The following is a 72,089-nucleotide window of genomic DNA, read 5'->3' on the forward strand; positions in this document are numbered from 1 at the left end:
GATCAAAATGGTTTGAATTCGATTGAGGTGAGAGATCTACTGTTTTTGGCATTAATGTGTTACATCATGGAAAGTTGCAAATAGAAAGGACACGCTTTTTTTTGTTCGCCCGGATGCAATATTTGACGGGAAGAAACCCATCGGGTTAACCACTTCCATTAGTTCACACTTTGTTCTTCTCCTTGTCCTGTCTTTTTCGAAGTTTGTTTTATTTACATTGTTTTGTTTCGGGGACACTTGTAGCTGTATGATGTTAAATCTAACCTCAGTAGGCTTTTCATTTATTTTTTATTTGTCTCACTTGTCACTTGTGAAACTAAATGATTTTGAAAATTTGTTAATATTGGACGGTGTAGATATTTTCCTCATCCTACTTAAGTATCATGATTGTTTTGAATCTTGGCTATATGTTTATTATATATCTTTTTATGTTTTAATCAGATGATCTTCTTGTCAAAATTTTCTATAAGCTCCACTTATCATACTAACTATATTTGAATGATAATTAGCGGTGGCATCCCACATTGTTTCCCACAGTTTGGACCTGGCGCAATAAAACAAGTACAATTTATTTTCTTGTTTTACCCGTTTCCATATCTTCTTTTAATGTGTCACCCACTGGTTACAAAACGAAGTAAGGGTCTTGAAAGATTTATTTCTGGATTAAGAAAGAATTTCCAATAACTAATATAAGGTTAGATGAATAAGGGTCTCTACATCAGTTGACCTCAGGGGCGGAACCAGGATTTGGGTGAGGGGAGGCTGCTACTTTAGGAAATGTTTCTGGAAGGAAGAAATCAATCTCACATAGCAAAAATAGCATAAAATAGTATTATGTATATTTGTTAACTGTAGTAGTGTATACAGTATTTTTTTATTATTATAGAAAGTCAGGGGGAGGCCTATAGCCCCTGTTAGCCCTGCCCTAGGTCCCCCCCGGTCCTTATTCTAATGAGGCTTACAAAAAGTTTCATTTGTATAAAAGCTCTGTTGGCATTAGTATGTGTTGTGTATGTGCATAAGCAATATTAACAACAGAAGTCTATTTCCAATTTCATTCCCATTTTTTTATCGATTCCTTAGAGATGCATATTTCTTTCGCCAGCATGGATTTGCAAGAAATATGAACTGGTCCATTGCAGATTCTGAAAGTGTAGAAGGAAATCCTATTATAACTCTCAAGCTGAAGTATGATCCCTACAGTCGTTCTATGTAGGACTTCAGCTTCAAAGCTTTATACAAGGTCAATACCTTTCTACTACTTCAATTTATTATCCAATGTGGCTTTTAAACTTATATTCACACCTGACCCGAAACTGCGTTCTCACTTCTTTATACTCTTTTCAGGTTATACTGAGTACTAGCAGCCTTTCAACAGTGCTGATAGTAACAAATATTGATAACCGGCCCTTCTCTTTTAGTTCGGCCTTGCATACTTACTTTCGTGTAAGGATCCAATTCTCTTATTTGCATTTCCAAATTGTTTTCTTCTAGACGGGCCTAATCGGGATTAAACATGTACTCATTTAATATAGGATGAGCAATTTTCATCTAGCTGACTCAAACTTCTGGAAAAATGCTTTATTATTGTGTGTTAGGTGTGTGCATAAGAACCAAGAGAAATGAGGATGTTATCTTCTTAATCATTTTTATTCTATTGTACGTCTTATTTATAGATAATGCAGAGATTTTTGTATCATGCGCAGCATATGAGTCGTGGTTTACCCATGTTGTACTGTCAAACCATGTCTCAAGGAGTCGAGGTCATACCCTGGTATTTTATCCAGATGCCATGACAGCTGGAGTGTTGTATGGCATATCGTTTTTGGATAACTATAGCGTCATATGGAGCCCATTTTTGCTACAAAGTTTACTTCTGTCGCGATCAATCTCCAAGATATGTGCTACCAAACAAGTGTTAAATGAAATTGTACTTCAAAATTCTATCTTGATGCTTCCTAGAGTTAATCATCCCCAAATTAGTTCCTATTATTTTTATTGTTTTTTTGGGATTTTTAGGAATTGAGTTTAATTAGCATTTTAGAGTGTTTTAGGCTATTTATATTTTTAGGTTTATTTGAATTACGAGTTTTATATTTCTATTTTGATTAGAATTGTTTGTAGAATATGTTTCTATTATCAAAGTGGTAGAAAGTTATATTGTAGTGGAAATCTTAAATTTGACACTTATGTGAGTACGTCTTCCGATCTTGCCTTTGTTTTTGTTGTCTGAATTTTAATTCAAAATGCTCTAGTATGATCAGTGGGAAGTGGAAGCCAAGTGGTTAAAACAAGTTAACTAATTCATCGAAGGCAAACAAAGTAATGGATGCGAAACGAAGACATTACTAATGGTAGGTTAATAATTAGTATATTTTTGTATGGGTGATATACTGGTCTTGTACTCTGTGAAGATGAAAATATATTTCTTTATTGATATTTGCAGATATTTTGAACTTTTGATAGAGCATGTTGATAAAGTTGAACTGATCTTCGAAGCATTGGCTCTTTCTTACTTAATTCTTGGGTAATTTCTGATGTAATTTGGGTGGAAAATTTCTAGTTTAGAGTCTATGTATACCTGAAAAAAAAAACTTTGTACTTTGTGTTCTTCTATAATTATAAGATTAATAAAATTATTTTTTTTTTATTTGTGTATAGTTCTGAGTGTGGATTGTGTTACGTTGAAGTGGTGTGGTGGCAGATTTTTGTTAGAATGGATGAATAGAAGAATTTGGTAAATATGTAATGGAGTGAATAGGTATAGTTGCATTGTGGGTGGCCCGACCAAAACAAAAGCCCACAAAATCCAATTATTTTTTTTAATACAACAAAATATTAGTAACGGATATGCATCCGTTAGAAATGGATAATTTAGTTGCAAACAAATTAGTAAGCATTACTAATATATTGTAACGTTTGATATCCGTTACTGAAATTAATTTCAGTAACACTTAATAACCGTTAGTAAATTTTGTAACGGATATAACCATTATTAATATCCGTTATTGATATTTGTCACGCTTTTGTGTCAACGCAAGATAACGTTACTAATATTTTTAGTAACGGATATATATCCGTTACAAATCTTCTGTTATGGTGTAGTGTCTCATATTACGTACTGTTTCAAGAAAAAATTCATTTCATCTCAAGTAGGGTAACTTGTAAGACAAACTACTCATTCATATTTTAATGGATTTGTGCAAATTCATTTTTTTCTAACAGGAAGTAGATTGTAATGGAGGATACGAATCAAAATGGCATCAATCATTTGGTTTCACGCACTGCTGAAGCAAGGGAAGAGGTTGAAGAGGCTCCTACTTTATTTGTCAGTAGACGAATGGTCGTCCGAAGATGTTTCTGAGAATTTAAGGTGGGCGTTACAGATCTTGTTAAACTTAGCCAGCAAATTTCCTTTTTATGTTATTTAGCTAGTTGGCCTTCGATATATACTTGGAATAATTAGAATTAATGTTTTTGTTCAGGAAGGAAGGACTTTCTGAATACGTCGAATATTGGAAGAGGAACAGGCTTGAGATCTACCTGAAGGTGCAGTTCATATCGTCATTGAGATCCCATATAGCAGGGGTTTCGAATATTGTCAAAGTAATAGGATATAAGAAGAGGCTTGTTCATGAAGCCGATGTGCCGGACGTTTTGATTGTGACAATGTGTTGGCATGTTATAACACCCCGTCTTTTTATTTTATTTTTCCTATAATAATAATAATAATAATAATAATAATAATAAATAATAATAATGATGATAATAGATAAAACTAAATATATGATAATGATCAGCTTAGGGATAAAAGTCCGTAAGTAACTAGATAAGTGTTATCCTTGATTTTCGGTGAGGTTTTTATAACTAATAAAAAAATGAGTTTTCTCACGTAGAGTTTTTGAGGGGAAAACACAGCGAGAGTTTTATACAGAGGAAAGAAAAGAAAAAGGGGTTTTACTAAAAGAAGAAAAGGAAGAGTTTTTCTGTTAGTTAGCTGATAGTCGGAACGCGCTATGGGTGAGTAGATTTTTACGTGTTTTTAGATTTCTCGTTTACCGTAGATTGTACAGTAATGCTCATATGCTCACATGCTCATTTAGTGTATACTGTTCACATGCTCATTTAGTGTTAACTGCGTATACAACTCGACTATCGTTGAAGAACCAGCTGTCTCCGGAAAACTTGTCTGTATCCAGTGATATAACGAGGGGAACAAATCAATCATGGTTGCTGTAAACCAATTTGGTCGATTTATGTATTGGCTATGCATTTTCGCCAAAGAACCAAATTGTCATGAACTATTATACTGTTGTTGTGTGGGTTGTTTGTTTTGATTTGGTTGATGTCGGGGGTTTAGAATCGGTGGTTGGGTGCCGCTGGGTTGAAATTGGGTGTGCTGTTGAAGCTCCGGATGAGCGTTAATAGAGGCGCGAACTCAAATTGTACTGTTTAATTTTTTTGTTTGTTTTGGGTGGGTTATGATGTGGTTCTAGTATGGAACTGTGTTGGTGACTGGAGAGTTGATTTCATAGTGGGTTGGGGGCTGTTGAAGCTCCAGAGAAGCCATTAATGGCGTTGATCCCAATTTACACAGTATAAGGGAATTGAGATTGGTTGGTATAGGTATATAGGGGTTTTCTTAAGGAACCAAACCGCTGGGTTCAATAGTGGTGGTGAGTGGTGGAGGCGCTGGTGAAGGGAGGAGGAAGAAGGAGAAGAAAATGTGCTGTTCTTTTCTTTTTAGCTGGGCTTGGGCTTGGGCCGGAATATGGCATGTGGGCTTAAATGTTTTAAACTTTAGATTTCATTTTGGGCTTAAGTGTTAGACTTTGGGCCTTAGTCTTTGGGCTTTTGGGTTATAGGAGTTTAGGTCTGGTTGACTGCTGTTGACCTGGCTAGTTGACTGCTGTTGACCATTGGCAGGTTGACTTTGACTTTTACCAAGGTTGACTTTGACCAGTTGACCCAATTTGACTTTTAACTCGGATTATGAATTGGTCTATTAGGATAGGTCTAGGGCTATTAGCATGCTTGGCTTTAGGCTAAGATCTTTCTAAATATACTTGTGTACGTGTATTTACTACTCTGTGATATTTCAGTCTTTTATGATATACAACGTTATGACACTTAGATATCCATATAATTAATAATGTGTAAACAAATTTATCGCACCCTTTTAGAACTCTCCACGCCTCAAGTTTTGGAATTTAGTTTTATGACTGATGATGTCATATGTTAGGTGGGCATTTATTGAATATGCCATAAATGGCCCGTTAGCGTTATATATGGGTATTCATTGAATATGTCATGAATGACCCGGGTATTCATTGAATGTGTCATGAATGACCAGATTGTTTGGACTGCCCTAGAGAGGAACTAAGGTATTCGTCTTGCGGGTTAGTTGTATTCCTTGAGTGTACGGGAATGTAGGGTTGGGTATTCCTTGAATGTGGCAGGAATGACCCAGGGCATTCATTGAATGTGCCATGAATGGCCCGTTAGTGATATGATAGGTATTCCTTGAATGTGGCGGGAATGACCTGAGGTATTCATTGAATGTGCCATGAATGACCTAAGTTTTTGTGCCCAAAGAGGCTGTGAAATATGTGTATGAAAGCCGGATGGCTATGATATTGTGGTATTCGGTGGGAGAGAGGCACACAGGGATGTGTGATTTGGCAAGTGTGTGGAGTGCAAATCGTGGAGTAGGTACTAAAGAGTGGGTGTATAAGAAAAGTAATTGATTAATTAATAAAAGAAATTGATTTGATTATGCGAGTGTGTTTGGGCTTACATTTGAATACCTATAGGATATGTACATATGTTATATAAAATTATTAACTTTCTTTTGCAGGAGGGTAGGACTTAATAATATTTTGTGCAGGGACGCGGTCCTACCATTATACAGCATTGGATATCAGTAAGTTTTAATTCAATTACTTAATTATTAAAACGAGTTATTATAATGAGTTATATAAATGGAAGTTTTGCTTGGGAAGAAACTATGCCAGTTGAGATGACAGAACTACCTGTCTTCCAAGCTGAGAATGATTAGGTTATGATAGATTTAAAGTGTTAGTTTGATAAGTAAAGTCTGTAAATGTTTATATATGGTTAGTCTACTCATACCAGCAAATTTTATTTTGCTGACCCATGTTTGCTTTGTTTTGGCAAAGTGGGTGTGTTCTTGGGAACATAGGTGGAAGGCAGTGGAACCGTGGCGTGTGATTTTGATTCTTGCCTGGAGCAGTCAATTAGTTCTTTTATTAGGTCTGATTCTTATTAGAAGGATGTAATAACGTAGTTTACATTTCAGCATGGCTTGAGAATAAGATATTGAAGACTTTTATTCTTAGAAGTTTGTTTGATGTTTTGTTTGGACGGAAGATAGCTTAATAAAGTGATGGCGGTTAATTATGGGGATTGTGTAATTTAAGTTGATTATGTTATGATATGGCTTTTAAGGGTTTTTGTATGTGTTGTATTCACCCCGTCATAGTCTGGGTTTTTAAATAAGTGAACATAGTGATGTTTGAGATATTTATATTTCAAGAATTCACTTTGTTATTATTTAGAAATTTGGGCTGTGACAATTTTTGGTATCAGAGCCTAGGTTAGCTTAGATTTAGAAAGTCTAAGTGATCCTCAGTTGTGGAATATGGGTTATAGTGTTGAGAGTTTTGGAAATATGTGAATATTAACGGGAGTTTTGTTTGAACTGTAGATCATGGTTGAGACACGTAATGGTAATACTACTGAACCTGCAGTGAACACTCCAGTACAGATGTCAGGAGGACAGTTGAATCAGTTGTTGCAGGCTATGTGATAAGAGCCCAAAACTGTAGTTTTAACCCTGTAACAGTCATACTTTTAGACCAATTATGTGAGTAATAATTAAGAGTTAACACTGATTACGTGTTTTTATGCATTTCAGGCTTCAAAATCCATTATGTGCAGAAATGTGCCACTTTAGCGAGATAAAGGAGCAAAGGTCGGTTACTAAGGAGTTCCGTAACTAAAGGCCAAGATTCAAGAAGACAAAGCCTTTCTAAAGCCCGATCAAAAGCTGAAAAGTCGACGCGGGCAGAAACAGCACACAAGTCAGCAGAACTTCCGAAGGCCGTATCTTTGGACTCAGACCTCGGAATGGGGCCTACCTTATGTCAAAACGACCAGCTCGGAAAGAGCTTTCAATGGTCTAAGCCTTGACCCAATCAGAGGAGCAGAAGTGGACGAAAAGTTTGTTGAAGCCAACTGCAGCTGAAGAGGCCTTTTTAGACTGAAAGAATTGGGTTTTGGGCCTGATTCTCTGGCCCAAAACATGGCTCCAAGCCCATGCACGATTTTTGGATCTGAAAGTATAAAAACAAAAGCTTAGCTCTTTGTTAATGGTATATAGTTAGACCTAGATTAGAATTAGATTAGTTAGCCTCCATTAATGAGTTTTAGAACTTAGTTTTAGAATTTCATTTTCTTGTTTTAAATTAATTTCTTGAATCATTGAATATCATTCATTAGATAAATAAAATAGTGATTATTCTTGTCATTTCAGTTTTTGTTATTTCAATCTATTAGATCTAGTTTTAATTCTTGTTGATTATCATTTCTTAGTTGTTAATTAGATTTTAATTATTGTTAGTTAAATTAGTTAAGTTAGAATTTTAATATGATGTGTAGTTATAATTCAATGGGAAATGATGGGTTGATGACTCAAGGCTAAAACCTCCATTAGAGGGGTTGATGAAGCTTGATGAAAACTTAGTGGTATAGTGTAGAAGCATTGTAGAATCTATTCTACAGAAGAAGGTCGTGATTAAGCCATGAGAATGGGTGGACGACCTCACATGCTAGTTAGTATTTGGTAGAAATGCCATGAACACTAGGGATTAGAACTCAAAATTCTTGCCGTAAGAACGTAAGAATTGAGATACAAGAATCTATGCTAGGTTATTAAGTTGGATTTGAGGTGGATTCAATCCCCTTCTAATCCTTTATCTAGATTCAAAAACAATCATATTTCCATAGCATTCGTAGTTTAAATTCAACATAATCAATTTCATATTATATCGTAGTATAACACCCTTCGTAAAGCTCTCATTAGACTTAAGACTGATCAATTATATTAGAAAACACTCCATGCTAGAGAACTAGAAGTGGAACGAATTTGTTACTCCACTCTATTTTGATAGAATTGAGAGTAGAAACTTTGATAAATATAGACACGTTAAAGTTTTAGTTTACTTACGTTTTGAGTTCATCGTTCATTTCGTAGGTAAACTATTCATTTTTATGTTTATCACTATGCAGAACAACCATCCTATTCAGGGAGATCCTTTTGCTAAGCGCAATAAGGAGTTTGGTACTCTTGGTAGGCAGCGATTTACTGGTGTTGGGAATGCGATTGCAGTAGAGTCTTGGAGTCAAAGTTGTAAAAATGTATTTGAGCGTATACAGCTTACTGAGGTTCAGAAGCAGGAGTTGGCAGCTCACCAACTTGATGACGTTGCTAGGTTTTGGTGGCGAGCTCTCACCCCTAGTCCGGACTCTAGAACTTTGACTTGGGAAGACTTCAAGGTTAGATTTGAGAGTAAGTTCATTTCGGAGGCAGTAAAAGAGCAGTTGGCTTAACAGTTCTCTGAGTTGACTCAAGACGGGAAGTCTGTGACTGGGTATGTGACCAAGTTTAATGAGTTATCGAGGTTTGCTCCCTATCTTGTGGATACTGACAAGAAGAAAAACCAAAAGTTCATACGTGGGTTAGAGAGTTACTTGTCCAGCAAGTTGATTCCTTTTGACGGGGACACCTTTGATCGTGTGTTGGATTTGGCATTGAGATATGAGGAACAAAATGCAGCCCTAAGAGAGTCGAGGGAGAAGAGGAAGTTTGGTGAGATACTAGTTGTTGGTCCTAGGCCTTTTGAGAACAGGCAGACGAATATGTTTAGGCCTTATGATATACCTCAGAGGGGTCCGTTTCAGAGACCACCATCCCAGTGGTTCCAGGGAGGATTTCATCAGCAGGGTGTATCCCGACCCCAGGGAGGATTTGCACAGCAGGGTGGTTATAGGCCACCGGGGCAGCCTGGAGGCTATAGACCTCAGGGGAATTAGTGGCAGAGGCAGGGTCCCCAGTTTCAGGGTCGAGCTCCCGCTCTTCCGTATCGACCAGTAGCATTACTTTTACCTGCACCAACACCAACGCTCAGAGCCATAGTTCCTGTTGAAAGAGCTTGCTGGGAGTGTAAGCCGGTGGGTCATTTATCTCGTTATTGCCCTACCAAGCAGGGTAATCAGCAAAACAGAGCACCAGCACCAGTCACTCGTGCTAGAGCCTATGCAGCTATGCCAGGACATGGGAATGCTGAAGGTACCTTTAGTTTATCTCAGTTTATATTCAGAGTTTTGTTTGATTCGGGTGCTTCACATTCCTTTATATATCGTCAGTATGTTGAGAAAGAACGTTTTAAAACTACACCTTTACCTAAGCTTTTGTGTGTTGAGACACCGTTAGAAGGTTTTGTTACCTTATATGACGAGTGCAAAGGTTTTAAGTTGTGTTTCTTAGACCGTGTCTTTATGGTAGACTTGATCGTTTTGGGGTTTGAGGGTTTCCATTTCGTACTTGGTATGGACTGGTTGACGCGTTATCATGTTACCTTGGATTGTGCGAGGAGGGAAGTTATAGTGAATACACCTGGCATGCCGAGGTTGATTCACACATGTGTTAGTAAGGAGGACTCGGTGATGTCTAGCTTCCTGTGCTCTATAGAGATACCCACGAGGGATATCAGCGATGTGGAAGTAGTGAGAGACTTCGAAGATGTTTTTCAGGAGATTCTAGGGTTACCACCCAAGAGGGAGGTGGAGTTTCGTATAGACTTGTTACCAGGGACTGCACCAGTTTCAAAGTCGGCTTACCGGTTGGCGCCTAAGCTTTTGGACGAAATAAAAGTGCAAGTTGAGGAATTACTCAAGAAGGGGTAAGAGTTTAAGTTTTAGTGATTTTGTTTTTGGCTTAACCATATCTTTTGAGTGTATGGGTTTGAACCTTTTAAGGTGTGTATGACCAGGTTCATACGACCGAGCAACTCACCATGGGGTGCGCCTGCTATTTTTGTTTCAAAGAAGGATGGTACTCTGAGGATATGTATTGACTTCAGGGATTTGAACCAGGTGACTATAAAAAATAAGTATCTGCTTCCTAGGATTGATGATCTGTTGGACCAGTTGAAAGGGGTTAAGATATTTTCAAAGCTTGATTTAAGGAGTGGTTATTATCAGATGGGAGTTGAAGAGAAGAGTATTATTCCTTTGACTGCATTTAGAACTCGGTATGGGTTGTATGAGTTTTCTGTGATGCCTTTTGGGTTAACGAATGCACCTGCATTCTTTATGGACCTGATGAATCGTATTTTCAGGCCCTATTTGGATAAATTTGTGATTGTTTTCATTGATGGCATTTTAGTGTATTCACAAAACACAGAAGAACATAAGATGTATGTCACACCCCAAATTTCGACAGAATTCGGAAAAAACAATATTTGTTGCCGACTCTTCGATCTTCGAGGTGTGACGCACTTTCAACTCCCAGAAACCCATAAACAGTTTAAATATGCGGATAATTAAAAACCAATAAAAATTTTAACTTAAACAAGAGTCCTCTTCATTATAAAAATTTACAAATGAAAATACAAAAATATTGTCTAGACTGAAAATCTGTATCACCTCAAAGGAAAACAAAACATATCCTGAGATGCAACGCTAATGCAAACCACAAGCAGCAACCAATCTTCTTCAACACTAAACCTGTCAAGACTTATCAACTATATTCATTTAATGAACACACCCGATAAACAAACATGCAAATCGGGTCAGCATTATAAAAATGCTGGTGTAAGTAGCTCTAAAATACAACATATTCTTATACAAATATATACACAATCCATAAGACAGTTAGTTCCTCCACCGAGGCGCCTTAACTTTCAACGACTAATACAACATCCTTAAATACAATAATTAAGGCAGGTAGTTCCTCCACTGAGGCGCCTTAACTTCCTACTAACCACACAACAAACTATACGCATCATAAATAAGGCATGTAGTTCCTCCATCGAGGCGCCTTAGGTTCTAACTAAACAAATAACCAACCATGCATATACAATCATCTATCTAAAGATATATCATTAACCAACATATTACCATAATTATATTAATTAAGGCTTTCTTTGTGTGTCCCTAAAATTCATGTCGTATCTATGTCTTACCTAGTTTCCCTGGCTACCACAATCGCTTCCCAACGCCGAACATGCACATCCACATGCCTCCCCTTACATAATGAACCACTCCGTGCGGAACTACCCTAAGCGGGATGCCGCACACCAGGTAACCCTCACACGAAAGCCATTATGTAAGTACTGCCACTATTCGGCATAAAATATCGCGTGTCTCGTTCTATTTTGCGAACGGAATAATCAAGCCACTATTTGGCTATGCCAGAAGGGCCATTCAGATTCACTGAAATGCCAGAAGGGCCAATCACATTACTTACGCCCGAAGGCCATTCAGATTCACTGAAACGCCAGAAGGGCCAATCACATTACTTACGCCCGAATGCCATTCAGATTCACTGAAACGCCAGAAGGGCCAATCAACTTGCACACGCCCACACAGGGCAAATCACATGAGTTGTGGTAGCTAGGTTCTAGAATTTTCGTTACGTAATTTATTCAAATGTCATACATTTATGACTCATAATAATTCCACTATATCACGTGCAGGTCAAATACTTTATTGCACTAAGCCACAATATTCAGAAAATATCTCAATTATATCTCATAACTACTTTCATTCTGTCACGTGCCAATATATTATTGCACTAAGCCATAATCCCGTGGGAAAATATCCACACATACTATACTACTTCATAGTAGTATCTCACATATGAAATAATAGAGCGTTTATACATTTATGTCTCCAAAACTATTGCATTTTAATATATATATATATATATATATATATATATATATATATATATATATATATATATATATATATATATATATATATCCCAACATATTATATAATGTCACAATATCAACGTCAAATCTTAATTAGATAATGACAACCAAATTTATACAAGCTTCCACAGCATTTTAGCATTAGATTTGTCTATACAATTTACAACATAAAATGTAGCACAATTAAACAGTCCACAGTCCACAATCAAAGCCCAATATATATATGTTTTACACACTACTCACGTCAAATCTTAATTAGATAAGGACAAACAACGTTATATAATCTTCGACAATATTTTATTACTATATTTGTCCATATTCTTAAATATGAGAAAAACTGGAAAAAGTCAACATTCCACAGTCAACAGACAAAGTCAACTGTCAATGGTCAAAGTCAAAATCAACGGTCAATGGTCAACGGTCAAAGTCAGCGGTCAATGTCAATGGTCAAAGTCAAACTGTCGTTTCCATGTTCGACAGGTTTAGGGTCATAGCCATGGTTCATGGCTAAGGTCAAAGGTGCATGGCTCATGGGCTCATGACTAAGGTAATGGTTCGGACCCAACTAGCCAAGCCCAAACCTTAAAACCCAAAATTCTAAATGTTGAAAGACCCATTTGGATCTCTATTAAGTCCTATGGACTGGCCCTAAACAATATTAGAAACTGGCCCAAAACAATTAAGTGGTTCGGCCCAAAAATTTGAACTGAAATCGGCCCAAAACGAAAAATAGAAATGAATCTGGTCCAACCCAAAAATTGTTATGGTCCGGCCCAAGGCCCAACCGTATTAGAGTTAGAATAGGTGCGACTGGGAGCACCGGATCTAAATCTCGGTCATCCCCTCCACCAGACTAGCCACCACCGGGTTCTCCTCCTCCTCCCACTCCATCACATCGGTTTGACTCCTATTGGAAAACCCAACACCTTTAATTAACACAAAAACCTCAAATGCTTAAATCTAGATTTCACCAAAACTAGATCTGGAAAGAATTTCGGGCCGCCATTAATGGCTTCTCTAAGCTCCACTCGACAGCCCTCACGCACCCTCACTACCCCACTTCAACCCATTATCAACAATACATTCAAATCCACAACCCAAAATCACAACAATACCTTAACCAAGTCAATCGGATTTCGTTCATGGCTGGGCGATTCTCTGGCCGCCATTAACGCGTCTTGGGAGCTTCCAACAGCTATATGCTAACCACCAACCATCAACCTACCAACATCACAACATAAAAGAAAGTTCAAACACGCTTGATAGGATTTCGTTCAACTGTTTCGGCGACGCCATTAATACTGTTCAAAGCTTGAACAGATCTTCAACAGCCCACCAAATTCGGCATTTAAACCTCCCAATACAACCAATCCAACCACATATTTACAGGTAACAAATCTAATCCTAACCCAAAACAGTACAACAGTTTCAACGATGTCCATTATTACAAACGATAGTTCGGGACTCACGCCGCCATTGACGCTCTTTCGAGCTCCAACAGCCCAAATAATCCCAATAAGCCGCAACAGTTCAATGATAACCAAAACAATAAACTAATAATTAACCAGTTTAATAAATAACGCGATATGACGAAGAATGATGAACAAGAAAAGCATTCAGATACGGTGAAGTAGAAAACTAACTACTCACCTGTATTAACAGCTCCTACGAATTCCTCCGAGTCCGAGTCGTCGCGCTCCACCCTCCAGCAATCCAACTTTTATCTCTGCCTCCATTTTTATTATTTTTTTTTATTCTCCCAAAACCCTATTCTCCAGAACAATACGAATATATACTTGGGTTTAAAACCCAAGCCCAATACAGACTCGGGCCCAGAAATCAGGCCCACCTATCCCAAATCCAATCCAACAAATTTTAAATAAATAAATAAATAATTAATTAATTAATAATACAGGTGTTACAATGTATTTGAAGATAGTGATGCAGACGTTCAGAGAACAGAAGTTGTATGCTAAGTTTAGCAAGTGCCATTTTTGGGAGGAAGAAATTCGTTTCTTGGGACATGTGGTATCTAGTGAAGGGATTGTTGTAGACCCTGAGAAGGTTGCTACAGTGAAAGAATGGAAACAACCAACCACTGTTACAGAGATTAGGAGTTTCTTGTAGCTGGATATTATCGAAGATTTATTGAGAAATTCTCACTTATTGCAGCTCCGCTCACGAAGTTAACTAGGAAGGATGTGAAGTTTATGTGGACTAATAATTGTGAGAAGACTTTCTTAGAATTGAAACAGAGGTTGACTACAACTTCAATTCTAGTAATCCCAACTAGAGGCGGAAAACTAGTGGTTTTTACAGATACTAGTGGAATTGGTTGGGGTTGTGTGTTAATGCAAGATCAGAAGGTGGTGTCGTATGCTTCACGACAGTTGAAGATACACGAGAGACATTATCCTACTCATGACCTGGAGTTAGTGGCAGTGGTTTTTTCTTTGAAGGTGTGGAGACATTATTTATATGGTGAGAAGTTCGAGCTTTACACAGATCACAAGAGTTTGAAGTATCTTTATTCACAGAAAGAGTTGAATATGAGACAGCAGAGTTCATAAGTAGTTATGACTTCGAGATTCAGTATCACCCAGGCAAGGGCAATGTAGTTGCGGATGCACTTAGTCGATTGCCTGGTGTTTTGACCACTCTTATGGTGCAAGAGTGGAAGAGTTTAAAGACTATAGCAGCTTATGACGTCCGGACTACACCAGATATAGATGAGGGGTATATATGCAGTTTAGAGGTTAAGTAGGTGATTTTGATGAGAGTGATTGCCATTGCCATGCAAAGACGAGAGACCGATTTCTTTTGAGTCGGTTAGATGATCTGGTCATTGATATTTTAGATGATTGTCCATCTGATTGGGAAGTTGATTCTGAGAGGATTGAGATTTCATGAGAGATTGTGCGTACCAGGTGATGAAGAGTTAAAGAAGGAGATATTATATGAAGCTCATCGTTTTCAGTTTACAATTCATCCTAGAGGAACGAAGATGTACCAAGACTTAAAGATGACCTTTTGGTGGGAAGGAATGAAAAGAGATGTCAGAGAATATATTTCTCAGTGTTTAACTTGTCAGCAGGTTAAGGCAGAACATCAGAGGCCTTCTGGATTATTGCAGCCATTAGAGATACCGATGTGGAAATGGGAGCACATTTCTATGGATTTCATTGATGGTTTGCCTAAGTCTAGGAGAGGTAATGAATCTATTTGGGTTATTGTTGATCGTTTAACGAAGCCTGCTCATTTCATTCCTATTGAAGTGCGTAGAAATACAGATAAGTTAGTCTCCTTGTACATTCGGGAAGTGGTTAGGTTATATGGGATTCTAGTGAGTATTGTTTCAGATCGAGATCCTTTGTTCACTTCCGAGTTCTAGAAGAGTTTTCAGCATGCTATGGGTACTAGTTTGGCGATGAGTACTGCTTATCATCCTCAGACAGATGGACAGACGGAGAGGGTGAACCAGATATTAGAAGATATGTTACGCTCTTGTGTAATGGATTTTGGTGGAGGATGGGAGGAGCATTTACCTTTGGTGGAGTTTGCATATAATAACAGTTTTCAGTCGAGCATCGGTATGACACCCTTTGAGGCTTTGTATGGGTGTCCATGCCGATCCCCTGCTTGTTGGGCATATGTGGGAGATCGAGTATTACTTGGGCCTGAGATAGTGAGAGAGACATCTGAACAGATTAAAGTCATTAGAGAAAGGATTAAGACAGCACAGAGTAGGTAGAAAAGTTATGCAGATTTGAAGAGAAAACGGGTTGAGTTTTCTGTAGGCGATTTTGTGTTTTTGAAGGTTTCCCCTATGAGAGGAGTTATGAGGTTTGGCATGAAAGGAAAGTTGAGTCCACGATATATTGGACCATATGAGACAGTAGCCTCCGTTGGTAGTTTGGCATACCGTCTTGCTTTGCCCCCTAACTTAGCGATGATTCATGATGTCTTCCACGTGTCTATGCTACAGAAATGTGCGAAAGATCCTACAGAGGTTGTTCAGCCAGCAGAGCTAGAGTTGAACGATGATGTAACTTTTATAGTGAGGCCTATCACGATAGTAGATAGGGATGTGAATTGGAAACACCTTAAGAGGAGGATTGTAAACTTAGTAAAAGTGCAGTGGAGTGAAAGGGAAAATGATGTGACTTGGGAACTTGAAGAGAAGATAAGGCAGATGCATCATGAACTCTTCTCTGACACTCTACCTTGAATCTCAGGACGAGATCCTTTTAAAGTGTGTATATTATAACACCCCGTCTTTTTATTTTATTTTTCCAATAATAATAATAATAACAATAATAATAATAATAAATAATAATGATGATAATAGATAAAACTAAATATATGATAATTATCAGCTTAGGGATAAAAGTCCCGTAAGTAACTATATAAGTGTTATCCTTGTTTTTCGATGAGGTTTTTAAAACTAATAAAAAAAGGAGTTTTCTCACGTAGAATTTTTAAGGGAAAAACACAGCGAGAGTTTTATACAGAGGAAAGAAAAGAAAAAGGGGTTTTACTGAAGAAAAAAAGGAAGAGTTTTTATGTTAGCTACCTGATAGTCGGAGCGCGCTACGGGTGAGTAGATTTTTACGTGTTTTTAGATTTCTCGTTTACCGTAGATTGTACAGTAATGTTCATATGCTCACATGCTCATTTAGTGTATATTGTTCACATGCTCATTTAGTGTTAACTGCGTATACAACTCGACTATCGTTGAAGAACCGGCTGTCTCCGGAAAACTTGTCTGTATCCAGTGATACAACGAGGGTAACAAATCGATCATGGTTGCTGTAAACCAATTTGGTCGATTTATGTATTGGCTACACGCTTTCACGTTTTTGCCAAAGAACCAAATTGTCATGAACTATTATATTGTTGTCGTACTGTTGTTGTGTGAGTTGTTTGTTTTGATTTGGTTGATGTCGGGGGTTTAGAATCGGTGGTTGGGTGTTGTTGGGTTGAAATTGGGTGTGCTGTTGAAGCTCTGGAGGAGCGTTAATGGTGATGCGTTAATGGAGGCGCGAACTCAAATTGTACTGTTTAATTTTTTTGTTTGTTTTGGGTAGGTTATGATGTGGTTCTAGTATGGAACTGTGTTGGTGATTGGAGAGTTGATTTTGTAGTGGGTTGGGGGTTATTGAAGCTCCAGAGAAGCCATTAATGGCGTCGATCCCAATTTATACAGTATAAGGGAATTGAGATTGGTTGGTATATGTATATAGGGGTTTTCTTAAGAAACCAAACTGCTGGGTTCAATAGTGGTGGCGAGTGGTGGTTGTGGTGGTGGAGGCGCTGGTGAAAGGAGGAGGAAGAAGGAGAAGAAAACGTGCTATTCTTTTCTTTTTAGCTGGGCTTGGGCTTGGGCCGGAATATGGCATGTGGGCTTAAATGTTTTAAACTTTAGATTTCATTTTGGGCTTAAGTGTTAGACTTTGGGCCTTAGTCTTTGGGATTTTGGGTTAGAGGAGTTTAGGTCTAGTTGACTACTGTTGACCTGGCTGGTTGACTGTTGTTGACCATTGGCAGGTTGACTTTAACTGTTGACTAAGGTTGACTTTGACCAGTTGGCCCAATTTGACTTTTAACTCGGATTATGAATTGGTTTATTATGATAGGTCTAGGGCTATTAGCATGTTTGGCTTTAGGCTAAGACCTTTCTAAATATACTTGTGTACGTGTATTTACTACTCTGTGATATTTCAGTCTTTTATGATATACAATGTTATGACACTTAGATATCCATATATAATTAATAATACGTAAACAAATTTACCGCACCCTTTTAGAACTCTCCACGCCTCAAGTTTTGGAATTGAGTTTTATGACTGATGATGTCATATGTTAGGTGGGCATTTATTAAATGTGCCATAAATGGCCCGTTAACATTATATATGGGTATTCATTGAATGTGTCATGAATGACCCGGGTATTCATTGAATGTGTCATGAATGACCAGATTGTTTGGACTGCCCTAAAGAGGAACTAAGGTATTCGCCTTGCGGGGTTAGTTGTATTCCTTGAGTGTACGGGAATGCAGGGTTAGGTATTCCTTGAATGTGGCGGGAATGACCCAGGGCATTCATTGAATGTGTCATGAATGGCCCGTTAGTGATATGATAGGTATTCCTTGAATGTGGCGGGAATGACCTAAGATATTCATTGAATGTGTCATGAATGATCTGAGTTTTTGTGCCCGAAGAGACTATGAAATATGTGTATGAAAGCCCAGAGATGGCTATGATATTATGGTATTCGGTGGGAGAAAGGCACACAGGAATGTGTGATTTGACAAATGTGTAGAGTGCAAATCGTGGAGTATGTACTAAATGGTGGGTGTATAAGAAAAGTAATTGATTAATTGATAAAAGAAATTGATTTGATTATGCGAGTGTGTTTGGGCTTACATTTGAATACCTATAGGATATGTACATATGTTATATAAAATTACTAACTTTCTTTTGCAGGAGAGTAGGACTTAATAATATTTTATGTAGGGACGCGGTCCCTACCCTTATACAACATTGGATATCGGTAAGTTTTAATTCAATTACTTAGTTATTAAAACGAGTTATTATAATGAGTTATATAAATAGAAGTTTTGCTTGGGAAGAAACTATGCCGGTTGAAATGACAGAACTACCTGTCTTCCAAGCTGAGAATGATTAGGTTATGATAGATTTAAAGTGTTAGTTTGATAAGTAAAGTCTGGAAATGTTTATATGTGGTTAGTCTACTTATACTAGCAAATTCCATTTTACTGACCCATATTTGCTTTGTTTTGGCAACGTGGGTGTGTTCTTGGGAACATAGGTGGAAGGCAGTGGAACCGCGGCATGTGATTTGGATTCTTGCCTGGAGCAATCAGTTAGTTCTTTTATTAGGTCCGATTCTTATTAGAAGGATGCAATAACGTAGTTTATATTTCAACATGGCTTGAGAATAAGATATTGAAGACTTTTATGCTTAGAAGTTTGTTTGGTGTTTTGTTTGGATGGAAGATAGCTTAATAAAGTGATGGCGGTTAATTATGGGGATTGTGTAATTTAAGTTGATTCTGTTATGATATGACTTTTAAGGGTTTTTGTATGTGTTGTATTCACCCCGCCATAGTCTGGGTTTTTAAACAAATGAACATAGTGATGTTTGAGATATTTATATTTTAAATATTCACTTTGTTGTTGTTTAGAAATTTGGGCTGTGACACATGTACTGTCTTCTGTTCGGTGGTCAGGGGAACATCGTGAGGTGGCTACTAAATCTATATCACAAATGGTATGTGCTTTAATAATTTAGGTTTGATACAACATTATTGTTTACTTTTGCATGCAGTAAAACCACGAAAATAACCATTACTTGGAAACAGGTGGAAGCTCTACGCTTTGAAGGGCTTCCACCTCGGTTTGCCTTCGGTTTCATTTCATCGATATAGTTGATGCACTACTTCTTTCCTCATAATTACAAAGAATCACATTTCTTTATATATAGGTGAGTAGATGGGAGAATGTTGTCAGCTTTTTTTGCAACAACAGAAATTTGGAGTTAGAACTTTTGTATATTGTTCAAACCCAGTGCTACAAGATTGCGGCACTGAGGGATCTATTTACAGGCATAGTAAGATTTTTGGTTGAAGCTCACGTTGTTGCGGTGGAAACCATACACATCTGGTGTATCGAAGGAACTAATACCAAGGGCAAGTATGAATTTTCTACGACACCAGCATGTTTTGAATTTCCTAAAACGGGTAGTTGCATTTATAAGTATTGCCATATACACGTCTGTTTGATTTAGTGTTCCTGCATCTCTTTTCTCATAGTAGTGGCTGAAACTTTTTTCTTTATTGAGAGGAACCAAAGGATTTGGGAGACAAATTCAGTCAGTTACCTTTAATGCACATACTCGGAAGAATTTTTTCTGATAAAAACACGAGAAAATATGAAATTGTGATTTTGAACTGTTCTAAATATTCCTTTAGTTTCAGGAAGATACCTAATATACTTTGTGATTTGTGCTTCCCTTTCCATACTGTTATTTGTGTGGTTATTGGGGATTTACACGCAGGCATAGCTTTGTTAACATCTTCAAACCCTTTTTGAAGGCAGAGCTTCTCAGGAACAATGAGCTAAAACCACATACAGAGTAGAATCTGGGCTTTCTTTTCCGTACTCCCTATTCATCTGGGTATTGTGTTGTAAAGTACATAAAACTCGGAGTTAGCAGAGAAGTTTATTAATATCTGTTGCTTGTATATATTTTTGGAGTTTAAAAGCTTTTTGAACTATACAAGCTATCGATGTCAATTATCCAAAAAAAAAAAGTTATCGATGTTTGTTTGATCTTCAAGAACGTTGCATTGATTTGTTTGTTTGTCAGAACTAGCAAGCGGAAATCTTCTATTGGCTGGTAGACATAGCACACATTTTCAGTCCCAGCGTATGCATGTTGCTTCCCTATGTCTAGCGTAAACTAACTTCGGAAACACCTCAAATGAATCCGTCTATGATCTATCCTTATTCGAGTCAATTCCACAAACTGCCTCGAAAATGGTTTCCTTTTATAGCAGTCCTAACTAATGAAACAATATGCTCATTTGTAATTAAGATAAAAAGTTCACCAAACAATGCTGAGTCGACCACATGAATTTAGCCTAGTAAATATTGCATTAATCCAAAGGAACTAAAATGCCAGTGATTATAATTAAAATTTTAAGAGTTCTGATGTGATTGCGAACTTAATACCCACAAAGAAATTTAGTCTAACATGTGTGAAGTTGAAATATAATTGCTTTTATTATACTTTTTTTTTGTTGTTGCTGTTGAGTCATTTAGGAGGGTGCAGAAAGTGTTAGACAACAATGTGTGACAGCTGGCTCCCACGAATATGTGTTTAAGAAGATTGGTTTTGCTATTCAGAATGGACTAGCGGCGTTTGACCTCTAAATCATTTGTTTGATTTATTTTTCATTTCAATAAATATATTTTCCTATTGAAAAAAACAAAATAAAAAAAAAAATTTTCAAATGGTTTTTTTCATGTGGACGAACTCACCTTTACGGCTTTAGTAGCTTTTTTCAGAAGCGCAAAAAGGAAAACAATCATAGATACTATATGTACGGGATTATTTCTTGACCTTACTCATCATCAAATTGACTTTACAATTAAAATTTCATATAATCACGTAGCAAAATATCACCAAATTTTATCGAAGTAGTCAGGTACATAATCGGCATAGTCATAACATTCCTTTTCTCTTTGGGCCTAGAAATGGGCTATTGTATAACTCAAAATCCGGTCCGGCCCAATGATCTCTTTTCTTGTGCCAAGGTTCAAAGCCCTGCCTTTATTTTCTTCATCTTCTTTAAAAAATTTGTCTCACCTCAGAAAACTTGAAACGAACATGGGAGACAGTCAATACTCATTCTCTCTTACCACCTTCAGGTATTATTTAGTTTATCTCTTTGTATTTGATTTGATAGTTGTAATCGAGTTTGTTTTATTTAAAACAGTCCATCTGGAAAGCTAGTTCAGATTGAATATGCACTGATGGCCGTTGGATCTGGTCAAACTTCTCTTGGGATCAAAGGTATATTTTTTTTTTTTTTTTTTTACTTTTATTTGTTTGATTTTGACCTAATTTTGTTTAATTTAAATTCATGTGGCACATTTATGTTTTTGTGATGTTTGCAGCTGCCAATGGTGTTGTTATCGCGACGGAGAAGAAGTTGCCATCGATTTTAGTTGATGAAACATCTGTAAGTTCTACTCTACTTACAGTTTTCGCCTTTTTTCTAATTATTCATGTGTATTTGTTCTTTTGGCTTTTTGTGTAACACGATTTAGCTGAATGGAATAGACTTTGAGTATAATTGTGCGCACTACAATCCAGAAGTGTGTTATTGAACTCGGATAGGGGTACTAGTGTCATAGTGACTTGGTTTGGAAGCCACATTCACTCTAAAATAGGGTTTCCATACAAGGTATATGCTTTGTAATAATGCAATGTGGAAGTGGTTCTTGGGATTAATTGTGTCAATTTATGGTTGTTTGATATCAGCAATGGAAATTACGAGTAATGGTTTCGAATGATTAAGAAATAGTTCTATTCTCTCTTTTGTCATCGTCTACTGGTTTAAATAATTAGGAGGAGGATGTTTTCTCAGAGTTATCTTGACACTTGAGTTGGCCATATATTTATTCATTGTAGCGCACCACATAATGCAGAAAAGTAAACAAGAATGTATCTTGGAGGAATAAATGGCGAAATTCCAGTGATACAAATGATCAGTTTTTTTTTTTGCGATTTCTTTTTATCTTATTCAGAAATTTTCATTTGTGTATAATCTATCGTGTATTTTTCAAGTTCAGTCAACAAACTGGGCTTACATGTTGATGTTCGATTTTATGGATTGCAGGTTCAAAAGATTCAGTCCTTGACGACAAATATTGGCGTTGTATACAGGTTTGATTTCTCTGTCATAGCTTTCTAGTTAGAAGTTGTCTGTATCTGTGAAATTCTGTATATCTGTGAAGTTTTTTAATTTTCTAGAAGTCCATTATTTTTGCAATTTCTACATCTGTAGTTCCTAGTAGTTTGTATTGTGAAATAATGCTAGACACTGTTTTTTGATAAATTGGCATCTCATTCATACTTGAATACATGACCTATAGACCCAAATTGTTCCTTGTCCAATCCCAAAAGTAAATGATACATCATACATGATCTTTGGGAATTAAAGTAACTGTTTTCATATCGTACTTAGAATCTCAATTTAGGAGAACATTCCACAGAAAGCAATTAATATCTCGGTTCACAATGGATGGTCAACTTTGAGCTTGACTAGAGGAATCATGGGAGAACCATGATTCAAAAGTTCTTTAGAGGCTTGAAATTTTTGTCAATTTAATGTTTAGATGTATGGTAATAATGAAACTTAAGGAGAAAAATCAGAAAATTCATAAAAGCATCACTCAAAGACTACTACCTAGACAAAGTAACTTACTCAATAACCTCTCAATTTGGTTATCACTTTCACCATATTTGTGTTCTTCAACCCTATATGTTTAACAGCAGTGCCCTCTTAATATAATCATCTATGCCCCCCATTTTTATTTGTTATTTTCTCATACTGGAGGACAAATTGTCCTATACGCTTTTTAGATTGACTATATTCATAAATAAATGTTATGCTTATTCACCGCATAATGGGATTGGGTGTCAAAGAGACAGAGTTCTCATTCGGCTATGCTGTGGGTGTCAATTTCTTATAATGTTTATAACTCATCCTTTACTGTCTGTCTGTCCAAAGTGCTAATTCTAGATTCTTTATACTCAGCCGTTAATTATATTTTTCTTTTTCTTTTTCTTTTTTCTTTTCCTTTTTCTTTTTTTTTTTCCTGCCTATGCAAACTCAGTTCTTGATTTGTTGTTCTTGCATCATCTGCAGTGGGATGGGTCCAGATTCTCGAGTTTTAGTTCGTAAAAGTAGGAAGCAGGCACAACAATATTACAGACTATACAAAGTACGATTTGATTCTTCTTTTTCTTTCCTTTTCTTGCATATTAAGTTCATAACTATACTGGGATTTATGTTGAAGCCTTAGAATTGTCTTTTCTTAAAAGTAAATTGAATTCCTCTAGAATTTTCTTTTCACAAAAATATTTGTTGCAAGAATTTTTATGGTAAATCCTTTTAGTGTAAATTCAAGTAAATCGTTTGGCTCTAAGAGTTTATGAAACAATTTTATTTTGATAAATGTGACATCCATGGATATATGATTTCTAGGGCCCATTGGAAATTGAGGTGGGATTTTTTTATAAATTTGTTTTCAATGGTCTGTACAGTATTTTTACATTTTCACAGTTTGAATGACCACAAAAGTTGATCTGCCTGTCACGTTCTGATGAAATTGGTGTCAGTGGAAAAGACATCTGAGCTCTTTTAAATGATGTAAAACAACTATACCAACCTGAGGCATTCGATATTTCTAGTCTAAAACATTCTTGGATACTTCGGCAATTTATATTTATTTTATCATTACAGAATTTCTTTAACTGTAATTTATGTGATAATAGGAAACAATCCCTGTCACACAACTGGTCAGGGAGACTGCAGCAGTTATGCAAGAGTTTACTCAATCAGGGTAACGATCTCTTTTCACTTCAAAATCCTTGCAGAAGTTTATAGATTTATGGCATTCAATATTTCTTGACATCTCTTAATTTTTAATTGCCGTATGCATTAATTGCAAAGACCCAGAACATCATGCAAACTCCTTTAAGTCTCTCCACAATCTTTTAAAACTGAGCATTGAATAGTTAATATTCAGGCAACGTTGACAACACATTTGCCAATATCAGTTCCTGTCCACCTAATTATTCTTGTTTCATATGACTACTTAACCCTTCAATCAGTTCTGATCATAGAACGAAATACTGTCTGGGCCTCTGGGGACATAATTTCAATATCTTCAGTCCAAAATGGCACATCCTGGAGCTGAAATGACTTTATCATGAAATAAGCTTCTGCCATGTATGTTTTGTTAAATTTTGTGGCATTTGGTGCTATGGATCTTAGACCAGCATACATGTCCTTAAACTATCGTGTATGCCTTCCTTGTCCTTGGCCCTTTCCTTTATTTCCATTTCTATTCTTCCTCTATTAGTTCAGCCTTATGTGAGCATTTAGACCATGGTTTGAATCATGGGAATGTACTGAGGTGCAACATAATCGTGTTCTTTTCTCTTGCAGAGGAGTAAGGCCTTTTGGAGTTTCTCTGTTGGTTGCTGGGTTTGATGATAATGGTCCTCAATTGTATCAGGTAACTTCTGTGAATTCTTATTTCGGATGTTTTTCCCCCCATATTATTGTCTGCTGACTAGTAAAAGCCTTGTTTTACTGTATTAACAGGGAATGGTTAATGTGTTTAGATTACTTTAGGGAATGGGTAATCATTAATGTTTGTTTGTCTGTTTTTATAATAAATTTTTGTAATTTGACTGTTTATTAGGAATGTTCATGTATTTTCATATTCCAGTTTAATCTAATGATAAACTCTTGAAAATCAATCTAAGGTACCAGTACCTTTGAACTCTGTCATGGTGCTTGGCGGGTCAATACTCGTACTTGTGCTTTGATAGACAATATTACCAGCAGCATATTATTAATGCTTCTTTTCCAAGTTACATTGGCACGGACACGTGTATCAGTGTCCAACCCGGATATGGAGTGTCAGACAGAGTAACCTATTACGTAGGGGGGGGGGGGGGGGTATTACTAATTTTTTTAGTTACCCAACTATTTCCGCGGCTCAAGACCTTAAAAAGTGCCTCCTTACAAATTAAATACAATGCAAGCAGGATATCATGTAGTTATGACTATTTGGTTCATGACTTATTTTTTTCTTTTTCCTTTCGGGCCGGATCGGATAAAGAAAGGAGCTAAAGAATGAAATATTCATAAAAGTAGTCCTTACATCCCTCCGCAAGCATAAGTAGAGTCTCTGACTTCAATAGCCAGTCTTGTACTAATAGATTGCACAGTGCCCAGTCCTCTAAGATCTATTGACTGAGTAGTCTATAACTTCCATATTATCCTTCCTTGACTTCCCTTCCATTCAGCTCTCTAACTAAAGGAATTAATATCCTTCTAGTCCTTAAGCAGAGGAAAAAGGCATAGCTTCATTGAATCCTGTGGGACTACGATTTCCTCCTTCACTAGTATAGTACTGGTACTCTATTGGAATTCGATTAATAGGCCCTATCCCTAGTTCAAGGACTAAGTTATTTGCATATCTACCTTTCTACCTTTAGCACCTAAGCGAGTGCTAATGCTAATACCAACCTTTTTGAAACTAAGTGTAGGCTCTCCAACCTTGAAGAACGTCGTGATTAAGATAGCTGCCTTTTGAAAGTAAGTCTTTGGGTACTACCTGCCTTTATCAACGAAGTTGATATAGGACCGCCCTTTCTAAGCCTGCTTCTGCAGAACTCTTGGGACTAAGATTCCGTACCTAGTACAGTCAATCAGAGGATTAGACTATGTATGGATGTAGCTTACCCGAGATAGGTAGAGGAAGAGGAGGCAATAACTTGCTCGGCATGTGACTTCTACGGCAATCCCATGGCTTCAGGCAAGGTAGCATCAGCTATCCTAGGTTGTGAATTGAAGCTTTTCTTCACCGGGTATGAATGAGATGGAAGAACCGATGTAAGATAGACAGACCGGATTCTAGTGTGAAGTATTTCCCCTACGAGCGAAGGAAAAGAAATGCTTTTTTTCAAGCAGGAAGGAATAAACTTCACTGCAGGGTAAGGGTAGCAGGACAGTTCACTGCTAAGTAATGTGCTCACGAATTGGATTTGAACCAATATCAAGCTACTTTCCTTTTAGTAGATTGTGAGTGTCTCTGTCGTCCTCCTCATTATAGTCCTCCTAGAATCAGTAGCATTTCGTCGGAATACATCCTGTCTTTTCACCTTAGTAGTCCTATGCATAGTCAGTACTATAGCCCCAATCATGGCTACTAATAAAATAAGACTAGGAACCAAAAACCAGACAGAATAGTAGGTATAAAGTAAATGGCCCAATGTTTCCAAATTAGTTGAACTTCGTACCTTTCTGGCATGAACCGTATATCTCAGAGAGATCGTATTTCTTTGGGTTGGTAGTAATGGAATGATGAAGAACATTTCCCGCCAAAGGATCAGTCCAATAATACCACTCACTGGTAAATAGCGCAATACTTCTTCGTGAGTCTCCGCTATTTGAATATGGAACATCATAACAACGAATAGGAATGAAACGGCAATAGCTCCTATATGAACTACTGGGGAGATCATAGCAGAGAAGTCGAGACCAAACAAAAGAAGTAAACCTGAAGTGTCGCGAAAGACCTGAAGTAAACGGAATGTACCTGATTTTTTGCACGTACAACCATCAAACCAGAGACCAAAGCAGGGCTCGACGAAACAGAAAGTATCATGGTACGTCGTCCTTCCCTGAAATGGAACTTTCATGCTGGAGCAAGAACTAGCTTGAAAGTCGATCTATTACGACCAGCGTGGTTGTTCGTATTTCATTTTCTTCTTCCAATCCCCTCTTAGTTAGATAGCATTCACTGAGTTACTTACGGAATTTCAAATCTCTCTCGACGCCGATAATTTTTTATGTGTCCAGGTCGATCAGAGGTTCGGCTTGCTTCTCCCCCCTCCGTTATTCCCGGAATTCATAGGCAGGCAAATCCTTATCTTTTATTTTCTTACTCACGATATCTCTCCCAATACGAAGAGCTTTTTGGAAGTAGGGGCTGCTTGGGTTTTGGGAGATCTCCCGATGGATCTCTATAAAGGACTCCGCTGAATCATCTCCCAACAGATCCATCATTCGTCTGTATTTGGCGATAGAAAGTTTTTGAACCAGTTCGCGGTTCACTTTCTCTCGCAAGAGCTCCCGGAGTTGGACGCGGGCCTCATACTAGAGCGACATGTGGCTACTACGATCATTATTTAGGGCGTCGGCTTCCCTCCAAACTCCCTCTTCGTCGACTTCCTGCTGAGGGATTTCGACAGGATTCGAAACCGGAAGCTGTTGCGTGGCCCCCGAGCTTGACGCGACAGAAGCCCCGGAAGGCACCATGCGGTTTTCCAGAGAGGGCGTGTCCTCGGGAGCGATGATCAGTTTCAGCAAAAAACAATGTGAGAAAGAAAGGCCCCCTGACAAGCCCATTTTGGTGAATAAAGAGGAGAGTCCCTTCCCTATGATAAGGGATTCAAGTTGAATAAAAAATGGGTTAGGGTCGAGCCCCATCAGGAGAATAATTGAATAAAATAAAATGAAAAGAAGCGCAAGTAAGAGAAAAGGCATAATAATTAAAAACTTCCGGAGAAAATTACGGAACGATGACTTAAGATGAGGAGAAACTGGACAATTGCATAATGATAAATAAAGTAGGGTCAAAGACACTAGCGAACTTATCATAAATGAGATACAAATAGGTGCAAATTCTGACATCACCACAGCCCACTTCGTTCTCTCGCTCTGCTCGCGGCGCTCCTTGCTCGCGGAGCGGCATACCAGAAGGATTTACTTTGGGTCAGATTGAAGCTCAACTTTATTTCCGCTTTCTCTTTTTTATTCACCGGGCTTGGACCATGTCTCCCAAACAATCTCAGTACATATGGCGCAAGACGATTCCACATATCGAGGTTGGAATGGGATCTGGTGTTTTCACGTCTCACCGTAGTGCCCGGTTTGTCTTGATTTCTGATTGATGAACAAGAAGGAAACTTGGATTGGATTTTGTGACTCGCCCCCGGGTACTTGAGTCTCATTCCGTTCCGTCAGCTTTAAAACGGATGCGCGCTAGCGCGGCTCGCTTTGCTTTTGTTGCAGAGCTCGCTGCTTGCTTTTAGCCCTCGCGCTTGCTGGTCCATGGAAGAGGGCATTTCCATCGCGAAGGATTCAATCCAGCCACAGGTTCCCCTACGGCTACCTTGTTACGACTTCACTCCAGTCGAAGACCCCACTGTGGTATGCGCCAATAAGACCACCAAAAGCCTTTCTGGCACTAGTGGTACACACAAGGAATGGGTGATCATTGGTCCAATGCTTCGGGTGAAACCAATTCCCAGGGTGTGACGGGCGGTGTGTACAGGGCCCGGGTACATATTCACCGCGGCATACTGATCCGCGATTACTAGTGATTCCAACTTCATGTTCTCGAGTTGCAGAGAACAATCCGAACTGAGGCAATCTTTCCGGATTCGCTCCGCTTTACAGCCTTGCTTCCCATTGTAATTGCCATTGTAGCACGTGTGTCCCAGCCCATAAGGGCCATGCGGACTTGACGTCATCCCCACCTTCCTCCAGTATATCACTGGAAGTCCCTCGTGAGTGCGGCACACACCTTTTTGTTTTTTTGTTTCGAAGCCGTTTTGGCGGGGCGTACTATTACCACTACGTACCACGCCACCGGGTGGCTCGCCTGAATGCCGAGTCATCCTCTGCCGCCAACTCGACGTCATCGTCACCTGCGCGATACGGCTTTTTGGCCAGTTAGTTCGGATTCAAACATGACCGCTAGACTGGACTAGAGACTGCCTCTTACTGAGCCTTTCAAACTAGGTGGGTCTGGTTTACATGTGCAAAAAGTTAGGACTAGTGACTGAGTAGTTCTACTGAAACGATTTCAAAGTCTTAAAAGCCTTATTGGTCTGCCTAATGGAGACTACTTCATAGGGATCGATCCGGGAATACAGCTTTATTCTCAGGGAAGGTGAATTATGACTACATTGCTTTTAAGCCGAATAGATGTTACGAAATGCAGTGATACGGAAACTCTTTTATGGTTCTAATCCATGCGCATAGTCGCACTCATGAGAGTCTTTTCTTGTAAATGAAATCTTACTGCCTATTCCTACCCTTTCAAACGCTACTTTTCTTCAAAATTCCTCTACTCTAGAAATCTTTTCTCAAAAACTTACCATCTCCACGTGGTGGATATAATGAAGCCTCATCTTCCAATCAGTGAACTGGAACCGCGATCACATAAGTTAAGTATCCAAGCGAGCCGTTTGAGCTTTATTCTTACCGATGAAGGCATCCAATTGACGGAATAAACTCCGCCCGGGAAGAGATGCCTGCCACTAGACGGAGCCTATCAAGCCCTCAATTCCAGCTGCTGGACTGGAGTCAACTTGTTCAGCCCAACTACTGGCCGACTCGCTTGGCTCTCTCTTCTGTCCTTTTGTCTGCTTATTCGTAGTAAACTGTATCGTTTCTTTGTGCTATCCTATCAGTCCTGTGGGCCTTCCCCTTTGGCTTGCTTGGCTCCCTTTCTCCATATGAATTCACAAGCTCTCCTCTCTCATCCGTAGTTGTCGGCTGTATCTGTTTCAATGAATATGATCCTTCCTATAGCTAAGTTCCTATCAGCAGTGTCCGCATCAAAACCATATTGGAATGAAAGGAAGGTAAGCCGCTTCACCTCCGTCGGCAACTTTAGACTAACCCACTCTTTGACAAAATAACCCCTTTTTGGCTGGCACAATTTTCCTTGTTACTGAGTGACTGAGCTAAAACGAAGCTAAGAGTTTTGAGTGAGTTCAACTACCGCCATTACTACTTTCTACCTCATAGAGGGAACTCCCAACGAGCAGAGGGAGAAAGTTGGGAATATCAATGGCCCGGCCGACGCTAGTACTAGGCTGCCTTCAACTTGGATCAAATTGAGATACGTCTTAGCAGTGGTTTAATCGAAAATACAAGGTTTTGATCGAATTTCACAACCAAAATCACACATCAAAAGAGGTTTTGAGTATGAGATGTGCAAACAGGCTGACTACGGATTCTGTACTTCTAGCGCACTTGTCAAAAACTGGACCTTGAAGGCCTGGCTTCTTAAATAAACCAGTCTGTCCGAAAGGCCGAGGGATGGATCGACACCACCAATAGCTCGGCATCGTATCGTGAGGGGCGAACAAAGAGACTCATTCCCAAACAAAGACTTAAAATAAAACAAATAAGAGTTTTTCTCTTGGCACATTGACAGAACTAGACCTAGTGGAAAACAATCACTTTTTTCATAAACAAAATGGGAGTGGCCTAGACAGGACAGAGAATCACGTTACCAATTTGGTGGAGCACTTCCGCCAGCTGGATTTTTTAGTTCGAGGAGAGCTTCAATCGAAAAAAGCCTACTTATTCTACTCAAAAGCCTGAATGTTCCTCTGTTTTCTGCTAGCGCACTCCTACAACAAGCAACAGGGACTACATGGAGTATCGCAGAGAGTAGTTCACTGGGGAACTACAGATAGGAAGGGAAAAGCGCCAAGCGCAAGATCCGGGCTCAACGGGATGAAACTGTGACGGTACGGAATGGAATCTAAGTGTCATCCATTCAGCTCCGGAGCAAGTGAGCTAACCGGCTTTCTAAGTAGGGCAGCCCACATACCTCACTTACTACTACTGCCCACTGACTGACCATTTCCACCACCAAAGAAGCTTGGGATTCGTGACCTAGCTCTAGCCATTTGACTTCAAGTAGAAGTGGGGTCCGTTGCTGTTTATCTTCTCTTCCTGTTTAGGTAAGACTGACTTAAGGAGAGTGCAGTGGGGAACTCTCTAGTGGTCACAGTCCGAACGTAACAGTCTACAATTGCAGCAAAAGTCATCCCGAAACTCTTTGTTTTTAGTTGGAACTCGATTTTAGACAAAAGCATGACCCTCATATCGGCCAGCTTAGGATATCCAACTGGTCTCCAAGTGTCAATGTTGTTATGTGATGAAGTCTGAAGCATGAGGACTGTATTCGTAGGACGTTGTGGCTTACGCGGGCGAAGCGAAAGGTGCTCTCGCGAGTAGTATATCCTCCCCTTCTTTTTGATAAACCGAATTCCTCCGACCTGATCTTATTGTAATTCTTGGTTTTACCAGACGATAAGATGAAAATGCAGTTATCGTCTTTGCGTCTTATCGTCTGCTATTCACTTCCTTTCAATAGATGCCCTGTCTTCTCCCTAGCTACATCTCCCTGACGGAACTACACCTGACGGTACGGAATGAAACCTACTCCTTTCCATGTTCCTTTTACCATAAGGTGCAGACGATCAGTGTTGTTTTGAATAAATCCTTGGTTGGTCGATTCCCTTCCGTTTTGAAGCTATATTCCACTTCAAGGAAAGGAGTAGGTACACTCCTGCAGAAGGAGAGGAGGGCCTGTTTAAACCTCACCCGACCTTATTTAAGAGAAAGATATGATCAATTGAATTGATAACTCTGTTTAGAAGATATATGGAGTAGGGACCAGCTTGGTTCAGGAAGCTAATTGCAGCTGTCAAGGTTCGTCCTTTCAGTGAGCTAATTGCATATATAGAGTGAGAATGCCAGTTCAAACTATCTTATGGATAGATACAAAGGAAAGGATGGTCAGATTGGTCATATCATCAATTCCATTATAGGTTTTTCAGATGTGCTTTCTTTTCCTTTAGTTGGCCGCTCTTAATCCATATTCCTTGATCTGGAATAGGTAGCTTTTAACTCCTAGCTGCCTGCCTAAAGTGAATTTCATAAGTGGAAGTATTCCTCTAGTAGTATGGATGGGTACTGTCTGGCTGATGTCTCTGCCTATTGGGGATTCGGCACTGTTGAGAAAGCAGCAGCTAGTTTGCAAACCACATTACCAGCGGACGATCTCGCACGGGTCTTCTCTTTGGTGTATGGCACGGAGGCAGTGAGAGCTATAGAACGGGAATGTTCATACGTATGGTTGTTGGCAGCCCTGTCCGAATATGATTTCACTGGCCTGGGAGCCTTAGTTGGAATTGTACTTTAATTATCGTTTACCTTCATAAAGTGCAGCATCAAATGCCGATGTATCCCCTGCCAATGAGTCTTGCCCCCAAGCTCTTTTTTACAGCGAATGCAGTAGGTGTTGGCGATATATATTTTAATAAAAATCCAACCAATTCTATTTATCCTATATATGGAAATCGGGAGGATTTATTCAATCACATAGTTTGGGCTCCTAGAATATGGCACCCTTGTGGCAATCTATTTGATTGTATCGAAAGGCCCAATGAATTGGGATTTCCCTATTGGACCAGGTCATTTCGGGGCAAGCATAAGTGAAAGTTTATCCATTAGAAGATCCAGCGGATAGCGATCGGGATCTAGAGTCTGCGGGCTTAGTTTCATAGTTTGTTGCGGATCACCTACCACATTAAGGCCTACCTTACTTTCACTTTGATTATATATTGGACTATACCAACATATGCAAATGATTGGCATAATCACCGGCGGGACAGAGACACAGGTTGCTGTTTAAGTTCCAGAGTCTACAGACCCAGAGCTAGGTGTTGACTGGGCAAAAGCATAAGTCGTTTCAGTAGCGCACTGGTCCGGTCAATCTGACGAGAAGAGCTCGAGCTTCAACGGGGTTATATGAAGTCAGAGGCATTAGTGAAGGGGAATAAGCTAATGGCCTCTTTGATTTGACTTCCAATAGACCTCTTGACTTTTTTCCGAGCTTGGTAACATCTAGTTAGATCAGGAAAACCAGCTATTCGACGAGGCAACAACTATTCAACCGGAAATAGAAGGCGTGGATCATTAAACATACCTATTCGAACGAAGCCTTGCATCCCTCCTTACAAATTAAATACAATGCAAGCGGGATATCATGTAGTTATGACTATTTTAAGAGATTTAGTTCTTTAGTGGGGTTTTAAAGAAAACCTAGTTTGAAATCGTATGTATAGTGTGTCCGTGTGTCAGACACGAGTTCATGGACTTTTTGAGAATACAGTATGAAGTGTCCATGTTACTTATCAGTACTACCCTTGTGGTCCACAACATTGTAACTGGTCCCAATTACATATTCTTTCTTTTTAACATTGGTTAATTTGAAGTTTGATATGTCACTTGCAGATTCTCAACCGTCTTCGCAATAACTTCGTATTATATTACTGTTTCATTTGTCTTGGTAATCGATAATTCTCACGTTTTTCACTATTCTGTAGGTGGACCCATCTGGGTCGTACTTCTCATGGAAAGCATCAGCAATGGGGAAAAATGTCTCTAACGCAAAGACATTTCTGGAGAAAAGGTATATAGTTTCTGTTCCTGGGTTTTTATTTGCTATTGTTTGTAATTTATATTCTAGAGCTTCATCAGTTCTCTTACATATGTAAGAAGAGATTAACTTTTCTTTAAATTCCTAATATTGTAGGTATACGGACGATATGGAGCTTGATGATGCTGTTCACACGGCTATTTTGACACTCAAAGAAGGGTAATTGTTTTCATCCCACCTTCCGCAATTATTTGTCGAGGAAGGGGCTGTTGGCCTCCTTTTTAGGACAACCTTGAAATCCTTTTTCTCTAGATGTGCTTTTTCACATTTTCCCCTGAAATCCTTTTTCTCTAGATGAATTCTCTTTTTTTTGTTAAAAAATATAAATAAATAATTATAAATTAAATTACAGTTATTTTTGCCAAGTTTAGAAAATGGATGTGTGTGCTTCTATCTGGTTACTTAATTATAGTTTTCCTTATTCTTAAGATTATTCTTATATAAATGTTTCATTTCTTGTTACATATTTGTAGCTTTGAAGGGCAGATATCAAGCAAAAACATTGAAATCGGAATAATTGGCAATGACAAAACTTTCAGGTGAGCTTCTTTTGGTCTCCGAAATATATTTGTCTGATGATGTTTTACTTGCATTCCATTAAACATACTCAATTGTCAGTAGTAGGACGTATTTACATCTTGTTTTGTTGCAGAGTATTGACACCAGCGGAAATTGATGATTACTTGGCTGAAGTGGAGTAGTTGGTTCTCTTCACTGTTCTTATTCTAGAAATGGGAGCTTCAAATGGTCTGATATGGACAAGTTGTCAGATTAAGCCCTTTTGTGGACGCAAGAACTCTTCGTAATAGCGAGCTATTTACTGGAAATTGATAGTGGAACATCCTTTTCTTTTCTTTTGCTACCAGCTGTACTTGATAAATACGTTCCGTGTAATTTTGAATCTGTTATGTTTCTACCCCTTTCGTGTTGAATCTGAAATCCGTTTGTAGTTTACATCATTGATTCCAACTCGTGGAAATTGTTCAGTGTCATTACTGACTGGTCTCAGATTCATCTCATAATGTGGACTTTAAGGCGATATTGTGTTCTTTTACATCTCTCGAGTAATTAACTTTTCTCGGTATTTGACTAGGTTTTTGAAGTTTTAATACCATGATCACAATTGTTGTTACTAAAAACCAAGCTTAAAGGCCGTACTTGGCCCTAAATTAGGTACCATTAATACGTCCTTGGAAGTCGTTTACATGATTAAGGTGGGACAACTTCCAGCTGCTTCAAAGTTCAAACTGAAGAAGCTCTCAGTACTCGCGCCTACCAGAAAGGAAAAGCGTGTTTCAAGAGTTATCAAGGATTTGAGACTGAAGAACACTGGTATCATACATGGATTACGCAGCCATACTTTTCTGTACACTTAATTATTGTACCGCATGTGTTGATTGTTACGAACCTAAATCAAGTTAAGCACAACGTAGTGCAACAATTCATTGGTTCTATATATGTGATAAAGAAACTGAGAAGGAATTATGTTTATGGCCTTACAGTGAAGTTCTAGACCAAAAGTTTTATAAGAAAATGATGATCCAAAAACAAAGAAAAACCTGGCTATTTGAAAATTGCTCATCCAGTAATTCATACAACCATGCGTGCGTAGAACGCTCAAATCTCATTGGATTTAATTTCATCACTTCCATAACTAATTAACATATGAAACAGAACGAGCCAATATCTTAACAGAAGGACTATCATGCATAATACAGCGCTAAAACTATCAAGAACATGTTGGTACATGAACATGGCTTGTACCAACATGTTCTTGACGAATCGACTCTATTACCTTATGGTTATAGTTTACCAGTATACATGTAAGAAGTCAAAACGTGAAATAGAAGAGTTGCATCAGGATTTCTGATATCGCAAAAGAAATTCCACGCAAGGTCAATAGAGAGAATGTTTAGGATAAGACGAACCCTTAAGGTTCACAGAAGTGCCATTATCTAGACGTCTGAGCAAGTTATTGATGTCCAACATCGAAGTAATGTTATAACAGTTAAATTTTGAGCTTGAACAATAAAATGGCCAATACCACTTTGCGGCCGATTCGACATTTTGAGAGGAGAAGGTTGATGATGAGTAATAAACGTATTCTTCACCTAAATCCATCACTACTAGTGTCAGCACCAACTTCGCCCCAATAATCATCATCTTCTTTTTCTTCTTCTAAACCAACGACTTTGAGGTTTCCTACTTTGAAGGAGACAAGTGTTGAGATATTTCTTGCCACTCTTCTTTCATTGCCCGCCAATGATTTCAAGTTGAAGACAGAAAAAGAAAAGACCAGTTTCGAGTCTTATAAAGTCAAACATCGTTTGGAAAGTCAAATGCTATTCCTAATAGCGTTCAAACAGGCGTATGAAAAGTCAAATACCTTTACAAATAGCGTACGTGGAAAACCGAGAAGTCATTATCTCTTCAAAACAAGTGTGCAAACCGTGCTACGCGTGAAGGTTTTCTTTTTACTAAAGTCTTGAAACCCGTAATTTGAGATCGATAATTAGTATGGTTTTTTTAGATTTTAATTGTAATTACATAAGGGAGGCACATCTAATTTAATATAAGGGATAATTATGTTATTTAAGTGACATTAGAGAATTTTTTTTTCTAAATTATTAATAAAAGAGGATTTGTTCTAAATTCAAGGAGAAAAATAGAGAATAATTATATAATTTAAGTTACAATAGGGGGTTCTTCTAAATTATTAAGAAAGGGAGGGGGTTTCTAATTTTTGTGAGGGAGGTGTTTATAAATTGAACAAATATGGAGATTTCAATTTGCCTACTAGATAGTAGAGAGTGGGTTCCTCAAAACCCACTATCATATAGTGTAGAGATATATCGAATAGGTTATGGAAATCAAACAGATTGAGACGGCAAGTTAAATGAGAGTACTATTTAGGAAAAAATAATAAAAGTTCGTGGTACTAAATAGTTATAAACTTTTATCACAAATGTTTCGCGTCAAAAATAGAAAAGAAATAAGCTAGTCGTCCTAAAGCCCTAAACCACTACATCAACCAAAGGGAATTATATTTTTAGCCCCAAAGGCTATCTTATCGAGCCACTAGGACTATTACACAGATCAGAAGAACCCTTTCGATTGGCTTAGTGATTTTGTGGTAGCCTTGTGGCTAAGATTGTAATATGCTTTTAAGAGACCATATATTCAAGCTTTTATCGTATAAATCCTTCCTCCAAATATACAAATAACATTTGAGTAGTATTTTCACTCTCCAACATCTTTGAATAATATTTAGTTAAAAAAAAGATTTCGATGTAGGGGACCTTTTTGGGGTTTATGGGGCAAAAGATAAACTAAATTGAGGCATTATTTTTTGTTGTTAAGTAATCAATCAAACTTAGACCTTGGTGTTGCTTGGGGATATTATATTGTATGACATAACTATTTTAGATTTCGATAAATATATATATAATAACTATATAATAATTATTTGTAAAACTCTTTATCATTATCAATAAAATTTTCACTTAAAAAAAAAATCCGTAAAAAAACACATCGATGTACCAAGGGTAAAAAAATCATTCAGATTGGAGCATAAATGTTGATTGTTTAAATTAGGGCAAGACGGGTTTATGGCCTATTGTAGGCCATGAGCATTTAATTTTTAGTATAGTAATGGTTTACCACAAAAAAAATTGATGTGTTGATGAGGAAAAAAAAAAAAATTGATGTGTTGATTAGGGCATAAAAATGGATTGATGAATATAATTATCATTTAGACCAAGCACACAATCATAAGTTTTTTAGATTTCAATACATGAACATTCAGTAAAAACAGTTATGCGATAAAGAAAAAATATATAGATATATATTGGGGGTGTAAATGTTGTTTTTAATTAAAAATATATGGATATACATGGTTATAAGCTTATTGTAGATCATATGTATTCAGTTTTCAATAAAACAATATTTAGTAAAAAGATTTCGATGTGTCGATAAAAAATAACATACTTAAATTATTGCAAAAAGATTGGTCATTAAGTAATCATTTAGACCTAGACTTGGCTAAAGTTTTTAGTTTTTTCAACAAAACATAATCAAGAAAAAGAAAACAATGTGATGGAGAGAAAAAAAAAATTAATTGAGGTATAAATATGGATTACTAAGGAATCAATCAGACCTAGACATGGTAGGGCCCCTTATTGCAGGCCATAAGCTAAGTAATTCACTTTCAAGAAAATATTTTTTTTTGTTTCCAATTATCGTCCAACAAAAAAGATAACATTAAGAGGGTGCAGGGGGGGCAACATCACCACCCTTCTAATAATGGCTAATATAGCTTGAATCTTGGGGTTACATTTACATATCAAAGATAAAAAAAAACCTCCTCAGATTAGGATTCCACTAATACTTTCAAAAACTTGTTTGCTAAATGGTGGTTCTCTTTCTAAAGTAAAATTAATTTTAATTTTTTTCTATAGTTTTTGGTATTTTTTATGGTTTTTTAATTTTATGCTTTTTGAATAGTAAAAGAAACAAAAAAAAATGTTTGTTTTTTGTAGAATAACAATAGTACTCACAAAATCAATCACAAAAAACTCATTCCAAATGTAGAATAACAGTAACAGAAACTTCAAAACAACTCTCACTTCAATAGAAAAGCAGCAAGCAAGCACCTAGAACCACCGACCTGTTATATGATCTTGTCTATAAATTACTTAAAATTTCAGTGAATAGTGCAATACCAAGAGGTGGAAGAACAACATTGCAATACAGAAATACATTTGTCATTTTGTATGAAGCTTGTAACCAAACAGTCTAGCTATATTTGTCATTTTGTATGAACTTGACATGTTTATTAAAAAAAACAATAATAGATGGAAGTAATGAAAGTAGTGAAAGCATTAAACTCTTCATCTAAGTCAAAACTAGTTTCAAGTTTCAACACCAACTTTGTCCCAATTATTATCTTCTTTATTAGTTGTTGTCCACCGTTAATAAATTTTATAAAATTGAATTGTAAAAACATATATATATATATATATATATATATATATATATATATATATATATATATATATATTCGCTATCCAATTGTAAAACATATTAGATAAATAAATAAACATATCTTTTAGTGGGAAAAAAAAAAACCCTATCTTATATATATATATATATATATATATATATATATATATATATATAAAATTGGATGTCAAGATAAGGTATCAAAATAAGATGTCAAGATAGCCTGCCCTATATATATATATATGGAGGGATAGAGCCACTCTCAAAACGTACAATGCCATATCTCATCTGACCAGTTGAATTAAAGGATGATATTTTGTAGATATGATCTTCCCACCATGAATAACATGCCCACCAAATTTCAACTTATTCAAATATGTCTAACCTAATAAAATATTATTATGAAATCGGAAAATTCTGGACCATTAGATAAATGTTCAAAATTGAACACTTGTTTTCGCAAGTTTAGACATATATCCAAATATGATGAAATTTTGTGGGCATGCTATCCATTGTGAGAATATCATATCCACAAAAAATCGGGTCTTAATTTAATTTGTACATCAATGAAGTGGCTCGGGAGTGGCTCTATCCCTTACAATCACCCTTTTCAAACAGAACTCAGGATCAATTACAAAATTTCCAGACGGAATTGATCCAGATCTGGTTTTTTTCTTTTATTTTTGAAAAGATGAGAAGGAAAAGACATTTTTACCCCCACTTTGTTGTTTGAAATTTGGAGTGTTAGATCTTTTGAAACTTAGATTACATCGGACGGTTCAGGAGGGGTGTGAGATAAGAGTGGCACTCTAGCCTAACCGATATATATATATATATAAAGAATTCACATGATGGAGTTTTCGATAATGGCTGCCTCTACTGCGGGCTATAGCATAATATCTCTTCCCCAATTCTTGAAGTTCAAAATTCAAATTCATTGTGTTGTCTTAGTCTTTTTCAATCTAGTTATAGCACGAGGCTAGCTGGATCTTTCTTAGCTCTGTGTTCTTTACATAGCATCTCAGTTTCTTTGTACTCTTTCTTTCTCCTCTCTCTATTCTAGTTTTCCTTCTTCTCGCTCTTTCTCTTGCTGGAACCTGGTAAGGTTCTCGCTTTCGTCTATGTTCTTGGGCATTTGTGATCATGCATGCTAAGGAGATAACTTTAGGAGAATCATCCTCAGGGACTAGTAGAGACCACAATAAGATAGAAAAACTTCAACAGGAAGGCATTAGTTGTTGAGATAGATTGTCTTAATATTGAGGAACCGGTGAACGATTCCCTGACTATAGTGGGGGAAATGTATGGAGGACATAGCATCAATTTGGAAGGTTTAGGTGAGGATCTACATAGAACTTGACAAACAAAAGGTAAAATTAACCTGGTACTCATTGATGAAGAACATGTAAAGATTGTTTTTGATGAAGGTATGGAGCGAAAACATGTTCTGGATAATGGTCCTTGGGTCATTATCCAGGGGCTAACAAGATGTATGGATACATCTTCTCTGTAAAAGAATGGATAAGGGCTAACAAGATGGAGGAATGTCATTTTGACTTTGTCAAATTCTGGATACAAATTTGGGATCTGCCAAGAGCCAAGATAAACAAAGCAAATTAATGTGTGGAAGATAGGGGCTAATTTGGGCACAGTCATAGAGGCTGATCTATCATGTCCACCGGAGTTCAACAAACCAGTTGCAAGAGTGCGGGTGAAAATGGATATAAAAGAACGGTTATCTAAAGACCAAAAGGTGAGACTTGAGACTGGAGAAACAATCACAGTCAGGTTAAAGTATGAGAAACTGGAGGTGTTCTGCTTTTTTTGCGGAGTGATTGGACATGATCAATATACTTGCAGAATATGAGCACAATACAGATATGACTTGCTCAAATGTGGTGGTTCACCAAAGGACATCAAACTGTTCTTCACCAGTCAGTTAAGGGCCAATCAGTTCTACAACGGAATAGCTTATGCAGGGAAACAAACCATCACTATCTCAGGAACACCAAAAAAGCTTCGTTTGGATGAGATGCCGGCTACCGGTGGAGAAGTACAAGAGTACGGTGGTCGGAATCCTAACGGTAAAGCCAGACAGGATAAATAGGAAAAGGCCACATCACTACTCACTAGTCACGAGGGCAAGAGAAGACAAAGGTAAAGGGGCGGAAGTCAGTATCACAAATGGGGCCCAAGGCTCAAGCCCAACAAATACTTCAACGGGCAAAATAACAATGGTCACTTTTAGGCAAGATGAAAACAAGGTGGTTAATAACATAATTGGCCGGGCCAGGTCTGCTGGGCCCAAGCCCAAAGAAAACATGTAGGACAGTTGAGGTGGAAAAGATTCAAACAACAGAGCAAGGCCTGAGGAATGAGCCCACGACCTTGGGGTTCCAAGGTCAACCTAGCTCAGACAGATTGGAATCAACTGAGGGAATAAGATCTACGCATGGGGTTAATAGGGCAATGAATTTGGAGATGAGCCAGAGGGGGGCTTCTGGACACAGGGCTACCGAAGTGGTGTTGGAACTCAAAAATGCTCAAAAAGAAGTCTCGTCCTGCCAACCAAATCTTGCTAATTCCCAGACAGCCTACCAGCCTCTTAAAATGTCTGATCCAGCAACAATATCCTTTCCTCTCTCATCTGGTCAAGAACACATTTACCGATTCACTAGCAAACCTACACGTGGAAGGGGAGTTAAAACTATGGTTTCGAAAGGTCAAAAGAGGAGGGTGAGCAGAGGGGGATTTATTTATGGGGAAGTAAAAAGTGGTCAGGATTTGCAAATTATAATACTGGTTGGATCCAAAAGGAAACAAGTTTACATACAAGAGAAGGAAGTTATGGCACAGAATGGAGAAAGGAATTGGGCTTGGAGAATGAAGGTGATGGCAGGCAGATCCAAGAAGGCAAAACGGTATGCTGATGAGATGAGAAGGCAAGGACTAGGACAAGAGCTGATCCCTACAGATGCTCAGATTATCCCCATCTCTAGTGACTCTGCTAGATCACAAATACAAATTGACTCCATTGGATAGGCTACCTCTACTGAACCATCACCAACTGACTCGAATTCTCTAGAAGATACTCAGTTTGATATAGATGAGGCTGAAGAGTCTAATATGTCTGAGGTAATAGATGACTTGGATGGTATCCCAAATCTTCTTGACGATATTCAATGCAGGGGACAAGCTTTTAGTCAGCCAAATCAGGAGAGGGGAGTCACCTTATATGCTTCTCAAGACATGAATGGGTATAAAACAGATATAGAGTGGTTTGCTGATCAACTACCACCCCTAGCCGTGGATGCATCATCAGTAGTGTGAAGACTTCAGTTTCATGATAATCAAGATAATTTTTTTGGGAATAATAGACTACAGAAAGGAGAAAGCTCGAGCGATGGGGGTAATATAATGCATGAAACTTTAAATAGAATGGCAAGCAGTGGAGGCCTGTATAATTCTCCTCCAGGGTTCACAATGGTTATCCTTTCACAGCCGCCTTCACCTTAATGAGTATTTACGTCTAGAATTGTCAGGGTATTGATACCACCACGGCGATTCAACAACTAAAGGACCTAGTGGGGAGTCATAGTCCTGATGTGATATACCTCTCGAAAGCAAAAGCTAGTAGCATAAGGATGAATAGTATTAGTAAGATGATTAAGTATGGTAATTGTTTCAGTGTGCCTGTTGTGGGGTCAAAGTGGTGGTTTGTCTGTTATGTGGAAAGAAAGAGTGGATTTGGAAATTTTGGGAGCCACTCAAAATCAAGTGACAGGTAAACTTTCTAATTTCCAGCATATGGTTCCATGGTTTTTTACTTTTGTATATGGAAATCCAATTGCTAACCATATAAATAAAGTATAGAATGAGGTTAGGGATATAGCCTCTTTTATCCCTGGCCCTTGGTGTCTCTTTGGAGACTTTAATGTTATCTCCTCTTTGGATGAGAAGGTGGGAGGCAGAAGTGTGATGAATAAAAGCATGATAGAGTTTAATAACATGATAGATAAGTTAGGTTTGATTGATTTGGGATATAAAGGCCCAAAGTTTACATGGAGTAACCATCGTAAGATTAAAGACCATTTCCTTGAAAGATTAGATAGAACCTTGGCTACTGATAATTGGTTAATGTTATTCCCTAACATGCAAGTTAATACTTTTGCTACTGCATCTTTTGATCATCTGTCTATGTTGATTACTCTTAATAAAGAGAGGAGCACTGTCAAACAGGCTAAACCTTTTAGGTTCTATAACATGTGGGTTAAGGATGATACATGTATGCCTGTGATTGATAATGCTTGGAACTTGATTATGCATGATATGCCTGATTGGAATGTGTTACATAAGATTAAGTTTACACAGAATAATCTTACTCACTGGAATAAACATGTTTTTGGTAATATTTTTACCAATATAAAAAAGATAGATTCAAAAAGAGCTCACTTCTGTTCTTTCAAAGCCTTTCTCAAACATCAACTATGAGAAAGCCAAGACTTTGAAGTCTCAATTGTTTGATTGGATGGTTAAGGAAGAAGATTTTTTGAAACAAAAATCAACTAATCATTGGATTAAAGAAAGAGGGAGAAATACCAGGTTTTTCCATCTCTCTACTATCTATAGAAGGAGAAAGAACAGAATTGAGAAACTAAAAAATGATGAGGGGGAATGGAACATTGGTGAGGAGGAAGTAGAAGCTAATATGAATGATTACTTTACTCACATCTTTGCTTCTGATAACCCTCAGCATAATGAGCACATTCTGGATCTGTTCAATCCTTGTATTACTGAAAGGGAGAATGAGATTCTCATTGTTGTTCCTACTAGTGAGGTGATTTGGAGGGTGGTCAAGAAGTTAGGGAGCCTCAAAGCTCTTGGCCCTGATGGGTTCCAAGGGTTATTTTTTTCATAAGTGTTGGGCATAATGAGCATATTCTGGATCTATTCAATCCTTGTATTACTGAAAGGGAGAATGAGATTCTCATTGTTGTTCCTACTAGTGAGGTGATTTGGAGGGTGGTCAAGAAGTTAGGGAGCCTCAAAGCCCCTGGCCCTGATGGGTTCCAAGGGGGTTGGGACATAGTAGGCCCTAGTATTACTAATTTTGTACAAAGTTTTTTTACTACTGGGATTCTAAATTTTAATTTTAATGAGACCTTTATTGCTCTGATTCCTAAAATAGCTAATCCTGATCATGTCTCCAAGTTTAGGCCCATAAGCCTTTGCAACTTTTGTTACAAAATTATTTCAAAGATTTTGGCTAATATGTTAAAAAGTCACATTAATAAAATTGTTTCTCCTTTTCAAGGGGCATTCATTAAGGGTAGAAGTATAGGGGATAACACTGGTTTGGCTTGTGAGTTATTTCATAACATGAAGAATATGAAAACCAAAGGAGATGGTTGGGTTGCCCTTAAGATGGGTATGGCTAAGGCTTATGATAGGCTGGAGTGGTCTTTCTTGAATAGCATTTTTGATAAGCTTGGCTTTAATGAGAAATGGAGAAAATATGATCCAGCAATGCTTGTCTACTGTCACTTTTCAAGTGTTACTTAATGGCTCCCCTCTGAAAAAGTTCAAACCTAAGAGAAGGCTGAGACAAAGGGACCCTTTGTCCCTTTATCTTTTTATCATGGTTTCTGAGGCTCTATCTAGGCTTATTGCTAGAGATGAGCAGGAGGGAAAGATACATGGTATCAAAATCAAAAGAAGGTCTCCCCCCATTACTCATATGTTATATACAGATGATCTGATCATCTTCACCAAAGTAAACCTTACAGATGGGGTTCACTTTAGAAAGCTCCTTAATTACTATTGTGAGGCATCTGGATAGAAAATTAATTTTGATAAGTCCAGTATGTTCTTCAGTAGGAATGTGAGATTCAGAAACAAGCTTAGGCTTAAAAGATTCTGGAAAACGAGGCAATCTGAGTCCAGAGAAAAATATATGGGTATTCCTGTAATGCTATCCCAAAGAAAGGTTGCAGATTTTGAGTATTTGGTGGACAATGTCCACAAGAAGATCAAGGGCTGGAAAGTCAAAGTGTTGTCTCAGGCTGGAAGAGTTACTCTTATCAACTCTATGGCCCAAGCAACACCTCTGTATGCTATGTCCACCTACATGCTTCCAGTTTTGACTTGTGATAAAATTGATAAAGCATGTAGGGACTTCTTTTGGAATGGGACAGAAATCTCAAAAAGTGTACACACCATTGGGTGGGAACACGTATGTAAACCTAAAAAACAGGGAGGGTTGGGTTTTAGAAACACTAGGGATATGAATGTGGCCATGTTGGCAAAGTTGCCATGGAAGGGTACTATTGATGTGGAGTCTATGTGGACTAAAACTTTGTATAGCATATACAACAAGAACTGGATTGGGGATGTTGAAAAGCCCCCTGACTATGCCTCCTTCTTCTGGAAGGGTATACGTAGGGTGTTTAACACTATAAGTGGGGGGATTATTTGGAATATACATAATGGGAATACTACTTCAGTTCTAAAAGATCCTTGGCTAGTTTGCAATGGGAAACCAAGGACTCTTAAAGAACTAGGTATCAATGAGCCTGCTCTGGAGAATATGTATGTGTCTGGCCTGTTTAAAGAAGATGGGTCTGGATGGGACACTGATCTTTTAGCTCTTCATTTCGAGCCATTTATAAGGCAAAAGATCTAAGAGGTTGTTGTTAGACCTTTAGGGGCTAGCTAGCAAGGACAAAATGATCTCGTGTGAGGATAGATCTGGAGTTTAACTGTTAAAACTATCTACTCCTTGCTACATCATAAAGAATGGGAGGGACAGTCATCAAGTTATAGCTCAAAGACTATTGCTCACATCTGGAAGTCCAAGCTACCAGATAGCACACAATTGTTCATCTGGAAACTATATATGCTTGGACTACCATTGGGGGATAGATTGGCCCTAAAGAAAGTACCAGGGGATCTATCCTGTCCTTTTTGTTACAAGACTTTGGAATCTGACATACACTTGTTCTTTGAATGTGAATGGCCCAAAGCCTTGTGGTTTACCTCAGAACTGGGCTTAAGGGTAGTTGGCCCTGAAAAGGGAACCATAAAAGGCTGGGTGGAAACCTTCACATCCTGGAGTCATAGTACTCAGGAGTCTACATCATTTGCAGGAGTTTTTGCTTGTTGTATGCTCAATAACATATGGCAAGCTAGAAATGAGATCAAATTTGAACAGAGGAAAGCAAATAGAGATAGGGTGAGAAGAAGAAGTTCTTTGGAGGCTTTGAAATGTATACAAGCCTTCAAAGAAGAGGAATTAACTGCTGGCCCTAAACCAGTTCTGAATTTGAGTGATTATCCAAATGACTTTTTCAATATTCCTAGTGATTGTGTGGTTATCAGGTTTGATGCTGCGTTTTGACAAGAAACTGGATGGGCAGCAGCTAGATGTATTGCAAGCAATGATGAAGGTAGAATAGTGGGAGCTGCAACAAGGAGGTTCAAGGCAAGAAATGCAGAAGAAGGCAGTAGAAGTGGCAGTTCGAATGACACTAGCAATAGGATGGAAGGAAGTTGTTTTTCAAGGAGATTGTGCGGAGGTGATCAAACCATTCACAGTCCCGAACTATCCTTGGGCTCTGGAAAGCTTGAGAGACTCTATAAACAATCTTTTAACTTCCTTGCTTTATAGTAGGTTTTTTTGGCAAGGGATTTCGGTTCGAATGGTAATATTCTTTCCAAATCCGATCCAATTATTTTTCAAATGACAATTTCTTTTCCAAATTCGGAAAGTTCGGAAATTTGGAAATTTTTTGAAAATTTCAGAATCAGCAAAATTCGGCGGAAATTTGAATTATATAATCGGACTCTCTTTTAGGGATAACCATTTTTATCCCGTTAATACATTCATTTAGAAATAATTTTGAAATATATTAATTTAGTAAACAATTTAGAACTTTTAACACGTTCATTAAGTAAGTTTTTTCTTCATGTTAATGCATTAATTCTATAAATAGAAAGGTGGGAGAAAAAAAGACGTGTGCTAGAATGACAATCTTGATTTCTTAAAGGTGTGAGAGAGACAATATTCTACTTTCTAGGGTTTTTATTTGGTTTGTAAACTATATGTAGTTTTAATTTAGTAACTATGTAAAATAGACGGTTAATATATTTTAAAATTTTAGAAATTAAACAAAAATCGGATCGGATCAGATTTTGAAAATACATCCAATTCCGATCCAATTATTTTTCGGAAAAATCAGATATCGAAATTTCAAATATTGAAACACAAATATCCTTATCAAATTCGGAAAAATATCGGACCGGAATTCGAAAAAATCGGGTTTTCGGGAAAAAAAAATGACACCCTAGTAGGTCTTTCAAAGTCCACACAAATCGTGAAAATTAAGTTTATGGAGTACAACGATTATATAGCAAATTGTGTTTATTCAATTGAAGTTCCATCCTATTTTTGGTATAAAACTCTTTGTAACGGTGTAAAACACTGGAAATTAGTAAATTATGTAGATTAAATAATCATTTTTGACCAATTGACCAAATAGTTTAACTAACATATAAAATCATGAAAAAAGTGAAATGTATACATATATACATAAATGATAAAACTGATATATAAGCACGAAATCATTTGATCAAGATACTGGATAACCCTCTGGATTCCTGTTGCTGGAAGCCTAGAAGTGTAGTGTCCTTCATTTATAAGGACTTGGAACTGTTATCTAGCTCAAGTTTTTTTGGGTTCCGTCTTAGGAAAGGCTCATGATCTGGCAGCTTGGGCCACAAAGGGCAGTAATCTAGAGTCTCTCCCAGTTTCTGTTTTTCAGTCTACTAGCCATTTTGTCACATGCAGTCAAGCTAACAACTGAGTGACAATTCACTTTGGCAATGTTAGTGTCTTCTGCTTCATTAAGGCATCGGATCAAAGGAAAACTATTAGAGTATCACTCCATGTCATTGGTGGATCGGGACTTGTTTTAAAATTTTGGTTTCAATCGTCCGAGTAAAAACCATAGTGTCATATACGATAGAACTCGTAATATTATTCTATTACGATTTTTGAAGCCCTGCTTCTTTAAGAATCTGCCCAGAACTGAAAGAGGTCTTCTCGATTAAGTAGGCAATTTTATGGGCATATTCACAACAAAGTTAGCTTCTTAATGGCTCTGTTTTGTGAAGAGTTATATTTAGTTTGAGAAACTGTAAATTCTATTGAGCAACAAATATGCAGAAGACAATAGTTTATGAAAATTTTCATTGATTTTGTTAATGATAAAATGGAATTTTTCCATTGCTAAGCCAGGATCACCATATATACAGAAACGGTTTTCCAAGCTGTTTTGCTTATTTCACAAAAATAAAATAGAAAAATATGTACAAAAAGAAAGAGATGGGAGACCTCATACTACACAGTACTGAAGATGTGACAGTGCTGGTCCAATATGCATCTATAAATCTGCAGCTTGAGCCTTGCAGATTGGGCACCAGTTCTTCAGCCGCAGCCACTGATTGATACAGACCAAATGATAATGATGATCGCACCGCAAGTTGCCCATCTCATCTCCCTCAGCATACTCTTCCTGCAACAACCAACATTAATAAATTTCAAGGATTGAAATTTCAGCACAATCTTGATTCCATTACAGATGGAATCAAACAGTTCCTGATTCGATCACTGCAATCTTGGTATACTATTGGAATTCAGTTACTACCTACACTAATAAGCACCTCAAAAGAACTCCCAAAACCAATACAAACACTACCAAAATCCACTTTATGATGATTGAGGTTTGAACTTGTTATTCTGGGTTCTGGTTAAGAAGTACCGTACCTGACAAACACTGCATTTGGCATCATCACCTCCTGTCCTAATCCTGAAGTTTGGAGGCGCAGGCATATAGAAGCTCCTTTTCAGGCAGTTTGAGAATTTTTCTTCCGTAAGGCCTGTGCTGACAGTACCCATCTTCTCACCTAGTGCTAACAATTCCTGTTATAGCAATAAGCATATATAAGAAAATCACTACTCTGAAATCTTAGATTAAATATTTTATACATAGAATTTAGATCATAAACAGGACGCATAACGCCTCATTTAAGGAAGCAGAATTTGACACTACAATTAAAAAATTCCTTCGTAGAAAGCTCCACGAAATATTATTAGAAAAAGAAAACTAATGAAAAATGAAAGGGAAAGAAAAAAGAAAAAAGTAAGGGAATATGATCTGTAAAAATCCACAGCTATTAAGAAAAATAACAAACCTCATACGACATGTTGTCAATGTCAAGTCTCATATCCCGATGCTGATCACGAAAACCAAGACCACTCAAGAACAAATTTGTCTCCAAAACCAATAATTGCTGCATTAGGTAAAAGAAGTTCAGAGAAAGATCTCAAGAAGAGGAGAAAAGCACAAAGACAAACAACCTCATATGTGAGCTCCTCATCTTGTTCGATCCTTTCCAATGCCAGCAATACCTGCAAAATGCAAAATATAGCTTGAGTTAAAATTCCAAGTCAAGTCACAAACAACAATTTCCTGCTCTACCAATTAGACCATTCCCCCAGGCAGGGTTTAGATTTGATCAATTACAATGATACCTCTGCAATTCCAGCCCTATTATAGTGTTGATAGCCATCTCGTTCAATTGAGAGACCATTGAGTTGCTGACTACTGCCACCATGTGGATGATCAACTGGACTACGACATACATTCTCATCTCTACCTCCTAGCTGCACAGAGTTTCGACCAGTTACAGAATGTTCTGTGACTACTTCTGTCAAAGATTGTTGCGAAGAATCAGTACTGGAGTCACCATCTGACATATCATTCTGAAGCAGTATAGGAGTCACTACAGGGGGCTCAGTCCGTGACAAATTGTTGTAGTTCCCATGCTCAGAAACCCTGGACCTGCTGTCTTCATTGATAGTGCTCCGAGTCCTCACTGATGTAACACCATTCCTGCTTGGTAGCCAATATCTGGTCCTTCTTGAAGTTGGTTGAGATGGTGGACGTTCAGGCAGGGAAAGGCTATGATTAATGACGGAGTTCTTCCGACTACCAAAATTTCCTGCACTTGATGATGCACTCACATTCTTCCCTTTAGGAGAAGAACATTCTCCAGTAGAGTTTCTCCTTTTCACCATTTCTGCCCTTCCATTTTGACTGGAATCTCTAGACGAGCTGGAAGGGAGAACATCAGATATCGACGAACATCCAAGATTTCTGAGACCATATCTATTTGATTGAGGCGTTGACGATGATGATCTGCTTGCATAAAAACTCTGACCATGGGAGGTGGTTTTAGTAGCTTGGCCAGTCTTTTTAGGTACAAATGATTTTAGGGAGGAAGAACCCACAGAAACTTCCTGGTGGCCTTGTCCAGACTGTCGATAGATTTGTTTTTGAGTTCTACTATGCAATGTCAGATTGTAGTTCTCCACTTCAGATGCATTAACAGAGCCATCCAGGACACTAGATTCAGTATCTTCGGCTGCAGGAAGTCCCTTAGGTACCCTTGCAGTTGAAGAACTAGGTTCTGAACTTAGATTCTCTAGATGAATGTTGTTGGCCTCAGTAGATAGCATTGCTTTATGAGATGATGGATTCTGGGAATATAAGGAATCCTTCTTGTGGTTGGTCACAGCGGAGTAAGCTCTAGAGGAACTTCCCACTATTGATCTTGGACTTGTACAGGAAGAACTCGAGTACTTATCTCTGTCTGAGTTGCCAACTTGTGAGCTTTTCATGAAGTTATGCCTGTTGCTGCAAACCAGTCGATTGCAGCTAACAGTTCGATCGTCATGATTAGAAGCATCTCTAAAACCAAGAGCAGACCCCCTTCCGACAATTCCAAACCCACCACTAGCTCTTTTACGACTGTAATCGTCCATGAGCAAAATCGCTGTTTTCTTTAGTTCTGCGTTAAACATATAACAGTTAAGTTAGATGGTAAATAATCTATTTTGATACAACCGAAAAAATTGACAAAATACATCACAATAAAATATAAAAGGGGTAATACCAGGACCAGGTTTATGATACCTAAGCCACATTCTTGTGACTGGATCAGTGTGACAAATCATTCCAATTCCTAGCATTCATCCTGGTACATTCATTTTAAAGAATGGGATAGAATGCACCATTAGGATTTCTGGCTACTGAAGACGATCAAACAATCACATAATTGCTGTCATTCTCTCTTAGGCAACATATTTATTGGTTGCAAAAAAGTCTTATCAAAGCTACATATACAGTATTGTACAAAAAAAGGAGAATGAGAGACACACTTTGTATTGGTTCATACAGATAAAATACCTTTACTGTCAGTTAGTATTTTACCATCTTTTCAGTTCCTCAGATGTTCAATAACCTTGATTCTTCTTCAATAGTAGGATTCAAACTTAATGAATAATGATTTTGAATATTATTGCAAGGTGTTGGTGGAAGATTATTGCAGGAGTTCACTGGGAAAATGAAAGAAAATACACAAAATGAACCTTATATAATGAAAGCACCTTACTAGAACTGCCCTTTTAAGAAAGTATTGGGTCAAGAGCTAAGAGAGACAAAACCTTCAAAATAGTTTCCACACTCTTAATAATCTTAATGGATATACAATAAGATTTTCAACAATTTAATCAACTAGCCATGCCACATCGTTAAATATTCTTCAACATAGCACTCTCCAAAGTGAACAACAAATGCAAACTGCAATCAAAGGCCACATCAAATAACTGAGACATCTTTCTCGTTCCTTCAGCCAGCTTATGAATCTTTTTTACAGTCTTCAACGACTTGAGGTAAGGCAGTGCTATAGGAGGGCATTTCACACGAAACTTAGAAAGTGGTCATGAGAAATAAGACAGATTTCTCTTCTTGGGGGCACATCATGCACCGATGAGGACATTGCATGCTTCTCTACCCTCTATTAATCCACCACTGGAAACCTTTCTAGCATGACGCACGATTAGTCGGGGTGGATGGTTAAGAAGTAGGTAAGAGTTGTGTTTCCATTCCCTCGATGTGATGGTAACAGATTCTCATAGAGGATGTCTTAAAGGAGCCACCTCAACACCAGAGTTTCATTTCCTCAAATCACTCTCAGTTACTTGTCAATTCTAGGAGAGAAGAATAGGGCTCATTTCCCAATCATAACCCCATGTCTGAATGAAAATTTTAAGAATCATTTCACGTTGGTGTTTCATGGAGGCTAATTCTTTAGGATCCAATTGCCAACAACTGATTGTATGTCTTCTAAAACACTTGTTCAAATGGCTTCAATCCCTCTTCAACCGCAGCACCTGCAGGAACTAGTGGCCTCCTTTTCAATAAACTTAGCTCTTGTCATCTGAGCATTATGAGATATCTTGTTTTTAGATTATAAAATGCAATCTATCCACTATAATGCTACTTCATCTATTTAAAAGTTCCTTGTCTTCTTCCTCCTTGGTGTCACATACTTCATCTCATTCTACTAGGTAGACATTATTCTTCTCCAGTGAATCCCGAATAAGTCCGTTTAAAAGGATATTAAAGACAAAGCTCCCAAAATCTCTCCAAAGGTTTCTCAAGGCTTTATAGCAAGGGTGTTCCTCATAGAAGAAACTCTTGACCATATTGGATGTCTTGAAAGGGATGTCACAAGGAGAAGACAACATATAGTATTCTAGAGATAGCACATTAAAAATTCCACCCAACTTTACAAGGTAAGTAATAATTAAGTAACATGCCACACTAGTATAAGATTCATTTCACCGAGGATTATAAACATCGGCGGATAAGATTCATTTCACCGAGAATAAAAAATTTCAAAGTCTGAACTGAAAATATGAACACTGATCACCTTTGGCAAAGTGTTCATTGATATGGTACCACTACATTTCATCCCCAGCAAACAGCATGCTGTCCATCACAAAATTGCATTCTTTATCACAATCTGTGTCTTGCTTCAACTACTTGGAGTCTGCAAGTAAAAGAATTATCAAAAGTTAAGCAAAATAGCCGCAATCCAACTTACCCTCAAAGAACACTTATATCTAGTAACTCTCAAATTTTGCACTACTGATAGAATTAGTTATCGTAACTTTCGACAAGGTCAACAATATCTCATACCATCACATTTGAGAATTCATTTATCATCCACATCTTTGCAAGGCAAACATCATGAACAATCATGTAATTAAAAATTATATAATTCACAGTCCATGGCATATTATATTATACGCTAGGAAAACAAGGCCATACATAATTGACGTCTTGAAAGTGTGGTAAATTAAGTCAAACTCAAGTCATGGAGCATTTTGCACGAAAGGAACTAAAAAACTCACCAATTACCAGAACCATACAACAATACAAATTACTACATGATATTCAGTTATCTACAATAAAGTCAGAATGAATATGAGCTCCAACTGACATGGGATTGCTTTCAATGGTGGCGGTCATTACAACCTAACAAGCTCAGAAAGATCAGCTTGGAACTTCACACACAACATTTTATTCTATGTATCAACAAACAAATTACCATGACCCATTAAGGACGTAAGAAAAGTTATAGGGATGGTGCAGGCCTACACATATGATTTGAACCTAAATACAGAACAGAGATGATATATTACTCCCTTGTTTTACGAGATACAATGACATAAAATTCAGTAAACACAAAACAAGTACAATTTCATATTAGTTGACATGATAGCTAAACAATTCACATCGATGCAATGAAAGTTAATCTAAATTCTGATATATAGTCCAACAAAACATCAAGCAAAAAATATTTAAATAAAAAAATTACCCATCGTCTTGAAAGGCAAAAACTAAAAACTGGGTACTGCTTGTTTGAAAAAAAAAAAAAAAAAAAAAAGACAAAATGATTAAAACAAAGCATGAAAATAGAAAAAGCAGAAAAAAAAAAAAAACCTTTTTCTTTTGATCATTTTTGTTATTAGTAAAGTAGGAAGAATCCCCAGATGAAGAAATGAAAAAGAGAGGACCACAAAAACAAAAACAAAAAGTAGAGTAAAAGCCTGAAATAATAATTGCTTTATTTACAAGACTACTTGTTTGGTCTCTACACTCTTTTCGGCTTCTTTCTTAATTATTCATTCAAACCCAACGTTTTTTTTCTTGCCCGGGATTCCAGCCAGTAAGAATGCAAAAAATAGAAAATAATAATAAAGGAAACTTACTACCTTAATAAGCTTAAACAGAGAGGATGAAAGAAAGATGAAATGAAGAATGAGAGGAAAAAAAGGTGTTGAAAGTCGTTTCAGTCAGCCTGTATTAAAAACGTATTTAAGAAATGATGATATGCTGTGGGCAGACAGGCACACTCTTCTTGTGGGCTATCAGCTATTCAGCTTATGTCGTCACTTTTTGGGGGTGCACAGAGGTCTTAATTATGTTATTTCTTATTATTACAACAACTTTCTTATCGAACACAGTCCAGGAATTTTGTTCTAGTCTTTAAATTTTGCGTATGAGTTAATAAAGGCTGAATTTTGATCTCGTACGCGTTACTAAACAGTTCACTCGTTCAGAAATAGTGTGATACCTTTTGCACATCAACGCGTATTCTTGTCGACATGGTCATTTGGTGGCACTCACTGGGTTTTGTTTATGTTTCGTTATCAATTTTTCTGTCTTTTTACTTTTCCTTTATGGTTGTCTCTTATGAATTCACTATTGTCGATATTTTTTGTTTTTAAGGAACACATTTTTGGTTTTTCCCCTTCATGCATGTGTAAGGTTTTGATTACGAAAAGAAAGGGCATTAGTGTAGGCAAGAAATAGAGCTAAGAAATTTCTAGTATCATTACTCGGGGAGTGAATACAAAATTTCGGATGGAAATACATTTTGAAGGTCAAATGGTCAATAATGCAATGTTCACAATTTTTTTTATAAGGACCATATTCGCCATATAAATCTTTCTGTTTTGCCTTTCTTTTTCGGAACAACTCTGTGCAAAATAAATATTTTCATTAAGCCGTGCTGCTGTGAGATTGGACGACTATATATGATCTATTGTTATTCAAAAACGAAAGAAAGATTGGAGTTTGATGAATGCATAAGCATTTTAAGATCGGGTGCAAGCAAGTCATAGATATGATGTCAGGGATTTATTGATGATTCAGAAGGCACTGTCCATGAATGCCACTTGTAAGATAAAGAGGTGATCATACTTGTCACACAATTGTCATCACTCAAATGTTCATATTCTCTTATTTGTTTGTTAGCAACTATATTTTTGTTTAAGATAAGGTTGGAACCGCATTAAGAAACAAAATAAGTAAGTATCAATCAGTCACTTTAATTAAAAGAGTCCAGATCCTCTCCGCCCGGGTGTAATCCCGGCGCTCCTACACCTTACAAACTAATTGTGACATCTGTCCACTTAACTAACACCAAAATAAAACGGAGTTAGAGCATCTTTAGGAGTGATATCAACCTAGCACCAAACACCAAATTTCTAACAATTTGGTATTTTTTCAACTTTAGGAGAGCTACATGTTGATGAAAACACCAAAAAAACAACAAACCAAACACCAAATCGGCCAATATTTAGTTCCAGGTTTGATGCTGTATCAAATCACTCACGCGGTTTTTCCAAAACCGCGCGGTTTTCCCAACACCGCGTGGGCTTGGGCTTCTAATTGGGCTTATATGACGCGTGAAAACCGCGCCACGCCAGAGATTGGGAAAAAAAAATTATGTGCGATACATGGCGCGGTTTTCTGAAAACCGCTTAGGCTGGGCCTGTCAGTTGGGCTTTAGTGGCCGGGTTTTGGCAAAACCGCGTGAAATTTTATATGGGGGCGGTTTTGCCAAAACCGCATAGTTGTTTGGTGAAATTTTGATGTTACTCCTAAAATTACTTGGTGTTTTTTTGGTTTGGTGTTTGGTTTGGTTCAAAATTTTGGTATTTTTTTGGTAGCTCTCTTAAAAATGCTCTTAACAGATCAATTTTAAAGAAAGGAGAAAAATCCCACCAAATAAGGATGTTTCCTTCCATTCTAGTCTGATAGAAAGAGTACTACGACGCACTCACAGAAAACTTAATTGGGACATGGTTTTCCAACTGCTTACAATACAGAAGATGGGATGCAAAATAACGATGTGTCTTTCTTAATCCAATTTACATGGTCACATGAGGAAGCTTTCTTATTGCTTTCTTAACGAAATAGATTATATTACATTATACAAACTACAAGACCTTCCTCAAATATACAACTATAAATTACAGATGACACTCATACGCTAAGCATGGGAAACCAAAGCTCATGTAAGAAAGATTGGTATGAAATCATGGACATGAGAACAACTAGAACTACTCCAACACCCAAGGCGATCCTCTAGCTGACCAACCTAGTGAAATGCTTCTTTAATTTCTCTGGCAATAGAATAAATTTGTCGTCTATCGCTTCTTGATAACCAGTGTACCATACAATAAATAACAAAAGTAGAGACTATCAGTGCTAGTTTAAGCTGATCCATTAAACTCTCCAAAGCAATATGTATTCATTATTGATCCAATAGTCTATCCTTTTTTTTTTTTTCCATTTTCGAAGTAGATAGAGAGTAGAAGAAGAGGGTGAGAACGTGAGATTGTGGAGATTTTGTTTTCCATTTTCTACGCACAGAATTTTTCTTTTATTTTATTGATTTGTAGCGATTTTTATTTATTTTCTTTTTTGAGCAATATTTAACACCGTAAGTTGCTTTTAGTTTCGGCGGTTATATAAGTGGACACGTGTAAAACAAATTTTGTAAGGTGTAAAACATGATCTTTTCCACCTTGGTGGAGAAGATCCAACCTCTAATTAAAATATTTTGGACGCTCAAACAGGAAAAAAGGATAAGAAAGATATTAAAGCTTCAATCAGCTAGTTACATTATGAGAAAGAGAAATGCTACGGGGACAGATACTGGCTGCTAGCTAAGTAGCTGACCAATGGAAAATCACTCACTTCTGTGAAACTGGATACCATTAACACCGGTTTTCTTCATAAATTAGATAAAAATGACGAAAGAGTTAATTAAGCAAAATATGACCGAGGGAAACTGATTTTGTCAAACTCAAAAAAATAAAAATAAATAAAATAAAAATAAAAATAAAAATAAAAAATAAAAAATAAAAAATAAAAAATAAAAAATGAAGAAGAATCAAACAGAGAACATAGAACTCCTTCTTTTTGTTCTTCACTCTATTTTCAAACAAAGAACTATACACCTATTATCTCTACTATTCTATATCTAAAGCTTGTTAATTATAATTTGTCAAAATAAAATGTGAAGGGGGAAAAGGATGAATAAGTTCAAATTGGGTTATTTAGAGAAAAGATAAGAGTAAGATGTGATGTCGGTAGAGTGATAGAGCACGTTTTATTGGATTAAGAAATAAGAAAATGGTGGGAAGAAGAACCACCGAGCAGCAGCGGCAAGTGTTGAAAAATCTCGCGCCTTTGTTTTGTTTTGTTTTGTTACAAATTTACGATTCTTTTACCTTACTTTTTCTTTTTCGTTAATTCACATTTTCGCCCTGTTTGTCATCCTTTAAAAAACCGGTATCCAGTTTCATAATTGCAACGTGGCAATAACTAACTTTTCATGCTTTAAAACTAGCGACTCTTTTTCCGCTAAGTTAGCAAGTGGTATTGACAATGTAAATAGTCACTTACCTAACACAAATACTAACTGTATATTGTATATGTTCACTAAACCAATTAATAATCTGATACTTTGTTGTATTTCTTTCCGTTATTCTATAAATGTTATTCTTAATAATAAGTTAATAGTGATCCTTGTTAGCAATTTGTCGAATTATTCATGAATCGAATCTTTGAAAGATCATACGTTTAATACTTTCGAACGTTTGAAAGATTCAGAATAATTCGCGTTTTTTTCCTTGAAAATTATAATACGGTTTTTTACGAAATTTTAAAAAATTCAGCTAAAAAAAAATTGAATGAAAATTCGGTTGCGCTTTTGTTATTTTTATGTACTTTTATGTCATCGCTCTTACTTTAAGTTTCCCACTCTTATATTCTTAGTAATAAATTAATCCAAAAGTTTTGTTTTTATATTTTTTTAGCAATATTTAAATTATCATGTCATGGTGTGTGTATTTTGAAGTTTGAACTATAATTTCAATCCAAGAACAAATAAATGAAGGTACATATGCGGACCATTCAATTGGTTTCAATATTTGTGTAGCTAAATTGCTTAGATATGTTTGTTATGTTGTAGAGAATGACAACTATTATTAATATTTACTAATATATAATATCACAAATTTTTTACTTCCAAATTTTTATAACCAAACGTTTAAAACACGTATTAATTAAACACCGCATAATTGCCGTATTGCGAATATTTGACCGTACCGTTTTTTTAGTCACCGAATAGTTCTTAAATTATTCCCGTACCGTATTTTTGCTGTATACCGAATTGCTAACAAGGATAGTGATGAAGGGAACTTTTGGGTTTAATAGTGCTGGTGGTTTGATATATTAGATTAGAGACTTTAAAGGACCATAGTACAAAATATCAGGATTGGGAGATATATCGACTCTTGATTTATGGATATATATCGTGAGTATATTTCTATATGGGGATATTTTACAATAGGACATCTGCAAATATTGTGAATATATCGACAAATATCAAAATATTGTGTGTGGGTATATTTGACTGCAAATATCATGGATATAACATGATATATTCACAAATATCTACAAATATCCACAAATATCAACATAGTAAGACTATGCTACGAAACACCAATCCCATAATTTCTTTCCTCTTACAAGTTAAATCATACCAATGAGGCACTCTAATTCTTCATTAGTTGTAATTTCTTACCCTTTTCATGGTAAAAATAAAAAAATCATCGCCACAAAATCACACTTTTTTCTCGATTTACTTCTCATTCTTTGATCTTGATTTCTTTTATTTGAAATAAGTAAAAATTGGTAAAATGTTTTTGTAGGAATTTTTATATCTATCGTAAACACAATCTTATCGAAATGTATTGTATTATTCAAAAATATATTTTGTGGTTAAAATAAGTAACTAAGAATTGAGTAAAGAGACATCTCAATTCAAAAAATGGAATTATGTCACATTTTTAGAAAATAATCATATTTAATAGAAATTAAATATAATTGATGTAATTTAATTTAATTTTTTTGTTTTTCTCATATTTTTTGTGTTCAAAGAATTCAATTTAATTCGTTGATTAATACTTTCTTACAAAAATAGAATCACCTAAATTTGGATATATCTACCTACTTTTTCTCAAACTTTGGGTCCCATTTTGCAATTAAACACATTGTTCACCAAGATTATTTATAGAAGATTATACAAAAAATAAGTTTATGGAGGATTATTTGACTAATAAATTAATTTAATAAACTTTCAATGTTAACTAAAACTTAAATGGAATATTAACAATATCATTTCCTTTCAAATAGTAGCATAGAAATTATTTTTGCTCACATATGACACGTGTAGCATATAGAAGTCAGATTTTAGTAGGTTTGGTCCCCACTAAAATTACATTTGAGTGGTTAGTGGGCCTACCATTTTTAGAAGAAACCTAAGTTCAATCCCTCCCACAACTTAATTGTTATTAAATTTTATTTTGTTAATTTTCTCACACTTTATCAATAATTTGAGAGCTAACAATTATAACAAAAAGTTGTTGGCCCTAGTGTAGACTTGCTAGTTCACAACTTGAGGGAGCAAGGTCCACACTTGATCAAAACAAGTTTACATTTAGAAGTGCAGAATGAGTTCGGTCAATATTTCAATATATCGCGATAAACTCAACTGTTTTGTTATATATTGTCATATTTTTTATATCATCGATATATTATGAAATATAAACAAATACCACTGATATTTACAGTTAAATATGTCGATGAATATATTATGATATTTGTGTATCCTTTCATGATTTCTCAATATTTATCGTAATATTTTGTACTATGTAAAGGACAATATAGATAGATCATGCTTCAATTAATAATAAAGGGGAAAAAGTTGCAGAACTATGTGGCTCGATCCTTAATTTGGAAGGAACTATTAACTCTTTAACATCTAGTTTACTCATGGCTAGGGCTGTCAATGGGTTCCGATAACCCGATAATCGACCCGAACTAAACCGATAAAAAGTGGTTTTGGTTTGGTAATGAGTTCAATTTTGAGTTCAAATAAAATATTGGTTTGGTTATGGGTTTACCATCCGCCAAACCGATATGAACCCAAACTGATAAAATGACAACCTAGTAATATTTATGATTAATTTTTATAGGTTTTATAAATTGTGTGGCTAAAATCAATTGATATTAGTTCGGATTTGATTGATTTAATATATCTTATCGGTTCAGATGCACTATAATATTATTAGTTCGGGTCGGTTTCAGATATATCCTATTTTCTTATCGGTTCGGTAATGGATATTCTAAAATCCGACCCAAATTGATCCATTGACCCATCCCTACTCATGGGAATGTTATTGGCAGAAAGTAGGAAGTGATTTAGCAACTTGTACATATTATACGTTTTCAAGGGTCTTCCATACTTCTAATATCCTCGCTTAATATTTTGGTGTTTATCTGCGCTAGTGCAGCAATACAGGACGATGATAAGCGACTGTTTGACGCAAGTGCACATAAAGAAAATCCTAGGAGAGCTAAATTCCTTGGCTGATTGTTTGACAGTCAAAAATCAAAATAACAACAAAATATAGCTAGATTTGGGATCAAAATCGGACACTTTGTTCTAACTTCTATACTCAATAGTTAATACCATGATGGATTTATGGATAATATAAAAGTTCTTCTTTTCAAGGGTTGATCCAAGCCAACCAACTGGAAACCGTACTTTTCTATCTTCATTTATGAACCCATCTGCTCTGGTACATTTAGCACCAACAAATTTTGCAAGTAATTGGGCTCAGAGTCCAATTTTTCCAAATATTTTAGCCCTAAGTCTATTTTAATTTTAATTTTGCCATAAGTCCTATGTAAATTTAAATTTGCATATGAAAAGAAAACTATGTAAACTTAATAAATTTACATAGTTTTCTTTTCATATACAAATTTAAATTTACGTAGGACTTATGGCGAAATTAAAATTAAAATGTGTCTTTGCCGCCGAAATTATAAGTAAAAAATGATGACGTTAGCCCGGTTTGAGACTTAAGAATGAAATTGGGCTGAGAGTCCAATTTTTCCAAATATTTTTGCCCTAAGTCTATTTTAATTTTAATTTCTCCATAAGTCCTATGTAAATTTAAATTTGCATATAAAAAGAAAACTATGTAAACTTAATAAATTTACATAGTTTTCTTTTCATATACAAATTTAAATTTACGTAGGACTTATGGCGAAATTAAAATTAAAATGTGTCCTTGCAGCCGAAATTATAAATAAAAGATGATGACATCAGCCCGGTTTGAGACTTAAGGATGAAATGAAAATTCAAGATATTGAGAAATTATTATTGGGCTTTCTCCTTGGGCTATAATCTCTCCAAATTTTGATCACACTTTTGGGCTTCTTTATTACCTAGGAGGCTAGGAAGTTATTGGCTAGACATCCAGTTAGCATGTCCAAGTTTAGATATTTTTAGGCCTTATGGGCCTCGTTTTCATTGTACAGTCTTTGTTCTTATATTCCCTGTGAGTTGATTCATTTTTGTGTCTATATTTTCTCCAGTGAGCTAGAGATACGATTGATCATTTTGATTGGAGAAGAGAAGAATGTAACTTTGCTATGAGTGAATAACATGCATGATTAAGGTGAACTCTGATCGATAATGAAAGTCCAGTTGCGAACAAACTTAGAAGATAGGATATTCTCTTGTAAGTGGTAAGACTTGCGAGCAAACTTAGAAGATGGGATATTCTCTTGTAAGTGGTAAGACTTCTTGCCACTTTGATGGAATCTCCTATATCAATCAACTCGCCACAACTCTGAAATTGTACCATCCCGCTGTGTAATGCTTAGCGTGCACCAACAATGACATGTCATCTCTTTGAGGACATCAATGTCAAAATTGAGAGTTTGATCGTATACAAGATTTAGTAATTCGCTCGTCCGTGAGGAAAATTCTGATCACTGCATATACGGACATGTCAAGAACATAGTCAATAATTTCGAGAATTCTAATCTTAATGTCATGAATAAATGGCCAAGAATATTTAGACATACAAGCAAATCTCCTTAAATATCAAAATTTAGTCTGTTTGAACTATTGCAGTATTGCCCACTTTAATCATGAATTGGGAGCCCTATGCACTTTGCCCTCGTTACTCTGCCTACATTATAGAACCGGCCCTGTCATGGGCTGAGCTCCAACTCTTCTTTTTCCAAACTTTGGACTCTGCTAGCCTAACTGGTATACCAAGCACAACTGTTTTGAGAAACCAGTGCATTGACGACCCAACCTAGTTAGCCAAGGGTATGAACATTGGTCCAACAATTACTGCTCTATTGGGTTAGCGACTTAAAAGCACTTACTGAACTTGCAATTGCAACTATCAACTCATCACTACATTAGCTGTAGATCAACAAGATTTGCTATTATTTTTTATGAAATACGGTTTTCAATTTGCCAAACACGATTAACAGAGTCTAGGTGACTAGCTAAGGGTGTGTTTGTTAAGTGGCAAATTGGGGGTGGCAAATGAGATTTTCCCACTAGAAACACCTTTTGCGGGTGTATTTAAGGGTACCATCAAATAGAATCTTTATTTGCCAGACAAATAGAATTTTCCATTAGAGCATTTGCAATGCAGGTGATAGTTTTCACCCCCTCTATCACCGCCACCTCCTCACTTTTCACCCCCTCTATCACCAACCCGGTGATAAACAAGGTGAAGCTGTGCAATGCAAAGGTGATAAAAAATATCTCGGACGGGATGTTGGATTCGATGACGGACATAAAATTGAAAAAACACTTCGGACGGAATGAAACATCCCGGCCTGAAATTTAAAAAAAATCAAAAAAAAAAACTGAAAATCATGCAGACGGAATCTAACATCCCGTCCAAAAAAAACCCATTTTTAAAAAAACACGAGACGGAATCCAACATCCCGTCCGGTTAACAAGTCGATTGATAAAACTCGGTGGAAGGTTTCACTTGTTTTGAACTCGGGAAAACTATCACCGAGTTTATCACCCAGCATTGCACAGCACTTTTAGAGGAAAGTAGGTGATAGTTATCACTTCCCCCCCTCTATCACCTGCATTGCAAATGCTCTTAGAAGTGGGAAAATAGAAAACACCTCCCCCTAAACTCTTTTGCCAACGAAATAGCGAGAAAATTTGCCACCCATCTCTCAATCATTTATGTAGCTCCCCACTCCCCACTCCCCACTCCCTCTCGCTCTCTCCTCTCTCCCTTTCTCGATGAGCATTCCCCACGAAGAACCATGCACCCTACTTTCGTTTGCGCTCATCCATGGTTGCTGCGATGGGTAACTGGTAAGAAATCTCTCACTCTCAGTTTTAAATGAAAAATTAAAGCTACAAATTATTGTATTTGTTGATTTTGAACCTATTACTTTTCCAAGTCATTGTTGTAATTTAAAGTTATAAGAAACCCTAGATGCAGCATGAAAATTGGGGTTGAATTTTGCATAAATATAGTGTTCTTCTTGGCAAATATTTAAATCGATCCCTCTTGAATTTGCAAAAGTTTTCTATTGTTTATTTTCGACAGTGCGTAGTTTATCGAAATCTGTCTAAGGTGCATTTGTAGTGGGTGTTTAGTTTGTGGTTTTGGGCATTCATTCTGGTGATTATGTAATGTGGTAGTAAGTTTACATTCTTTGTGGTATATATGGAATGCAATAGTAAGTTTGGTTAAGATGAAGAGATTGTGAATGAGGAGAGTGCTTTATTTGTCGATAATATACATTGGGGAGGTTCAGCAATGCTCAAGTTAGAAAACATATAATGGATCTTTAGCTCAAATGGGAGAGCCCTTGGGAGTTGGAGTGCACCTTCACATATCCCAGGTGATGGTGGTTCAAATCCACCAGGATCCTTAATCATTTTTATGTGTGTGCTGGTTTAATGTGTTAGTGATGCTGGTGTGAGGGTGTGGTTCAATGTGTTGGTGCTACTAGTGTGATTGTATATGAGTGTGTGCAGGTGGTACTAGTTCAATGTGTTGGTGTTGCTGGTGTGAGTGTGTGGTTCAATGTGTTAGTGCTGCTGGTGTGAAGTATGTGAGTGTGTGCAGGTGGTACTGCTTCAATGTGTTGGCAAGCCTTTATAAATACTCTCTCAATCATGTATAGCTTTTGAATGTTACTCTGCAAAAGGCATGCAAGGAGACAAATGTGATAGTGTGTGTGTGGAGTAGTGGACTGTAGTGTGTAGTGGTGTGTGCTTATCGATTTCGTTGTATGGTCTCTAGTGTGTGTGTTTGTAGTGTGTGCAGTCAGGTGGTGCGGTGGGAGTGGTGGTGTGTGTGTGTCAGCTGGTTTAGGTGGTTGGGTGGGTGTTGTTGCTGGTGGTGATGTGGTGCGCTACTGCTGGTGCTACTGCTGGTGGTGATGTGCTACGCAACTTCTGGTGCTATGTCGTGTTGTGCTGCTACTGCTGCTGTGTTGTGCTATGCTATGATGTGTTGTGCTGCTGCTGGTGCTGTTGCTATGTCGTGTTGCGCTGCTACTATTGTTGTACTGTGCTACGCTGTGTTGTGCTATGTTGTGCTGCGCTGCTGCTGGTGCTATGCCATGCTGCGCTTCTGCTGGTGCTGTGTTGCGCTGCTGTTGGTGTTGTGCTGGGCTGCGCTGTGTGAGCATGTGTGTACTGCGTGAGTGGTGATCTGAGAGTGTGTGTGATTGTGTTGGTGTTATACTTTATTGAGTTTGAAAACCAAAAAAATATATCTCTAAAAAGTTGAAATATTATTTGCCACGGGAGAAAAACCATGTAAACAAACACTGGCAAAACTGACAAATCTCATATATTCCCACTATAAACTTTTGCAAACAAACACTGGCAAACTGAAATTTTCCCACTAGAGATTTGCCTAGCAAATCAATAGTGGGAAAACATTGGCAAATCTTATATTTTCCCATTAGAGATTTGCCAGTTAACAAATGCACCCTAAGTACTTAACTGGTATACTAATTTTTTCATGATTGTTAGTCATGTTGGCGAGGTAAGTAGTGCAATGTACAACGATACTTATGGGAGGTCTCAAGTTCGAATCTCTTGTCCCCTCAAATAGGAGATTACCGGTTTGATCGAACAGTCCAATAATTTCATCACTGAAAGTGGCGTGATAAGAGCTAAAAACTGTAGTTTTAACCCCTTAACAATCATACTTTTAGACCAATTATGTGAGTAATAATTAAGAGTTAATACTGATTACGTGTTTTTATGCATTTCAGGCTTCAAAGTCTATTATAATGCGAGAAATGTGCCACTTTAGCGAGAGATAAAGGAGCAAAAGTCGGTTCTAAGGAGTTACGTGAATAAAGGCCAAGATTCAAGGAGACAAAGCCTTTGTAAAGCCCGGTCACAAGTGAAAAAGTCAACACGCGTAAACAGTCTTGACAAGTCTGCAGAACTTCCGAAAAGCCGTATTTTTGGACTCGGATCTCGGAATTGGGAGTAGCTTATGTCAAAACGCCCGGCTCGAAAAGAGCTTTCCAATGGTCCAAGCCTTGGCCCAATCGGAGGAGCGAGTGGTGGATCGAAACATCTATCGAAACTGCTGCGGTGAAGAGCCCATTTTGGACTAAAGAAATTGGGTTTTGGGCCCGATTTTCCGGCCCAAAACATGGCTCCAAGCCCATGCACGATTTTTGGATCTGGAAGTATAAAAACAAAAGCTTGACTTTTTGTTAATGGCAGTTAGGTTAGGAAGCTAATATTAATGGAGTTTAGGGTTAGAAAAAGATAGTTAGATCTAGATTAGTTAATTACTTAGTTTTCATTCCATTAATTAGTTTCATTCTTTGTTTTAGCTTAGTTATTTAAATCATTGAATATCATTCATTAGATAAATAAAATAGTTGTTATTCATTCAATCATATCTTGTTCTTATTGTTCTATTAGATAAATAAAGTTAATTAGTTCTCCATAATCTAGTTTCATTTTCATTTATTTATTAGCTTAAATCCTTAGATTTACTTATTTGTCATTATTAGTTTAATTCAATTATTGCATGAGTAGTTTCAAATTGAGTTTAAACAAATAAAGTTTAAATCTTTATATTATGTCTTGTTTAGATTCAATTGTTGGGAATGGTAGAATAGAAAATTCACATCAAATCATTACTCTCACCATTGTTCCTTTTGGGTTTGATTAGTTGAATTCAATTTAAGTCTTGAGGGTTTAAGAGTGGAACGAATCCTTATTCATTATATTGCATGATTATGACTTGAGAGTAAGAAGAATTGATTTAAACGTAAGAACGGTAGGATTACGTATTAGTGTTGTTAACATGATATTAGGATTCTACTATTTTTACATTTATCAAATGGCGCCGCCATCTTAATCTCGTTTCTGACAAGAATTCAATTGCTTGAATCCAAGGGGCAATCCCTCATTCTCTACCCACCCACCATTTTAATTTTTCATTCTTATTTCTTGAATTTTCGGAACTGTTCATTGTTTCAGGCATAGGGGCTGCGGATTCACAGAGAAAAACACTACGGTGAAGGTATTTCTAAATTTTCGAAAATTCTGAAAATTTTCATACATAATATTTAATGTGTTGTTGATTTCTTGGAATATTTTCAGATTTTTCAAAGTTGGTTTTACCTTGTGAAAAAAATACGATCTTTACAGTGCTGCATTTCAGTTTTCACACCGTATGTTCTTGAAAAACAGACGAGTAAGGTTTACTTAGGTAGTTCTAAAAATTCTATATTTTTACAGGAGTATCTATCCTAAGTCAGTAGTTTGTAGTAAAAATTTGATGAGTTTTTTATTTGTTTTGACCTCCTAAATAGTAGAGTGTTTCCAGTGTGTTTCTGCAGTGTTGCAAACACTTAATATCTGGAACACCAGCCAATAAGGAGAGGTTGTAGAACTTCAATTGCTCTAAATTTTTTACAGGAACAATTAGGATCTGTCAGGAGTCTCCAGTAAAAATTTGGCAATTTTTGGATTTGTTTTGATGGGTTAACCATTCGGTTGTTTGTATTGTGTCCGAAAACCGTTTCGTAAACTTTGAAGGGCTGTAGAGGGACTTTCACAGCTCCGATTGATCTGAAATTTTACAGGCTACTTGATAGACGTCTTAGCAAATTACTGTAAAAATTTCAGATTTTTTGGAGTACGATAAAAGGCCTAAAACTTGAAAACTCTGGAGCGCGACCGGCGCCCAAACCGAGCGCGACCGAGCCCAAAACACTGGACTTTCGACAAAACAGAGGGCACCCGCGCCCAAACAGAGGGCACTCGCGCCCTCAAGGGAAAATTCAGTGTGAACAGCCCAATTTTCATAGGTAAATGCAAATTTTTATGTCTTCAAGTTACTCAGTGTTTCTAACTTGTTAAATATTGAGATCGCAGTGATACAAGACGCTTATTCAAACGCTGCAGTAGCAAGGAGGCATTCGGTACTCCTTCTTCCACTCCTCGCCTCTTTACGAGGAGGAGTTTTAATTCTAGTATAATGGGGCTTATTTTTCATAGAAATAAATACAACACGCCTATCTAGAATTTCACACACTACACTTGCATCAATGGCTAAAGAACAAGAGACTCTCTCTCTCGATTTTTATAAAGCCCTAAACGATGGCCCTAAGTCGGTGCATCGTTCTTGCGGACCTAGTGGAGGATTTTTGAATCCCCATAATATATTTAACTTGTTACCGGTTTTCATGGTTTAGACCACGAGAAGCCTTTACCAACACATCGTCGTAGGATAGACCAAGTTCTCACTACATTCCATCATCCTAGCGTAAGTCCGGATCAAGTTAAACTTAGGGTGTTTCCTTTTACCCTAGCCGACAAGGCGGCGTCTTGGTTAACGCCCAAACGCCAAACTCGTGGACTCATGGGCTCAACTTGTTCAATTGTTCATGGAACAATTTTACCCACCACTAAAGACAGGATGAAATGCTTCACAAGATTCATTTCTTCACCATAATCCTCATGAATCTTTTTCGGAGGCACGGAATCGTTTCACTAATCTTCTCATTGAATGCCCAAGATCATAATCTTGCGAAAAGACACGCTTTGTTCGTTTCTTTCTTCAAGGGGCTTTCACATTATCATAAGGAGGTTCTAGATATCATGACTGGGGGTAGCTTTCTTAGTAAAAGGAGCCGGGAGGCTTATAAATTCTTAGAAGATCAATCTAAGAAGAACAACAATTGGGGGGGGAAACGATTCCTCCGGCTCCTCTCCTTCTTCTCTTGAGGTTAAACATGATCCCGAAGCTTAAAACTCTTTATCGATGCCCTCACTAAAAAAAGGTAGATGCCATCTCTCGTTCAACAACAACCCACTCCGGTCATGAACATTAACTCTACTCGTTGTAATGTTTGTTGTAGTCTTGAGCATTCCGACTTCTATTGTCCTCTTGTCTATGCACAAACACCACCACAACCATCACACTTCAACCGATTAACTCAACATCAAGGACAAGGGAACTTAGGTGACCGGAATAGAGGTTTAGTACCCATAACCTTAACTATCAACATCAAGACATGAACGCCAACAAGTTTTAATTCCAATACAACCATCTACGACAAAGTAGTAGTGACCTTGTTGGAGAAACAAAATCAAATTATACAACAAAACTCAACTTGATGAAAGATCAAAGATGATCAAAACTCTAATATGATGAAACAAAACGATGCAAATGATGCGTCTTTGTGCCAAAAAGGTTATTGACATGTCTTCTAACCAAAATAATAACCAAACCCGGCGTGTTTCCAAGTCAAGCAAATTGCCTAATCCTAAGTCAACAAACACCGCCTTTGAAATAAACAGTATTTACTATAATGGTAATATAAACCAAGGGGACCTACAGGCAGCCACTACCCTTCGTTCAGGGCGAGTAGTTGATAACCAAGTGACTATGCCTAAAGATTATCCGCAAACTAAAAATGATGCCATACCAAATACTATAATAGAAACCGAAGACCCTACAATTTGTAGAAGTACCCGGTTAAACCACAACCAAAAGGAAAACATTACAAGACCCAATAATAGAAAGTGAAGACCCTACACCTGTAGAGGTTCCAAGATGGACACCTAGTTGGAAAACGGCTAGAGATAAAGCAAAGACTAATAAAACTTTTATCCCTTCGCTAAAAATAGCGATAAAGCACCATATCCCCAAAGACTAGTTGTGTTTAAAAGGATGAGAATTTTGATGAGATTAGGGAAGTGTTTAAAAATTTGACTATAAACCTACCTTTTCTAGAAGCTATAAAAAAAGTCTACCGGACACGCTTAAGTTTCTAAAAAAGAGTTGTGCACCAAGAAGAGGAAAACCAACATACCCCACGAAGCATTCTTAATCAACAATATCCTCTTTATCCGAACATAACGGAATTGTTAAGTACAAGGACCCGGTCGCCCTATCAGACAATGCACCTTAGGTGATACCTTCATAACAACCGCTTTATTAGACACGGGGGCGAAGTGTTAACTTACTCCATTTTTATTTATATAAACAACTAGGTCTAACAAAACTTCAACCAACCAAAATGACTTTGCGGTTAGCCGATTGTTCTATTAAGTATCCCAAGGGTGTAGTTGAAAATATTCTCGTTAAAGTTCAGGATTTTTACTATCCAAACCGACTTTGTTATTCTTGACACGAAGTTGCTCATGATTCCATTCCCATCATCTTTAGGGATGCCCTTTCTTGGCAACCGCCAATGCCCAAATTAATTGTCGGGATGGCTCAATGACTCTTACTTTTGGAAATCTTTTTGTAGAAGTTAACATGTTTAGACAAACAAACACAGGGACAACTAGGTTTGCTGTAGAAAGTGGAAGTGAAGTCCATTGAGAGTTTTGTACCTCACATTAGTGCGGTGACACTTTAGTCCCCACACTAGTAGATACCCTCTTATGGAAGAAGACAAGGATCACAATTTCTACTCCCTAGATGTAGATAACATCAAGGAGGATTTCCTTCGACTCTTTTGCAACCCTTCTTTTGCGCTTCCGCGAAGTTCTCTCCTATTGACATCCATTCATCTCTTGACGCCATGACGGAAGAAGAATTTTTGCCCTCTATCGGTGATTCTTCTTACCCACCTATTGAGGAATGTCTTTGCATATCTCAAGGCCTCGATGATATAGACCTAAGAACACTAGTTGAACACCATTCACCCACCTCACATCCTCATGTCACTCATTTACCTTCCATCACGCATGTCCCCGCCCTCTACCTTTTCAAAGAACCATTGAGTTTGTACTTGACCTTGGCGTTTCTCCTATGCTTCATAACTATCTAAAACCAACTAGTGAAGAAGTAACACCCAAGGACAAGCCACCGACACTTTTTCATTTTTTTTCCATTTTTCCTTCTCAAAATTATCCACATCCCATTATCTTCCACAACCATCAATTTTCTCACGTTCATTTACTTGGCATCCCCTTCGTAGGAGGACAAAGAAGAAAAACAGTATGCTCGATTAGGTTTTAGATCTATAAGGCTTTTTACTCTCATTCCACTAAGCTACGCCATAGGAAATCTTGGTGCTTAATTACGTTTTGATGGTGCATTCCATGTTAATTATTTGTGGAAAGACCCACAACTTTTATATTATTGATATATGGGAAACTGCATGTAAATACATATATATCACTTTAAGTCTAGGAATCGACTTTAAAAGACCCGTTTTAAAACAAATTTTTACAAACCTGTTTTCAAAAATTTGTTTGGGGTGGGGTGTTTGGTTTTTCCATGCTTGATCACTAAACTTCCTATTCTTATCCCAACCTCGCTCCCTTTAAGAGTAGCTAGATTTCTTTTTGTTTGTTGTTTTGATGTTGTCTTTTATTATTTTAGTAGATAGGATGTTACGTTGTTAAATTCCGTAGTTAACTTTGAATTTGGTAGTTAAATGTTGTTTGAATTTCAATTTTAATATAATGTTGTTCTTTTCAAATTGTGCATGGATTTTATTGTTAATCCCACCTTCCCGAATTGTTTGGGGGTGGTATTATTTATTCTATCATGATTTGTAGAAGATCCTCCATTTTAGAGTTTGTTTTGGAGTGAAGGTTGAGAATATTGTCGTAATTGGCATACCTATGATTAGATGTGGTGGTATGATGAAATCTAAGAGAGTTTAGAAGTTACTAGTCTAAATCCAGTATAAAAGATATTAGGGTTGTTATAGAATCAAGAATATGAGTTGTTTCCGTTTTTGGGTTCGGAAATTTTATTGTTTTCGGAAATTGCCTTAAAGCTTTTTGGCAACCTACCGATTCGTTTTAACAATTCAAAACCTATAAAAACTTCATTCATTCTACACTCACAACCCACACTACACCTAACTTCCATCTCTCACCTTTTCACTCCCCCGTTTCGTTTTCTGTTGTTCTTCACAATTTTCACAAATCAGCACCTCTGAGGCCAAGGCTTCTGTGAGGAGCGACTTTCAGCGCCAAGGTGAGCGACAAGGCCAAACACTGGAATTCCAAAATCTTGAGCGACTCGCTACCGACTTCCATAGACCAGGAAATTTCCGGTTTTCTGCGGGTTGTTCGGGTGATTTCAATTTGTTCAGAGCGTAGTTTTGAGATGACATCTCCTACAATAATACCGAACAGTCTTTCAAAGATTTGTTTCAAAGCACTACTTATGGTGCTTGGTTTTGCGAGGTGATCACACACGTAAGGGTGGGAACCGCTTATGGTTCTTGCTAGCATTTGTTCTTGGACTTGCCATGCCCATTTGAAATACAAGACCCATGATGCTATTGGGTAGATAATATGCATGTCTACACTTATGACTTTTGCATGAGGCTTATGGGTCGGCATTTTTCGTGTAGAGGACCAAGGGACATATAACGTAGCCCTTGGTAGCTTGTCCCTTAATGTGATACGGTAATGTTCTTTATCATGCTAAACATATTAGGGGAGTGACATTTTTCTTCGCGAATGATGCCACTTTGCGATGTTTTCCTTGCTTTAGTCGAGGAACGCTGCTATATGACCTTCCTAAGACCTTAATGTCTAGTTTAGCACGAGCCCATAGCATGAGGCATAAGTATCTTCTTATGCCTATATTAGTTTGCCGTATTATACTATGTTTCTTCCTCGTTTTTTGTGCCCGTTTTCGCGAATTTGGGTTAGAATTCGACATTGTGAGACCCACCAATAATTCTATTATTCGATCTTTTCCGTGCAATGACTTGGCAAGGGTGGAGGATACAACCTCATCAGTTGCACCTTACACCCCATCCGACCAAGT

At 37.2% G+C, this 72,089-nt stretch overlaps 2 protein-coding genes and 1 pseudogene across 14 annotated transcripts in view; 2 read left to right on the top strand and 1 right to left on the bottom strand.

Annotated features, from left to right (window-relative positions):
• LOC147508955 (putative glucose-6-phosphate 1-epimerase) overlaps positions 1-1,557 on the top strand; it is a 3,700-nt pseudogene extending 2,143 nt beyond the window's left edge. Inside the window, exons 4-7 of the transcript XR_015216475.1 lie at positions 28-144; positions 510-561; positions 1,106-1,243; positions 1,348-1,557. The product of XR_015216475.1 is annotated as a putative glucose-6-phosphate 1-epimerase (transcript). The remainder of the gene's footprint in view (positions 1-27; positions 145-509; positions 562-1,105; positions 1,244-1,347) is intronic.
• Positions 1,558-21,322: 19,765 nt separating this feature from the next.
• On the top strand, positions 21,323-34,721 carry LOC147508956 (proteasome subunit alpha type-2). The gene is made up of 11 exons (XM_086601300.1): positions 21,323-21,475; positions 21,544-21,620; positions 21,725-21,789; positions 22,450-22,496; positions 23,482-23,557; positions 24,111-24,178; positions 24,787-24,856; positions 33,555-33,640; positions 33,764-33,826; positions 34,141-34,206; positions 34,320-34,721. Exons 1-11 carry the CDS (start codon positions 21,339-21,341, stop codon positions 34,366-34,368), a joined length of 804 nt encoding a protein of 267 aa, XP_086457426.1. The 5' UTR covers positions 21,323-21,338; the 3' UTR covers positions 34,369-34,721.
• A 13,180-nt stretch (positions 34,722-47,901) lies between these two features.
• LOC147508957 (uncharacterized) lies at positions 47,902-54,121 on the bottom strand. 12 transcript variants are annotated; one of them, XM_086601292.1, is made up of 8 exons: positions 53,853-54,121; positions 52,505-52,624; positions 50,684-50,764; positions 49,260-50,578; positions 49,086-49,136; positions 48,920-49,018; positions 48,492-48,647; positions 47,902-48,240 (listed from the first exon to the last, which is right to left on the bottom strand). In XM_086601292.1, exons 3-8 carry the CDS (start codon positions 50,757-50,759, stop codon positions 48,109-48,111), a joined length of 1,833 nt encoding a protein of 610 aa, XP_086457418.1. In that variant the 5' UTR covers positions 50,760-50,764; positions 52,505-52,624; positions 53,853-54,121; the 3' UTR covers positions 47,902-48,108. The 12 variants fall into 12 exon arrangements, with proteins under 12 accessions (XP_086457418.1, XP_086457424.1, XP_086457414.1 ...); XM_086601298.1 differs by having other exon boundaries at positions 50,704-50,764; positions 53,853-53,994; XM_086601288.1 differs by having other exon boundaries at positions 53,850-53,970.
• Positions 54,122-72,089: the final 17,968 nt, after the last annotated feature.

The sequence above is a fragment of the Coptis chinensis genome, chromosome 3, assembly GCF_015680905.1.
Source record: "Coptis chinensis isolate HL-2020 chromosome 3, ASM1568090v1, whole genome shotgun sequence".
Taxonomy (NCBI): Eukaryota; Viridiplantae; Streptophyta; class Magnoliopsida; order Ranunculales; family Ranunculaceae; genus Coptis; species Coptis chinensis.

Bases quoted from the DNA above. Each gene is read 5' to 3' on its own strand.
- LOC147508956 (XM_086601300.1), top strand. From the start codon at position 21,339: ATGATCTCTTTTCTTGTGCCAAGGTTCAAAGCCCTGCCTTTATTTTCT. The intron at 24,857-33,554 runs GTAACTTCTGTG...ACTATTCTGTAG, and splicing joins ATGGTCCTCAATTGTATCAG to GTGGACCCATCTGGGTCGTA. The intron at 34,207-34,319 runs GTGAGCTTCTTT...GTTTTGTTGCAG, and splicing joins GGCAATGACAAAACTTTCAG to AGTATTGACACCAGCGGAAA.
- LOC147508957 (XM_086601292.1), bottom strand. From the start codon at position 50,759: ATGCTAGGAATTGGAATGATTTGTCACACTGATCCAGTCACAAGAATG. The intron at 49,019-49,085 runs GTTGTTTGTCTT...TACCTAATGCAG, and splicing joins ATGAGGAGCTCACATATGAG to CAATTATTGGTTTTGGAGAC. The intron at 48,241-48,491 runs GTACGGTACTTC...TGGTTGTTGCAG, and splicing joins CCAAATGCAGTGTTTGTCAG to GAAGAGTATGCTGAGGGAGA.